This window comes from Bos indicus x Bos taurus, chromosome 26, assembly GCF_003369695.1.
Source record: "Bos indicus x Bos taurus breed Angus x Brahman F1 hybrid chromosome 26, Bos_hybrid_MaternalHap_v2.0, whole genome shotgun sequence".
Taxonomy (NCBI): domain Eukaryota; kingdom Metazoa; phylum Chordata; class Mammalia; order Artiodactyla; family Bovidae; genus Bos; species Bos indicus x Bos taurus.
This window is the reverse complement of record NC_040101.1, coordinates 27,582,537-27,654,625: the sequence shown is the minus strand read 5'-3', so window position 1 is coordinate 27,654,625 and position 72,089 is coordinate 27,582,537. Positions and strand designations below refer to the sequence as shown.

The window sequence follows — 72,089 nt, the reverse complement described above, 5'->3', positions numbered from 1 at the left end:
CATAGCTAGTAAGCGGTTTGAACCTGTGTGTGCCTGCTTACAAATCCAGAGAGTACACTTTCTCTCCCCTGTCCACTGCTCTCAGTTGTTAGCACCTGCCTGTAATAGTGACTTGGGAAAGAATTCAAAACACCTGCGCTTGGAGGGTTACGTGATGGGTTTGATTAGCAATGTCTGCGGTGAGTGAGGAAGGTGAATGGTGATGCATGCGCCTCGCACTTGCCATCCTTCCATCATCCCGTGCGGGATGGGCCTATGTGAGGATACTCCACATTGTTGTGAACATGGTTTCCAGAAGGCAGAATATGCTGAATAAGCATGAGCTTTAAAGGAAGACTGACCTGTATTAAAACTAAGCTCCATCAATTTTTGGAACTTTGAAATGTTGCTTGGCCCTTTCTTTAAGCTTTGGATTTCATATATGTGAATGTGCATAATAACCCCTGGGTTGTTATAAGGGTTTAATGGTATTAATTTTGCAAACACCCTAGGTATGGCATCTGGAACAAAGTAAGTGTTCACCCGGTGTTACCTCCCTCTCTCTTTCTATTAGAAACAGAGAGCCCGATTCCTCTCAGGAAGTAGTTTGGAGGGTATTATCCTTCCTGTTGTTCAGTCGCTGAGTCATCGTGTCTGACTCTTGGTGACCCCATGGACTGCAGCATGTCAGGCCTCCCTGTCCCTCACTCTCTTTCCTAGGAAATAATAATTGTATGTCAATACTATCACAAAATAAAAGCTTTAACATGATAAAACCATCTGATATCAGTAGCCCCCAAATGTGATGTGCCAGGAAGGACACAACATTGTCCATGTAGTACTCCTGCCAAAAGTGTCTAACTTGAATCTAAACACAAGGTAAGAATCTGACAAAGACAAAGCAACTGGCCTGGTGCTTCAGCAAGACCAGTGTTTAAAACAACAACAAAAACCCTGTTCTAGATTAAAGAAAATAGAAGAGATACATAAACCAAATGCAGCCTTGTATCAATGTTAAATTTCCCAAGGGTGATGATTATGTTGCAGCTACGTAGGAGAACATCCATTTTCTTGGGAGACACTTGCTAAAGTATTTTGGAGTGACGTGTCATGACGCCTACAACTAACTCAGTGGTTTAGGGAAAGCTGTGTGTGTATATGCATCTGTATACAGAGTTAAAGCGAATATGGCAAAACGTTAATTCAGTCTAAGGAAAGGGAACGCAGCGTTCATTGTGTCACTCATAGCTTTTCTGAAGATTTGAAATATTTCAAAATAAGAAGTCAGGAATAAGATATATATTCTAGTTAGCAAAGTTTTAAAACTATCATGCTTCATGTTGGTGAGAGTATAGTCAAATAAACACACTAATAAATTCCAAAAGATAAACTGACACAACTATTTCAGAAAACAACTTTGCAATGCATGTCTGTGGACTTTAAAACAGTGCTTCTGTTTCTGGCAGCTTGCCTTAAGTAAACAACGGAAGAAGAAAATAATGGAAAAAAGTATTCACTGCGATGTTTTCTCCAGTGGTAAAAACCGAAGGGAAAAAACCTAAATGTCCAGCTATTGAGGAATGACTAAGTAAACTACACCAACTTGATGGGCTATAAGGTGGCTATTAAAATCGAGAATTATGAATAATAATTCTTAAAATATTTGAAGGCTGTATAGCAACATGAGAAACAGGAAGTATAAGTTAAATTTTTTAAAAAGCAAAAGAATTAGCACAAAGAAGTGGGAAGAAAAAATAAGCCTTTTTTCTTTTCACAAGGCTGGGTAGAAGTTCAGTTTGAGACATTTCTCTAAGAGCCCTGGGAGTTCCCTGGTGGCCTAGCAGTCAGGATTCTGGGCTTTCACTGCTGTGGCCTGGGTTCAATCCTTGGTCAAGAAACAGATCACACAAGCCATGCATCACAACCAAAAAAAAAAAAAAAAAAGCCCCAATTCTTAGAGAATCTTTGAAGGAGTAGTTACAATCTATCTACAATATATCTAAGACTTTAAAGCTATTTTTATGAGAGAGGGAATACATCATTCTAAATGAAACAAAGGAGAGAAAAAGCCTTTGAATTGGGGCCTGACACTGCCTGCATATCTGGGACTTTAAATGCTTCAAATCATTAATCATGAGATCCTAGAGAATAATAATCCATCCTAATTATAATATTTTTTTAAATGAATGTATTTGAGCAATAGAAATGATGGACCATTAAACATTCATTCAGACCACTCAGCGTGTGTCCCTGGTGCTCAGTTAGTAAAGAATCCGCCTGCCAGTGCAGGAGAAGCGGGTTCCATCCCTGGGTCAGGAAGATCCCCTGGACAAGGAAATGGCTACCAATTCCAGTATTCTCACCTAGAGAATCCCATGGGCAGAGGAGCCTGGCGGGCTACAGTCCATGGGGCTGTAAATGAGTTGGACATGACTTAGCTACTAAACCATGACATCAGCATGTGTCCACCTATGGGGACTGAGAGGAAGTAATGAGGATGAAAAGGTTGAGAAGCAAACTGTCTCAAATGATGAGAAAATCACATATCTGTGGGGAGCGGGGAGAGGGTATGGTCACATTTTACAAGATACTAAGATACACAGGAGCAGTCCTCTCTGAAGGATAAGGGACCTTCTAGTTACCTTAAAATTCTGGTTTTCCACTATCCTAACCCTGCTCTCCAAAGAAACAAAAAAGAAAGACAGACAGACAGAAATAGTGACAAAAGACATAAAGCAATCTTGTCTCAGAAGCCCAGCTTGAATTTACGTAACCAGCAAGACCAGAATCACCAGCCTAGAAGACACATAAAGTCACATCTCTTCTACTTTTCAAAAGAAACCAAGCTTGATCACCCACATGTCAGATGAACAGAAAGCCCAATAGCCCTTTCTCCCCTTGAGTTATCGTGTATCCCTGGTTTTATACAAACCAAAGGGGGCAGTGTTGTTCTAAGTGATTTAAGGACAGAGAATGGAAGAAATATTTCCACTCACCAGACAACCTGATTAGGGGAGCAGCTGCCTCTATCACTGTTACATGTGTGGTTGATGAAAACCCTTCATGCACAGCCCGACACATGCCTGCCTCTTGCTGCTGCAGGAAGCTCACTGCTCTGCATCTCTGCAGTGCTCTGTGCTAGGCTCCCAAGGTCACTCTCACATACTGAAGTGTGTACCCGCCTCCCCACTCAATTCATGTGTTAAAAGTCCTAACCCCCAGTACCTTATATGTGTAGTATCTCTGTATCATTATATAATGTCCTTCTTTGTCTCTTATAACAATGTTTGTCTTAAGGGCTATTTTGTATGATGTTAGGATAGCCATTCCAGCTCCCTTTTAATTACTATTAGCATGGAATATCTTTCCCATTCTTTTACTTTCTACCTAGTCCTGTCTTTGAATCTAAAGTGAGTCTCTTTTAAATAGCATATAGTTGGATCATATTTTTCAAAAATCCACTATAGCATTCTCTGCCCTTTAATTGGAATGTTCAATCCAGTTACATTTAATGTAATTGATCATAAGATAGGAATTTTATCTGTTTTTTATATGTTGTATATCTTTTCTGTTCCTCTTATTTTTCCACTACTGTCTTCTATGTTGATTAGCTATGCTCTCTAGGGCACCATTTTAATTCTCTTATTTACTATATTTTTTTAGTTAATTTCTTTTTGTCCTTGGACTATGAACAACATACAATTGGACAGTTATAACTGAAATTACAATGAGTTTCTTAACTATAACAATTTGGTTCTGATGGAGAAGGCAGTGGCACCCCACTCCAGTACTCTTGCCTGGAAAGTCCCATGGATGGAGGAGCCTGGAAGGCTGCAGTCCATGGGATCGCTGAGGGTCGGACATGACTGAGCGACTTCACTTTCACTTTTCACTTTCATGCATCGGAGAAGGAAATGGCAACCCACTCCAGTGTTCTTGCCTGGAGAATCCCAGGGACGGGGGAGCCTGGTGGGCTGGCGTCTATGGGGTCACACAGAGTCGGACACGACTGAAGTGACTTAGCAGCAATGCCAACTAGTTTCACTATAATACAAAAAATTTGCCCCCATATACCTCTGTTCCTTCTCCCCTTCTTTGTTCTATAATGTTATTATCATACATTTTAATACATTGTGTGCCCATCAATGCAAATTTATTATTATTGCTTTATATAGTTATCTTTTAAGTAAGAGGAGAAAACAAAGAGTTGCAATGAGTGCATTTATACTGTCTTTTGTATCTACCTATGGAGTTACCTTAAATGGTATTCTTTTTCATGTGGTTTTAAATGAAGACGTATCCTTTAAGCCAGTCCTTGAGGGAGCCATCTAATAGTTCAAAACAATCACAATTTCTTGTAAATAAAATCCACTCTGTTCCCTTTGTCCCCAGCACCCATACAGGGAATGCAGCTATTTTCTTCAAGGCTACTTCCAACCCTGGATGGGACCAGGATAAATAAAAACATCACAAAGCCTTGCTGTTCTCACTGAAATACAGTTGGTGTTCCTTGAAAGCATTCCCCTGGTTGTTGGAGGCTTTTAGTTAGTGTCCAGTGTTCTGAAAAAGTTGACCCTGACAGTTTTTGTTGCATTTTTTTTGTTACTATAATGAAGGGATCAACTTTTGGTGTTCCTTCCTTTGGTGCTCCGCTGACATCACTTCAATATTGACATTACTAGCAATGTTAACCTTAATCAGTTGGTTAAGGCTATATCTGCCGGGTTTCTCCATTGCAAAGGTACTATTTTTTCCTTTCTATATGCTATTCCAGGGAGTTTCCCCAGTGGCTCAGTGATAAAGAATCCAACCAGTAATGCAGGAAACGCAGGTTCAATCCTTGGGTTGGGAAGCTCCCCATGAAGGAGGGAATAGCAACCCACTCCAGTATTCTTGCTGGGAAAATCCCATGGTCAGAGGAGTGTGGCAGGCTATAGTCTGTGGGGGTCACAAACAGTCTGATCATGTATGCATCCATGCTATTCAGCGAATCCAGGAAGGCCAAATCCAGCCCACTGCTTGTTTTTGTAAATAAAGTTTTATTGGTACAAAGTCACACTCATTATTTTACATATTATCTGTGGCTGCTTTCATGCTACAACAGCAGAGGTGAGTTGCTGTGAAAGAGACTTTGGCTCACAGAGACTAATAGAGTTCCTATTTGGTTCCTGGCTGGCTCTTCTTGCTCTGTTAGAAGCATATCACTAATTCTAGCCCACATATAAGGGGAGAGAAATTAAGCTTTACCTGTGGATGGAGAAGTCTCCAAGCATTTGTGGATATATGTTAAAAATAAAGCTAATTAAATATTTGGGAGTCGATACCTTAAGGCCATGCAAATATCAGGTTTCTCCTTAAATTTTTGCTCACTAATATTACCTTCATTAGTAGATCTTAGCTTAGCAATTATTCCTGTGGTGCTCTAAACATGATTTGCTGGTTCTCTCATTCCTTTCACATGTATTAATTAGAATTCTTCTATAAGGGAGATTTCTTCTTTCTTCCTTCTTCCCCACTGTTTATTTATTCAACCTTTCAGTATGGGCTCACAGATATTAATTTTAGTCTCTGGGTCATAATCCCAAATAGTCATAATTTACCTCACGGCACAGGAGCTGAGGTACTTTCTCTCGTTGGTTCGACATTAGAAGCCTAAATTTGTGACTGAGTCACTTGTTCTCTCCTTTTTTATCATCAGCAGAATAAAAATTTGATAGCCACTTCACAGGATTCTCGTGAAAATGCTGTTGAACTAGGAGGTAGGATATAAATGTTAAGACTCTGTGGTAATGTACTTCCTCTACACTCATTTTCTTCATCACGTCCCTTCTCCCCCTCTTTCCTTCCCCCTTTCCAATTCCTCCTTTCCCCCCCTCTCCCTGTGTGTTGTGCCCACTAGGGGTCCCCTGTGGCACTGGGGGTGAAGCCAGCAGGGTCTGAGTCACAGCATTTCTTTGAGGGAGGGCTGTACCAGGGCCAGCCCTAATAACCAGTATTCCTTTGCTGAGTCCCCAGGAAGCCACTTCAAGGACTCCTCTTCTCTTCTAAGCAGACCTCTTCCTGTACACAAGTCCCCCACACCCCTCATCCCCTGGAGGGCAGGGACCTTGCCTTACATCTTTTGTTACTCCCTCACCTCCCGTACTGCACAAAGCCTTTTAGACAGTCTTTAATCGACCTTGGATGCAGATTTTATCACACCCCTATTCAGCACTTTCCACTGTGCACAACACAGTCATGCCATGGCCAAACACCATCACTGAAATTCATCGGGGGGCTTCTATCACTTTCTTAAGGTTTCATTCCTACTTTGAAGATATTTGATGTTCCATGTCAACAGTCATTAACTGTGTGGGAGGCTATACACTGAGTCAGACATGCATGGTTCTGAAACTCAAGGAGCCCACAGGACACTTGGGACGAAAGAGCTCTGCACAAATAACCAACCACATGCTCTCAACCTCCTCTTGAGAGAAGCAGGCCTTTACCATCAAGAGCCATATTTAATAGCATGTAACTTATTATCCTGGCCACAAGTGATCAGAGCAGGGAAAGATGCTTGACTCAAGGGCAGCTAATTTCTGGGCGGGTTAAGTGGCTTATGAGGTGGTATGGTATGAGATGATTGGAGACTAACTAGGCCAATCAGAAACTGAATTTGTGGAATTCCTGTGTTTGCATCATCTGTTCCTGGACGTTCTGCCCTGGCTCTGTGTCATCTAACTCAGAAAGTGCCCTTCGAAGGACCCTGTTCACTGCTGCACTTTTCAATGAATTAAATTTTATTTCTGTTCTACTGGGGGAAAAAAAGAAAAGAGAATCAGATTTTTGGAGGAAGACTTGTCAGTTGACAGTGGGCACAGGAGATGAAGCACATGGAGGGATAAAAGACAGCATATCACTGAAATGGTAGAAATCTGGAATCAGCAAAAGCCTGAGCATTGCTTTTCAGAGAGTAAGAAGTAGGTGGTTTTCAGAGAGTAAGAAGTAAGAAGTAGTGCCAGACCATACAGGAGCTAAGGAAGCAGATTACTAACAAGGCAAAATGGCCAAGTATCAGAAAACAGCAAATTCCTGCCACTACAGGGGCAATGAAATATTTTGGTCCCTAGAGCTGTGCTGATCAGATTCTAAACTGCATTTAAGTCCCCAGTAAGCCCAACCATATGGCTATTCCTGAACTTCTAGCCTTGTAGCTGAGATTTCTGTCTTCCTTAATTCTATAAGGTTGCTTACAGTAACCCCTCATTACTTCTGGTGAATCTGTCCTTTGCAACCATAAGACCCTATTAGGCTCTAAGAAGAAATGGAGCTCTGGTGCCTGCTACAACACTGATGGTCTTCAAAAACATTACTAAATAAAATAAGCCAGGCACAAAAGAACAAATATTCTATCATTCCAATCATATAAAGTACCTAGAAGAGGCAAAATCAAAGCGACAGAACATAGAATAGAAGTTACCAGAGGTCAGAGTCTGGGGGGATGGGAGGAGTTACTATTTAATGGTTACAGAATTTCTATTTCAGGTGATGAAAAAGTTTTAGAAATGTATAGTTGGGATGATCACACAACATTGTGAACATAATTAATGCCTCTGAATTGTACACTTTAAAATGGCGAAAGCAGTAAAATCCATGATATATGTATTTTACCACACACTCACAAGACTCTATTAGGGGTGCCGTGATAGAAAGAACACCAGCTTAGAGTCACAGAAACTGAGTTCAAGACCCAGCTCTGTCATTTTCCAGCTGTGTCACTTTGGGCAACCTCTCAGTGTCTCAGTTTATTCATTTGAAAAATGAAAATAATAAAACCCTTTCTGGGATTTCCTGGTGGTCCAGTGGTTAAGACTGTGCTTCCACTGCAGGGGGCACAGGTTTCATCCCTAGTTGGGAAATTAGGATCTTGCATGTCAGGCAATGTGGACAAAAAAGAAAAAAAATCCCCCCCCAAACCTGACCTTTCCAAGTTTATTGTGAGGAACAATGAAGACAAAAGACATTAAGTCATTACATACATGTCTTTTGAAAATGAATCTAGTGACTCTTGCTATATGTATTGAGAAGAGGAGACAACAGGCCTCTATTCTTTGCAAGAAAGTGGAAGATTTCTTGACTGTGTGTTCCGAGTACACTGGTGTCAACAGTGTGAAGCTCACCACATTTGCCTTCAGAGACCCAGACTTCTCTGAATGCTCCTTTACTTCTTTTGCCATTTCCTGCTTTCTCAATGCATCACGCTCTCTTCCTCTAGTCCTCTTCAAGACAAGCCCTCGGGAGGAATTATTTTCCTCATTCAAATTGGAGTCCCTTTATTCCCCTTCACACAGCATACCTGTATTTAGGTCATATCTCTTTCCAGGGAGGAAAAAATTTGATCCATATAAGCTTGCTGAGTTGAACTGAAGGCTTCTCTTTTGGCATCAGCAGACATGTAGATACAAGAAATGCTGTGGGAGGGGAAGCTCTCCAAGCCCTTTGCATCTCCCACAGCCAGGCGGTTAATAATTCTGAAATACTTGCTAAGTGGGATTCTTTCTCTAGGCATCATCAAAAGGCAGGAGGTGAACCAAAGGGCTTTTCAAATTTGATTCCATTCTGACATTCTATGAGGTCTAGAAAGTAGGCGTGCACACCAAGATCGCTGAGGAGCTGTCCCAGGTCCTGAAGTGTAACTGAGAGGCAAGCCTCCCTGTTTCTCCTTTCCTTGCATACTTGCATGCTAAAGTCTCTTCAGTTGTGTCCGATTCTTTGCCACCCTACAGTCAGTAGCCCGCCAGGATCTTCTGTCCATGGGATTCTTCAGGCAAGAATACTGGAGTGGGTTGTCATTTCCTCCTGCAGGGGAATCCTGACGACCCAGAGATCAAACCTGTGTCTCTTACATCTCCTGCATTGGCAGGTGGGTTCCTTACCACTAGCACCACCTGGGAAGCCCTTCTCCTATCCCTGGGGCCCTGGCAACTCTGGTTCAGCCTATACTTGGATTTAGAAGAGGTAAACGAAGAGCTAATTCTGGGAAAAAGGAAAGGATGAGAGAGAAAATTACACAAACACACAGTCTTCTGAATCAGCTTAGTCACCAGGAGACTGCTAAGGCCAAAACATAGAAACTTTGGTTTTATTTTATTTTTTAAATAAGAAAGGTCACCAAGAAACCCCTTATCAAAAATATAGAAGAAATGCAAGGGGACAAAAAAACTGTGCATCAAACAATGCAATGCAAATCTGCGTAAATACCAATTTGTGAGCAAAACTACATCCACACAGATTGATGTGTCACATCCACTGAGCCACACCAAAGGACTCACAGCTGTTTTTTATCTTTTCCTGTAGATAGAAACAGTTTAATTTTTATAGATAGAGGACAAATAGGCGTATGACTTAGCTTGATGTCATGTTCTTTCACATGTCTTTGTTATTAAAAAAAATAATAATCACGCCTCTCCAGAAAGTTTGAGGCATAATCCTCCCTGTCTTAGTGATATACTCATGCAATCATCTTTTCACAGAGGCTAAAGAAACTCAGCTGAACAAATATGACTGTATAAAGTCAGATACAGAAAGGAGACAGGCTGAAGTACACAGCACATATGGCCTGCAGTCAAGTACATAGTGCCTAATGTATTTATGTCTGTAAGTTATGCCCTCGAATTAGCCATAACTCCTCAACTAATTGCAAGCTCCTTAGAGGTAGTGACCACATCTCATGTCTTCTCCTACACAAACAGCACAAACATGTAGCTGGACACACAACAAGTGTTCAATAAATATTGGATGGCTGACTGTTTAAGGAAAGTAGAGGTGGAGGCCGGATTTCACTCAGGTAATATATTTTTTTCTCTTTCAGGTAATGTATTTTCTTTTTTAAAAAATTAGTGTATTTTTAGCCTGGGAAAAACTAAAAACAATGTAAAAGTCCAACAAGAGACTGATGAAACAACTTATGGCACATCTATATAACCAAACACCACACTGAATTGTAAAAAGAAGTAAACAGATCTATATAACCGATGTTGGTAAATGGCTACAATTTACGAAGTAAAAAATTAAAGGTATATATAAAATGCATACGATTCTATATTTACTTTAAAAATTAATCTGAGAAAAGGATACTTTTTATCACTTGTAGTTATATTCTTTGCTCTAATTCCAGCAGCTGGCACACAGCCAGGGTTCAGTAAATATTTAATTGTCTATGGTAACACCTGGCTTCCCTGGTGGCTCAGATGGTAAAGAATCTGCCTGCAATGAGAGAGACCGGGGTTTGATCCCTGGTCCGGAAGATGCCCTGGAGAAGGACATGGCAACCCACTCCTGTATTCCTGCCTGGAAATTTCATGGACAGAGGAGCCTGGAGGGCTACAGTCCATGGGGTCACAAAAGAGTTGAACAGGACTTAGTGACTAAGCACACACATGGTAACACCAAGGATTCAGTATAACACTTAAAATACTCCCAACAGAATGCAAATTCTGACTTTTTTTTGTTGTCGTTGTTGTTACTTCAGAATACGCAGGATTTTCCTATTGTTGAGCAGGAGGGCGGGGGGCAGGGAAGAGCACTCAGTAATTAAATGAAGTTGGTAGAGTATTAGAGTGAAGGTCATTAGTTCAATCTCAGATTTGGATAATACATTCTTTTTTGCTTACTTTATCTTTCTACATATCTATATATTAATAAATATTCACAACTTTTTATTTTGAAAATTTCCAAACCTACAGAAAAATTGCATGACTAATACGATAAACATCTGCTTTCACCAATTGCTAACTTCTTGCCATATTTGCTTTACTTCCCCTGCATCTGTGTGTGTGTGTACTATTTTTGCCAAACCATCTAAGAGTAAGTTATATAAATCATGACAATGCAAACCTAAATACTTCATCATATATCTCCAAAGAACATTTGCCTATTTTTTATATATTAATTATCTTCAAAGAACTATTTCTTATTTTGAAGTAGCTTAAGACCCACAAGAAGTTGCAAAGACAGTTTGGAAAGTTCCCAGGTACCATGCATCCAGCCAGCTCACTCTTTAAGACTCTTCAAGATAACATCTTACATAACCTTAGTACATTATTAAAATCCAGGAAAGTGAAACTGACGCAACAAATTATTTCAACCACAGACTTTATTTGGATTTCACAGGGTTTCTCTCTCTCTCCTCTTTCATTCTATGAATTTTTATCATGCATATAACCTTGAGTGACAAAACTGTTCCCCCACCACAAAACAACCTTCACCTTACCCCTTTAACAGCCGCATCCTCCCCACAACCCTAATCCATCAACCACTGATTTGTTCTCCACCATTACAAGTTTGTCATTTCAAGAATGTTATAGAAATGAGTCAGGTAATACACAGCACTTTTTTACTCAGCATAATGCTCCTATGATTCATCCAAGTTGCTGAGAATTATTTATCAAGAGTTGATTCTTTTTAATACTGAATAGCACTCCACTGGATAGATGTATCATAGTTTATCTATTCACCTGTGGAAGGACATTTGGGTTGTGTTCTGGTTTTGTATATTATAAAGAGACCTGCTGTGAACATTCATATACAAATTTTTCTGTGAACACAGGTTTTCATTTTTCTAGGCTAAATACTCAGGAGTGAGATTGCTGAGTCATACAGTCAATGTATTTTTAACTTCATAAGAAACTGCCAAAGTGTGTTCCAGAATGGCTGTACCATTTAACAGCCCCATCAGCAGTGAAGAAGAGAGCCAGATGCTCTGATCTTTGCAGGCCCTTGATATTGTCAGTATTTGGTCTCAGCCACTTTAGTAAGTATGTATCATTGTGGTTTCAATTTGCATTTCCCCAAAGGCTAGTAATGCTGAACTCATTTTTCATGTGCTTATTTGCCATCTGAATACTTCCTTTGGTAAAACGTCTGCTCAAGTCTTTTGTCCATTTTCCAAATGGAATGTTCATTTTCTTACTGCTGTATTTAGAGTTCCTTATATATATGGATACAAATTCTTTATTGGATATATGATTTGCAAATACTTTCTTCCAATTGTGGTTTGTCTTTTTATCTTCTTAAATGGGTCTTTTGCAAAACAAATGATTTTTTTTTTATTTTTATGAAGCCAAGTTTATTTCTTTTATGAATTGCACCCTTGGTATTATGCCAGAGTTTTCCCAAGTGGTTGTACAGGAGAAAAAAAAATCAACAATTGTTTCCTCCTCACATGTGTTTAATACTGTGAGAGATGCTGAGAGATACATAGATATAGAAGAGTTGTGTTCAAGAAGCTTCTAGTTCAGTTTAGACAAACACACAAATAATTACAGCAGAAGATGGGAGGTGACTGTGAGTCATGTGAGTATTGCAGACTGAGTAGCTGGAGGAGGGTTCATGAGAAGGAAGGATCATTTTATATTGGAAATATTAGGAAAGTCTTCATGGAGGAGGCAGTATTTGAGCCCTAAGGATTTCAACAGTTGAAGACAGGGCAAGAACTGCACAAGCAGTGGAACAGATGATCAAAAAGTGGTCTGAGGGGGAGAAGCTAGAGGGAAAGAATAAGTTCACTTCTAAATAACAGCACTTAATCTCAAGGATTTCAACAGTGGAAGTCAGGGCAAGAATTGCACAAGCAGAAGAATAGATGGGACAGAAAAGTTAAGATCAAGAAGTGGTCTGCGGGGGAGAGGCTAGAGGGAAAGAAAAAGTTGACTTTTAAATTGGAGAAGGAAATGGCAACCCACTCCAGTGTTCTTGCAAATAACAGCACTTAAAGGGCAACAAGCATTCATGAAGAGATGCCCAAAAGGCAGTTGGATATGCGAGTTTGGAGTTGGAAACTGGAAATAGGGATTTGAGAATCAACAACATAGGTCAGGTCTTTTATTAATACATGCCCCACAGCATCGTGTATTCTTCTCTAGATCACCAGTCACAGTTTAGAGCACCACAGTTATAATTAACAATTAACTGTGTAATCAGTTGCTTAATCTCTATCTCTCTTGCTAAAATTCCAGTCCCATGGAAGCAGAGTCCCAGCACCTAGTCCAGTGCCTTGTACTCAGTAAATATTGCTGAATAAAGGAACGAAAGAAGTCGCTACTTCTAATAGCCATCATTTATTGAGCGTGCACATGGAGGCGCTGTGATGCACACTTGTACACACAACCTCATGTAAGCCTCACAGTCATCTCAGGAAAAGGAGGTCAAGGATTCTCCAACCTAAATTCAATGGATTGGAGGCAATGCCTAGGAATCTGAATTTAAGTACTTCTAAAGAGTAGCCAGGTCTGGAGACTCCTCAGGTCGATGGTTCTGTTGAAATTTTACAAATGAAGAGACTAAGGTTCAGCAAATTTTGTTGTTCAACAAAATTTTGCTGTTGTGTCTCACTCTCTGTGACCCCATGAACTGTAGCACGCCAGGCTTCCCTGTCCTTCACTATCTTCCAGAGTTTGCTCAAACTCATGTCCATTGAGTCAGTGATGACATCCAATCATCTTATCCTCTGTCACCCCCTTCTCCTCTTGCTCTCAATCATTCCCAGCATCAGGGTCTTTTCCAATGAGTACACTCTTCTCATCAGGTGGCCAAAGTATTGGAGCTTCAGCACCAGTCCTTCCAATGAATATTCAGGACTGATTTCCTTTAGGATTGACGGTTTGATCTCCTTGCAGTCCAAGGGACTCTCAAGAGTCCCCTCCAGCACCACAGTTTGAAAGCACCAGTGACTTGTTCAAAGTCCCATGGCTAGGAAGAACCATGATGCAAAACTAGAGCTCTTTACCACAAGCCTCCCTGCCTCTGGGAGATATCATACTTAAAAATGAGTTTATGAGGGAACAGCAGAAGGCCAAAGACTGAGTCCTTGAAATCTGAGAGAGTAGTGAGCACTGCCAAATGCCACAGAGAGGCCACGGAGGATGTGGCAGGAGGGAGAATCTGGAGATAATTGAATGATGTGTCTACAGTGCTTGAGTCTGCCATTATAGTAAAATAAATACACACCCCCTGGCATAGGGCAAGGCACTCACTTAGGAGACCTGGCCAGCTGGAAGGAGATGTGGCTTGTGACTCAGCCAAGATTACTCTTTGGTAGTACAACTCTGTGCTAAAATAATTAAAGCCAAATATTTGGGCCTGTGGAGTAGTATGCCAAAAAAGAGGAGGCAGGGAGGCACAAGTCTCATGGGGGCATTTAAGTATGGAATCTCTGAAATGCTAAGCTATTCAGCAATTGCAAAACGCAGCTCACTTTAGATTTTCCAGGGCCACTACCCCTTTGATGGGTGATTCAGGTTTTTGCCTCACCCTCTTCTGCTCAATCGGAGAAGGCGGTGGCACCCCACTCCAGTACTGCTGCCTGGAAAATCCCATGGACGGAGGAGCCTGGTGGGCTGCAGTCCATGGGGTCGAGAAGAGTCAGACACGACTGAGCGACTTCACTTTCGCTTTTCACTTTCATGCATTGGAGAAGGAAATGGCAACCCACTCCAGTGTTCTTGCCTGGAGAATCCCAGGGCCGGGGGAGCCTGGTGGGCTGCCGTCTATGGGGTCACACAGAGTCGGACACGACTGAAGTGACTTAGCAGCTTCTGCTATATGTGTGTTTGCCTTTGGATTACTGCTTCTTTTGGAGACTGCAAAAGAAAGGCAAGGACCTCCCTGGTGGTCCAGTGGTTAAAAATCAGGTTAAAATTGCCTGCCAATGCAGGGGATATGGGTTTGATCCCTGCTCCTGGGATCTTCCACATGCCATGGAGGAATGAAGCCTGTGCAACACAACTATTGAAACCCACATTCTCTGGAGTCTGTGCTTTGTAACAAAAGAAGCCACTGCAATGAGAAGCTCATGCACTGCAATGAAAACCCAGCAAAGCCAAAAATAAATAAATAAAAATTTTTAAAAGAAAGGTGATTTTGCTTTTGGTAGTACAGTTAAAGTGAGATTGGAGCCACAGCCCAGAAAAGCTTCTAATTATATGTGCTTGTTTCCACTTAGCCACACTCATGTTAACCCGTGGTAGCACAAACAGTCAAGAGGGCTATACTCTCACTCCCAAGGGGCAGCCTAGAGGCCTGTGCAAGGATACTGTGGGCAGTCTCATCACAAAACCTGACTCATTTGCTGTTGATCGTAGATGCAAAGCAATACATATCTGAAAGAAGCCAATGATGACATTAACCCCTTACATCTGTACAAAGCACCTTCACATGCACCAACTCAGTCTTTTATGACCTTGGTGTAAGTGTTGCTATCCCCTCATGCTTAGTAAGTGGCAGGAGACACAATTCAAACCCATCACCTCTGATTCTTTGAATTACAAACCAGCCTGCTATTTTGTTATTGGCCAAAACCTTTCTGAAGCCCACTTAGCTTTATTCTGGCTACATAGAAATTAATAAAACTTTGAGAGTCTCATTGCTTTAAGTAGAATTATGCAGTGAGGAAAGAAAGTGTGTTTGCTTGCTAGGAATCTTATGCAGGGTGCTGCAGCTAAGCCTGCTTCTTATCAGTAAGATGCGGATAAAGGTCACCTTGGGGAGTAGCCAGAAGGAAGTAAACCTATGCAAACTTCTTGCCACGATAGCTGGCAGAAAACATTCATTCAGTGACGTCAGCACTCTTCCATCCTTCACATTACCAGGTATTTCTGAGTCCACTGAACTCAGAATTGAGTCCCTGCCGCTCAGGTCTTGGTTTCTGAGGAGGAACCAAGGACCAGGCTGTGGTAGGGCCCAGTTATCTTACAAGACATAAAGCACAAAGACAAGAATATGCTCCAAAGTCCCACAGGACTCTATTCCCCGTCCCCTTTTTAGAGGCCTGTCTCAGGTAATATTTCTTCCATGAAAGTAAAATTTATCACAGAATTACATCCTTGAGATTCCAAGATCAAAAAAGGCCTTCAGTTTGGAATTCTGGAATCTACTAAAAAGTTCCTCCCCTTCCCTCCTCAAAGTCATAGCCACATCCTGAGAGATTACAAGTTTGAAGACCCCACTCTGCTTCCTCCCAGCCCTCATCTTTACAGATCCCATTCTTGGAAATCACCCCTGTGCAGATAGGGAGGCCAGCTCAGTCAACAGCACTCTTCTGCACTTTCGGAACTTAATGTTTGCAGGGACCTCTTTTGTCCAAATGGAGAAGGCAATTGCCCACTCCAGTACTTCTGCCTGGAAAATCCCATGGACGGAGGAGCCTGGTAGGCTGCAGTCCATGGGGTCACTAGGAGTCGGACACGACTAAGCGACTTCACTTGCACTTTTCACTTTCATGCATTGGAGAAGGAAATGGCAACCCACTCCAGTGTTCTTGCCTGGAGAATCCCAGGGACGGGGGAGCCTGGTGGGCTGCCGTCTATGGGGTCGCACAGAGTCGGACACGACTGAAGCGACTTAGCAGCAGCAGCAGCAGCTTTTGTCCAAAGACAGATCTTCTAAACCAGATAAAAATATTCACAGACTGAAATCTCAAACGCCTACAGGGCCAGACAGGTAAAGTAGATGAATTAAGAAGGCGGACATTAATTAGTGGAGAGTGGTGGGGGACAGTGGTGAACAGGAACGCACACTTAACACATAAGTGGCAGGGGCACCTCAGCTCCGCCCATCATGGCCATCCCAGCTTTTCCCTCGGCTTCTCTCCATTCCCTGCAACTCAGGCTCTCGCGCCGCACCTCCCTCTCCTCTCTTCCCCGGGGCGTTGCAGGCTTTCGGTGCAGCCACCCAACCCGGGCGCCCCCGAGAGCCGCAGAGGAGAAGCTGATGCGGTGCTCTCTGACGGAGACCCACTTTTCCCCTGGGAACCCCGAGCGGGCTGAAGGACGGGACAAAGCCGCGCCCTGAGGGTCTACACTCTAACTGGAAAAACAGGGCCTCACGCCCGGGAGCCCCGGGGTGGGTGTGAGAGTACAGCACACCTCGCAGAAAACACTAATCTCCCAGTGGATTAAAGCGGGCGAGGGCAGGGTCAAGGGACGCGATAGAACCGCGCAGTTTGCAGATGGGAAACCCCCATCGCTCAGGAACCCCTCCACACAAGTCACTTCCAAACCAGACGATTCTCGGCGAGGGGCTCATCAGACAGGCGTTGGCTCCTACACAAATGGCTCTGTCCCCTCGCCCTCGGTCCGGGGCGCGCGCAGCTGCAGGAGTCACTGCGCTTCCCCGCCCCCGCTCCTGGAGGCCCCCCTCTCCCCTCTCCCCTCTCCGCCCGACCCGAGCAGGAGCTCCGCCCCCAACGCGCCGCCCCAGTCGTCCCCCCACCCCCCACGCCTTAAAACCCCGTGCACGCCGCCCCACCGCGCCCCGCCCGGCGCACCTCTCCTCTCCTCGCCAGCGCCAGCCGCAGCCGCAGCCGCTCTCCCGGCCCTGGTCTCGGCACCATGAGCTTCGGCTCGGAGCACTACCTGTGCGCCTCCTCCTCTTACCGCAAGGTGTTCGGGGACGGCTCGCGCCTGTCCTCGCGCCTCTCCGGGGCTGGCGGCTCGGGGAGCTTCCGCTCGCAGTCGCTGTCCCGCAGCAATGTGGCCTCCTCGGCCGCCTGCTCCTCGGCCTCGTCGCTCGGCCTGGGCCTGGCCTACCGCCGGTCCCCGGCGTCCGACGGGCTGGACCTGAGTCAGGCGGCGGCGCGCACCAATGAGTACAAGATCATCCGCACTAACGAGAAGGAGCAGCTGCAGGGTCTCAACGACCGCTTCGCCGTGTTCATCGAGAAGGTGCACCAGCTGGAGACGCAGAACCGAGCGCTCGAGGCCGAGCTGGCCGCGCTGCGGCAGCGCCACGCCGAGCCGTCGCGCGTCGGCGAGCTCTTCCAGCGCGAGCTGCGCGATCTGCGCGCGCAGCTGGAGGAGGCTAGTTCGGCGCGCGCGCAGGCCCTGCTGGAGCGCGACGGGCTGGCCGAGGAGGTGCAGCGGCTGCGGGCGCGCTGCGAGGAGGAGAGCCGGGGGCGCGAAGGGGCCGAGCGCGCCCTGAAGGCGCAGCAGCGCGACGTGGACGGCGCCACGCTTGCCCGCCTGGATCTGGAGAAGAAGGTAGAGTCACTGCTGGACGAGCTGGCCTTCGTGCGCCAGGTGCACGACGAGGAGGTGGCCGAGCTGCTGGCCACGCTGCAGGCGTCTTCGCAGGCCGCGGCCGAGGTGGACGTGGCTGTGGCTAAACCAGATCTGAGTTCGGCGCTGAGGGAGATCCGCGCCCAGTATGAGTCGCTGGCCGCCAAGAACTTGCAGTCGGCCGAGGAGTGGTACAAGTCCAAGTTTGCCAACCTGAACGAGCAGGCGGCGCGCAGCACCGAGGCCATCCGGGCCAGCCGCGAGGAGATTCACGAGTACCGGCGCCAGCTGCAGGCACGCACCATCGAGATCGAGGGCCTGCGCGGGGCCAATGAGTCCCTGGAGAGGCAGATCCTGGAGCTGGAGGAGCGACACAGTGCCGAGGTGGCCAGCTACCAGGTAAAGGTTGGAGCGCCGCGTAGAGAAGGGAGCCCTCTGCTCTCCAGCGCGTATTTCTCGCACGGTTGGGGCCCTCGAAATCAAGGGGCGGATAAAGGAGGGGACGGAAAGCGCCCCGCCCAGAGGCACTGGCAAACAAAAAGCCCTGGAGCCTCTCTCGCTAATTTTAGGGGCCTGGACGCCCTCTTTCCCTGCCCCTCACTTGCGTCCCTGTCTGAGCCCTTCTAACAAAGAAGCCCTCAAGCTTCAGCAGGTGGGCATAAACACGCTGGCGACCTGAAGAACAACCCCTCCCAAAGAGGGGTGAGCGCAATAGGGGTAGGTCGCAGCCTCTCCGTGGTTGGCGGTGCTGTTTCTGCTGTCTGGCTTGTTTGATTGACTTTGAAATGCTTTCTGTGCGTCCTGGGAATATTTCTGCACTTGGGTGGGGGAAGAATGCGAGACTATACTGGCAAGAGTTCTATCCCGTTGTCTTGACTTTTGCTCTCAAAGGAGTAGAGACTGGCAGTCAAGGAGATGAGTGATTGGGCTAGTAATAACCGCCCTGCTCTGTTCTCCCCCAGCATACACTCAGTTCCCTCGGCCACTGACTTACGGTATTTCTTCCTAAAGAAAGCATTACAGACGTTAGGAAAGGAGGATGGTAGGGCGCTGTCCTCGGTGCTGATCTAGAGTTCTTCCCATCTCAGAATTTCCCTCCTGTCTCTTGTCCCAGTTATGACTCTCTAGACAATTAACTGCTTCGATTTTTTTTTTTCTCAACACAAACACATCAGTCTCGGCTACCTGCAATCAAGGGTCACCTCGTGGACAGCATCAATTTTCACGTTCATGGATGGCTTAGCATTTAACAAAAACCACTTAGTCTGCCCCGCAGCAGTGAAGTCCCACTCGAAAATTCCCATTTCCTTAACATTTTTCCATCCTAAGTGCATGTGATAAATCACAGAGATGAGTGCATCTTTGTTATAGGTCACTTATTTTTTCCCCATCTTTGCCTGTCCTCTAAGGTCCTGTGAAGGTATCGATTGGCTCTTTCCTCCTTTTCTCTCCAAACAAAGGCCACTGCACCTTCAGTTTTACTACATGGAACATTCTGGGCTTATGACCACAAAGGACACAGAGACAGGTGAAAAGTGTGGAAAAGAATCTAAATAGTGTGGTTCAGTTTCAAGGTGCAATAAAAGTTCCATTGGATAGAATGCTAATAGTTCAGAAACTTGCAATAATTCATTCTACCAAGCTCAAAGTTTCCATTTGATAAAATTAATTATGTTTAGGAACATTAAGAAAATCAATCAAGAAAGCAGTGAATCCTCAAAGTGCTATTTTTGTCTGGAGCCAGAGAATTATTATGGGTGTGCAGTATTTGCTGTTCATTATAAATAGCTCCCTTTGATAAATGAAGAAAGCTTGCTTGGGCTATTTATTTTGGTATTTATAATTACAGTAATATTCAAATAAATACTTTTATTCCACTTCAAAATGTTTAACTTGAACTTTTCACTATGTGGCCTAGCTCTCAATGGCCTGAACTAATTACATTTAGTTAATTGAGACTTCGTATTTTCTTCTAGAAGCTTCAAAGGATGGGCTACATGGTCTTCTGCTGGGCTAGCCCAGTATTTCTCTAAAAAGGATAACTTACCCATAATCACCATCTGAATTGGGCTTTGCCATGTCCTCTGGTTGCTTGGTGTAGCCCCTATATTCTAAGAAATAGTGACAGTATTGTCTGGTTTGTTTTGTTTGCTTTAAAAGGCTTTCAATGTTAGACAATAGTAGGGTCATCCAGACTAGCCTGCAGAAAACAAAAAACAACAGAAACTGCGGCATCTGCAGCTCTGCAGTGCTGCCCCCATCAGCCGTAGCCTCAGTGGACCTGCTGAGAATGGAAGAGGAGCTCAGACAACAGATATATATATCTATATAAAAGCTGAGGAGGGGTGCACATCTTCACCTGCGGGTCCTGAAGCCACAAGGGTGTCATCAGGCTGTTGTGACAATCTTAGCAGCGCTGATTGAGATGAAAAGCCGCCTTCCCCACAGTGAGATTCAGCCATTGTTTTCTTGCCCTCTAACCCCTCCCCCTCCCCTTTCACTGCAGTGATGGGAGGCTGTTCTCTTTCTTCTGCTTCAGAGATTAGTGGTAGGCCCATTTTCCTTTGCAGGTTTGCCACCCTCTTAAAGGCAGAGGAAGGCCCCATTAAAGTCACGTTTTCCCTGCCCCAGAGAGCTGACAGCCTATTTGAGGAAAGAAAGCTTATCACACTTTTGAAAGGGTGAAGAATGATTCAAGGTGACATATTAATAGTGAGTATACCGTGGTGTATGCAAGGGTTGAATCAGGCGACACGAAAAATTAAGAGGTGCTAGGACTATTGTCCTCAGAAGCCAAACAGAGCCATCCTCTTTAACTAAAGGCTTTCCATTTCTGACACAGGGTGATTCTGGTTCCTGCTTCACCACCATTAGAGTCCCTGTTCTGCCAAAGATGCCTAAGGACATTTTTGGACGGTACTGGGGGCCCTGGCCCTGTATGATGGTCAATCTTGGAAAGCTGAAGCTTTCCTTGAAAGACCTTGCGGAACAATCAGGATCACACCATCAGTTAATGCTCTCCAGGGAGATGAGCCAAGTCTGCCCTCTTCTCTCCAGTATGAGATTGAAATGTAGCCTAATTAAACAGCAGGAAGGGGCTGGCCCCTTGGAGATTGGGGGTGGCAGTGGCTGCATATAAATCTATAACCTGATAGATCCATTTCTGAAATTAGAATTCAAGAAAAAGGTCTTCATTTGGTCCCCTTCTCTCTCTTTTTTTTCAACTCTTCCATATGTTTTTTGCTTTCTTTTGTTCTGTTTTTGTCCCCTCTACCTCAGTATATTAGGGCTTCCCTGGTGGCTCAGTGGTAAAGAATCTGCCTGCCAATGCAGGAGATGCAGGTTTGATCCCTGGGGATCAGGAAGATTCCCCTGGAGGAGGAAATGGTAACCTTCTCTAGTATTCTTGCCTGGGAAATCCCATGGACAAAGGAGCCTGGTGGGCTAAAGTCCATGGGATCACAAAGAGACATGACTTAGCAACTAAACACCAAACATACCACCTCACTGTATTATTGCCACCTGGCCCACCCTGATAGAGCCCTTACAGAAAAACTAGTGGTTCCTAAACCCATTGACCCGCCAAGGTTACTTGGGGGCTTAACAGAAAGAGTCTCAGGCTTACTCCCAAAGATATGGATTCAGTAGTTTGCAGGTGGGGCCCAAGAATATGCAGTTTCAATAAAAGCACTGCAGCCTATCAATTCCTCAGACTGATTTGGGGGTGCACTGACTTAAACCACCTTTCCCAGTGTAAACCAGCCTATAGAAATACTTATAGTGCAACATTTTTAAAGTATTGTAGAAAAAATCATGGGAAGAAACAAAGATAGGAGTGAGAAAAGGCAGCAGAGTGACCTGTGAGTGTACCACATATAGAAATCCTCTCTCTCCACCTTCGTTATCAGACAGAGCAGTAATTCTGAACAGCCTTCTTCAATCAGATGGTGCCGCACTCACTACTGTTCCCCTGGGTGAGGGCCCCTAAAAGTGATGAACCCACAGCTCTGTCTGTTGACCTGCGCGCCACTGCAGATGTTCTGGTGGCCTGTTCTCTCTCTTACTCCCAGTCCACATCCTTCGAGCCCCGAGGAGGATGCTCAGCACTCTGGTTAGCCATTCCAGGAGAGACCCTTGGAATGGGAGTGCCTCTCTCCTGTTCCCTCAGTCTAAGTCAGCAGCTGCTGCGTGGTTGGGGGAGGGGGCAGACTGCAGCGCTTTGCTCAGATTTCCAGCTGGAGGCCATCTTTGGCAGGGCTTTTGAAGGGCAATGCAAGACTGCCTAGGGTGGGGAAGAAAGCGCAGACAAAGAGCCTAGATGTTGAAGAGCAGGGGTCAGCAGTCAGCATAGTTTCTTCTAAAAAGAGCAAAGTCATGCTTTATGTCTACACTGATCCATAAAATAGACCTGTGAAATGTGTGGCAGAAAAGTTCAAGGAAATCTCATCTATCTAGAACTCAGGTCCCCAGCAACCTCTCATTCAGAAAACAGCTGTGAAACAAAAATAATTTTTTTAAAAGGAACTAATTAACCTGCTGATGTGACACATCTGTCTCTAAATCACATATTCGGAAGTTGGCCCCTCTGTTGCCCCCCAGCTTATTTGTTACTTTACTTTGTGATTCTAAAGCACTTTGCTATTTGGATTTCAAGCCTGCGGCAAGATAGAGAAGAGGAACCACCGGAGTCAGGCATTGTCAGGAGTGAGTAGCAGATTAGTTCAACTTTCAGGACAAAGAAAACCACTAGTAGCAAACACTAGTTCAAATACTGCTCTCAGGGGCCATTTAGGGAAAATACACAGCCTTATATATACCTTAGTTGACCTAAAAGATAAAACACATCACAGAATTCTAGAGAAATAATTGATCATTATCTTAATCCTTAGTTGCTGAGAAAGGTTGCATTTTGTTTAGTATCCTAGGAAAGAGTAGTACAAAGCACTTTAGAAAAGTTTTTATTTACATTTGTTATTAAAAACTGTTATGGAAACCTGGGTGTCCAGAGCTGAAAAGCCTGTGGCTGTTTTGAAGAATGAAGTATTATATTAAATTCTGGAATTTAAGGTTTTAACTTTGTACCTTCCTATCTGGAGAAAGAAAATAATATCCTTTAAATGAAAAAAAAAAAAAATCCAACTGTTATGGAGATGTACATCTTCGTGAAAAACAAAAAATAATCCAGTGCTTTATGGGATTTGCCTCCAACTCTCCAATGTTAAAGTTTTATTATACGTTGCTTTCTTTAGTTATCTAAGCCAGAGGTTGCCTATTTCTGGGATCTAATCCCTGATGATCCAAGGTGGAGCCGATGTAATAATAGAAATAAAGTGCACAACAAATGCAGTGTGATTGAATCATTCCAAAACCATCCCCTCCCCTCAATCCGTGGAAAAATTGTTTTCCACGAAACCAGTCCCCAGTGCCACAAAGGGTTGGGACCGCTGATCTAAGGGGTTGTAGGGAGGGCTCGTGATCAATTTGTCCATATCATTAAAAAGGTAGAGTCACATGGTATGATATTAACAATAATAAAAATTACTAACATTTAGTAAGCAGTTCCTAGGTACCAAATGTTGTTCTAATGACTATTATCTAATTGACCAGATAATGAACTCATCACATCATAATGTGAGGTGCATTAAATTGAAATCCTCACTTGAGGATCTCAGAATACCTCAGAAAAGAAGAAACATTATAATTTCCCATATACAGAAATGGAAGTTTCAAAGAAAGTAGAGTATAGAAAACTGAGGTATGTTAGATGTTGGTGTCAGGGCAAGAAATGCAATCCAAAGATCTTGATGCAATCCTCTTTTTTTCCTCCTGTAACATTTCTCCTGCCCCTCTGTATAATGAGAATACTTGCTCCCCTTTCTCCTTTTCCTTCACCTTAGACTCTTTTCCCCTTACCACAGTATATTGATTCTCTTACTCCTAGGGCATCACTAGATTTGCTTGTAGCTCAGATGGTAGAGTCTGCCTGCAATGCAGGACAACTGGGTTCAATCCCTGGGACAGGAAGATCCCCTGGAGAAGGAAATGGCAACCCACTCCAATATTCTTGTCTGGAAAATCCCATGAACGGAGGAGACTTGTGGGCTACGGTCCATGGGGTTGCAAAGAGTCGGACACAACTGAGCAACTAACACTATTTAACCTCAAATATAGCAACTATCAAGTAAAATTTCTTGACAAAAATCCCTTTAAACTCTTATGATCTCTTAACACACTTTGGAATATTTCCACCATTGTTCAGTGTATTATATATTTTCCTCACTGCTTATCATTCCTTGCTCTGAACCCATCATTCCTTGCTCTGAACCCATCAGTTAATTGGGTTTTTTCTTTGCAGTATTCCTGTCAATATTTATAGAACAGGTAGGTGGTATGAATTTTAATTCTTTCTGCAGATTCTTTTGATTTGGAAGTTTGCACCCCCTGATCTATCAGCCCTGGCTTTCACCAGCATTTTATCATCCCTACAAGGGAAGTTCAAAGGGTTCCTCAGCACTTTCTTGAGGTTTCTGATATATTTATCTGCATGACTGTTTCATAAAAATAACTCTCAGCCACTGTACTCACCATGTTGAGAATTGCAACTGAATTATATGAGTTATTTGCTCAGAATAAGAAAAATTCATTCAACAATCATTCATTGAGCATCTCCAGTGTTCATTGTGCTAGGCTATGGGCTTCCCGGGGTGAACTAGACAGACGGCTTCCATGTAAATTACATCCCAGTACAATAGTTTTCTACCAGTGGATTTACCCTCCCAGGGCCATTTAGCAATGTCTGGAGACATTGCTGGTTATCACAGCTGGGAGAGAAGGTGCTGCTGGCATCTAGTTGATAGAGGTCAGGAATGCTGCTAAAAATCCTACATTCACAGCGACAGCTCCCCTCAACAAAGAATTATCCATATAATAAGAGCTAAAAAGCAGAGTGGCCACTTTCAGGTGGGGGCTTTTTTCTGAAGATACTTTTTTTAAAGTTTTCACAAATTTCCTTCATGGGCTAGCAGTTTCCCCGGCTTAAGGTAAAAGTACATGCTAGATCAGTGTGGAGAGGGTACTTAAATTGGATGCTGAAGACCTGAGTAAAGGACATTTGAACTGAATCTTGTATGACATGAAGTCAGCCATGTGAAGACCCACCACAGAGCATTCCAAACAGAGGAAAGAGCTAGTCTAATGGGCCTGCGATAGCAGTGAACTTGGTAAGTTTAAGGAGCAAAAGAGAAGGCCACGGTAACTAAAACATACTGAGCAAGGTGAAAAGTATAGGCTGTGCTGAGAAGTTTGCACTTAATTCCAAAGCTGTTGGAGGGTGTTAAGTAGATGAGGAATAGGATCTGCTGTGTTTTTAAAAGATCCTCTCGTTTCTCAAGAATCACAGATTTAAACCTTTTTTTCTTCTGTGCCTGGTTTTGTACCTGGAGGAACTTAAAGCACAAGTATTATATGAACTTAAGTTTCTTTTTTTAAAAAATTATAATTTCAATCTGCCATTTGGATTAAAAAAAAAAAAATTCCTTGAAGTGTCTATGCTTCCTATCTGTCATGTAAAGTTCGGTCAGTGAAGTGATTGACTAGCAGACTTCATGAAACCATCACAATGAATGGAGGCAGAGACTTGCCATCCTCTCTGGGCTCTCCACAGTTGGCATTTTCTGAATCTAAGCTCCTGACCTGAGCCTTTGGTTTCAAAAAGGACATTCAACAACTGAGTGATTCAGCAGTAATACAATAGCAAGGGAGGGACAGTAAGTGAGTAAAACATAAATATCTTCCCGGTGTTTAGTTGAGAACCCTGTGACCCCTGATAGAAATGTATCCAGATCTCCTGGGACCTTTATGGAAAAATTAAGATGTTGGGACCCCATCCTGGAACAGTTGGATCAGAATCTGGGCTGAGGGACAGGTATGGATTTTTAATGTGTAGGCAGAGTTGAGAATCCTTGCTTTCTCAATCTCAATGAATGTCGGCCAGTTTGGCCTACATATATTGGATTTGTGTTGCTGCTTTTCAGGATAACATTGGGCAGCTGGAGAATGATCTGAGGAACACCAAGAGTGAGATGGCGCGCCACCTTCGGGAATACCAGGACTTGCTCAATGTCAAAATGGCTCTTGACATTGAGATAGCAGCTTACAGGTATGTCACAGGGCATGCTCACCTAGGCAGATCCTATCACCTGGGGCATCGCTACCCACATAAGTGGTTTTAGGCTCCAGTTTATGGGTGAAGCAGGGGATGAGGAAAGGCATCACTGCCTCCTTTCAGGTAAGCTGACCCTTACGTCCCTCAACTTGGTTAGGTCCCAGCTCCACCCCACTAGTGCCTGGAGGCCTGGAGCAGTCTACCCGCCTCTGCAGAGATTTAAGGCAATAATGTGAGTGCACAGAGGTTGAAGTAAAACCCACCAGACTCTAACTTTAAAAACAGGGTTCATACAACATAGAAAGTCCTCACAGATGAAGTATGCTCCTGGATACCTGTGTAAGTAAACATTTACCTTAAAAAAAATGACAGCAGCTACTACTTTTTGGATGACTACTGTGTGCTAGGCACTATATTAGATTCTGCATATAAATTATCTAGGTATCAGGTTATATCATCATTTTGCAGATGAGGAAACTTGAACAATAGACTGTGTAACTTGCTGAAAATCACAGTGTTGGTAAATGAAAGAGTTCAGATTCAACCTCAGATCTGTCTGAGAATTTTTTCTTTTATTCTGACACTTTGTATACTACTTTAAAGCTCCCAGAGGATTTGATAGTGTTTTGGGTTTCTGTTTCTTTTTTTAAACGATAAAAGTTACCAGAATTATGAGAGGAAAAGAAAGATACTGGAGCCATTCTGTTATGATGCTGTTTAGGCCAGGCTGGGAAAAAGCTTGGTATCTGAAACAGGTTACTTCCTTGGTTTCTATTATTGCTGATTCCATTTCCTTTGTACCCTGACATGCTGAAAAAATACAGATCTCAAGTTCAGGCTGAATTAGGCAGTTTCTTTGTGGACTTCTTACCTTCTTATCCCTGTTGCACTTAAGGTATTAATTAGTAAATTACTTCTCCGTAGATCTTTGTAGACTCTTAAGTGCCAAAACTGGGTGTGATGAAACCAAGGGGGAGTTGAAGGTTTTTTTTTTTTTTTTAATGTATTTGCAAATAAGATAGGTTTCCCCTTGACAGTGCTTTAAACATAGCTGGTGCTAAAGGCGTGTGTGTGTGTGTGCGTGCGCTGGATGAAAAGGTGTGTGTGTATGCTGGATAAAGTCCAAGTCTTTGGCCTTGAAATTCAATATTTATTGGTCTCAATGTCATGAAGAAACTGTGAAATCTGAAATCTGAAGTCTTTCTGAAATGAATAGGGGATGGATGGTTAAATTCTTTCAGAAGTTGCAAGTTGACTTCCTAAGAGTTTTTCTCTGTTGGATTTACAGGAAGCTGCTGGAAGGCGAAGAGACACGTTTCAGCACCAGTGGATTAAGCATTTCGGGGCTGAATCCACTTCCCAACCCAAGCTATCTGCTCCCACCTAGAATCCTCAGTTCTACTACCTCCAAAGGGTCAGCCACTGGGCTGTCTCTTAAGAAAGAGGAGGAGGAAGAGGAGGCTTCTAAGATAGCCTCAAAGAAAACCTCCCAGATAGGGGAAAGTTTTGAAGAAATATTGGAGGAGACAGTGATATCTACTAAGAAAACCGAGAAATCAAATATAGAAGAAACCACCATTTCAAGCCAAAAAATATAATTCTCTTGCTTAAAAAAAGTTAATGCTTAGGAGGGGATAATACACACTTGACTTGTCAAACAGCCTATTCCTGATCCAAAACACCTGTCGCCACTCCACATTGTCTTCAAGGCTTCAGTCTCATATTTAGCATCGAATACTTACTTTCTCTAATAAGAAATCCACACCTTAGATTGGAGCAAACCGCAGTCCTAGAGCAATCACAGAGGAGTTATCTAAGAATGCAGCTTTCTCACCTAAAGCTCAGGCTTCACAGCTATAGATGATTCAGGTACAGAGGAAGTACAAACGAAGGTGCTAAATCTGTGATCATCACCATCTTGCTGTGAACTGAAATTAAAACCTATATTCACTCACCATACCCAGCCGTTACCCAGCTATGTAATCTCACTCTAGATACCTAAAACATAAAATCACTGCCAGAGATAAACCCACAGTCCACACCCGACACCACTCGATAGAATTGTTTCACAAATGATAGGTGTTTGTTTAATGGGTATTTTCCCTCTCACCCCGCTGCAATTCCATATATCCTTTCTTCCATTCAGGAAAAAAAAAAAAAAAAGGATAGTGTAGTATTTGTCCTTTTAAAACACATTTAGGTTCTTCTCAAAAGAACTTAACCCCTTTAGCTCTCTCTGCTCAGTAAGTAGAATTAGATGCATGTTGACCATTTCTATGATTCGTGTAATGACTTCTCCCTGTCCATTTCATGTCCTTTTAATTATATACTTTAAAAAAAAAGGCAGTGATAAGTTTTGTGGGTTACCCCTTAGCTTATTCAAATCCATTTAATTAGGAAAAAGGAATAGTTTATTAAGAATGTAGCTTTTCACCTTAACTTTAGAAGCACACTCATAGTTAATCCCAAACTGTGATTAAGCTGACCTTAGATTTAGAAGTGTAAGCTAGAAGAGGTGAGTATTTGTATGAAGGGGAAAAGACAAGGTCTCATTTATCCGTGGCAGTTCATTTGTGGTGATAGAGAATTAGCTGTTCATGCCTTTAACCTTAAAATCCTCGTATTTCCCTCCCCACTGGTCTAGGTCCTAAAAAGGCCTTGTCTTCACACTTATGCCTTTTAAGAATGCTAAATGTAGATTATCTTATCACCAGGACACAATGCTCCTGCCCAAAAGTAAAGAGTCCCTTCTGGTCAATCAACACCACAGCAAATAAATATAAAAAAGAAATCTTGATCTTCTAACAGTCTTGCCCAACAGATTTCCTGTTGCTGCATAGTTGGTGGGGTCTTGCTCCCCTGCTGGAGAGGAAGAGACTCTCAGACCAGAGAAGGGGCACAGATGTCCTGCTCGCACGCTAGGAAATAGGTTCTAGGAAGTCCAGTTTTCATTTGCCCAGCTGTGTAGCACCTGCATTGCCCAGTCTTCCACATGTGCCAAGTTTGATGCAGAATTAATTCTCTGTCAGAGTCACTTCCACAGATCTGAAGAGTTGCCATATGTGTGTCACACATCTCCATTTCCGTGGTGAAAAGGACATGATGCTTTTACTCAACTTTCTGATCCTAGCACGTGCTTTAGCCGTTCAAGGAACTTGAAAGAATACGTTTCTCTTCTTCCTTTCCCTCACTCCATTCCTGTCTTTACTCCTTACACTTACTGTAAAACATTAGTAAAATAAGAATTAAAAGTCACACGAATCCCATCAACATAACTTGTGTTTTGTGGTTTCTGCTGCTTTAACTGAGAGAAGAACTGTTTTGGTTCAGTGAACAATTGCACCCCCTGATAATTCAGAAATCGTATGTTCTCTGTTCTGTGCATCCTTGTTTAGTGTTTCATTTTTTTTTTTTTTTCCCCTGTCAAAGCCTCAGGGTTATAGTCTGCAGACTGTCTGGTCTGAAACATAATGCACTAAGTGGGCAGTTCATGGCAGGAAATGGGGAAATCAAATCAATCAAATGATGAAAGACAATGTATTCCATGCCTGGATAATGATTTAACTAGCTTAGCTTGCTGAAGATTTCTGAGAATGAACTGGCAGAAGGCACATGATTAAAAAGTTCTTCAAAACAGTAAGAATCTTTTCCTTCTTTGAAAATGAGGTTCTGCTTCTGCAGAACCCACATGCCTAGGTAGAACATGGGCAGCAGTAATAGCATCTTCCTCTAGTGTAGTGATTCTTAACCTTTTTTTGGGATTAAAAAGGCTTCTCCCCCTTGGAGAAAGCTATGGGTCCTTTCCCTCAAGAAAATACATGCATAAAACTATACAGGTCGAGGGACCTGTGACTCCTTAGAACTATCTACTCCTGGTATACAGAAGGCTATGGATGCCAAGTTGAGACCTCCTAATGCCAGGCCAGGTTCCAGGATAGAGACTGCCAATGAGGGGTATTTGGATGCAACTCACAGCTGATGGTTGAAGCTGGAGCTTGCAGAATCCTGAACAATATTGTCATTCTCAGTCCATCTGTCTAAAGGCACTTCCAGGCTACTTGAAGATACATTAGTGGTACTGCTAGTGAAAGATGTTAGTTGCACACTAACAATGAGAGTTTTGTAATAAAACATCTTTTAGGAACTTCCATGGTGGTCAAGTGGTTAACACTCCTCACTTCAAACACAAAGGATGCAGGTACAGTCCCTGGTCAGGGAACTATAATCCCATATACTGAGTGGCACGACCAGAAAGTAAAACACACACACACACATCTTTTAGGGCCCAATGAAGAACAGTAGACTCATCAGAACATGGGCTTGCAATGTCGACATTTGTTGCCACTTCCAAGAATAGTATGTGGTTACTAGATCCTTCTCTATGCAAGGCCAGAGTCCTTTCCTTAATTTATAGACTTTCTGGCTCTTACTAGTCTGTATCTCCTATTTTCAGTGAGTCACCACTAGTTGCCATGAGCTCGTTTATAAAAGAAACACACTAAAAGCATATTATGAAGTTGACAAATTATTAAACCAGAACAATTATAGTAACGGGGAAACATGGCATTCAGCATCTCCAGGCAGGGAGGAGAAGGAAAGGGGAGCAGCAGTATCGACTGTTAGGACAGGACCACAGAGTGAATCTGTGAGACTGTGGGGAAGCCTGTCCATGAAGCATACTAGTGATAGACTTTCAGTCACTAGGCAATGAGATCCTCCACATCCTGAAATGCATTAGTAACAGCTCTTGTTTATTCAGTACCTACTTACTATATGCCAGTCACTGTACTAGGCAGTAAACATAGAATGATCTCAGTTAAGCCTCACAACCCTCGCTAGGTATAGTATTTGTATACCCATTCGACAAATGAAGGAACAGAGTCTCGGAATGACAAAGTTAAACCCTGTCTGATGCCCCATTGTGAGTAACAGAGCTGGTCTGCTGACTCTTCGGTGCCTGCTTTTCTTTCTATGTTGCCTTTCTACGTAAAAGAAAGCCCCCCTGCCCCACCACTTGAGGGAATAAGCATCTTTCTTTTCATCTTCTTTTTCACTCCTTCCTCCCAGGGTTTAACTTAAGGTTTCTCTGCTCCAGAAACCCTTGGCAACATCAAGTCCCAAAGGCAAACTGGTACACATTGCAGATTTCCTGAGCCTACTGCCTTCCTGCACTGCAGTGAGGTGGTGGCAGCCCAAACCTGGGCCCGGGCCCATCCAACCATGAGCCTCTGCATGCTCCCGCTAAACATTATAGAGGAGTGGATGCTACTAACCTATTTTTTAAAAAGGAGCTTTAAAAATATTTTTGTAAAGGAATGCTATAGTTCGGTATCAAAGAGCTGGAATTAAAGGAATGTTACAGAGGGGCCCTTTCCTCAAGAGGTAGTAAATCCAAGATATTTGTAATTCATTTTACTGGACTGGCTAAAGAGGGGGACAAAATTTGAACAATAGTCTGGAAACTAGAGTCCAAATTTTATCTCCAGAAATAATGCAAGTTATGCAGTCGTGGGGATAACCTTTAAGAACTTACCTGTGAACATAAGCAGGGAGACCAGATCACCACTCATGGATCTAAAGGCAAACATGAGATAGTTTTTTAAATGTATTTAAAATCCATTAGAACAGAAAGCACATTGGCAGTTGCTAGGTCTGGAAAAGAGGGGCATAGAAGTGGGGCTGTATTGTGGAAGGATGGAAACGTTTTGCAACTAGATATGGATGGTGACTGCACAATGCTGCAAATGCACTAAATGCCACTGAACTAATCACTTTAAAATGACTCATTTTATGTCATCTAAATTCACCTCATTTTACGAACCCACTGATAGAGAATTTATGAGACTATCAGAAAAACAATTATGACGTCTACCATACCTTCTGCTCCAACTGAGACCATTATGTACAGCCACCTGGGTCAACCCAGTAGAAGGAATTCCATTTGGACAACATTAAGCCAGATCTAATAAGAGTAGTATTGATTTCAAAACAGAGCCTGGAGAAAAAGCCAGAAATCTCCCTGGATGTAAATGAAAGAAAGAATAGCTAGAAACGTTGCTTGCTTATGAGAAGTTATCACTGATTTCCAGCTAATTTTACTTTTATTATTATATCATCAGAAATCTGTAAGTTCCTTAAATATATCCAAATTGTAAGAACACATTTTGTTTTTTAGAACCAAATAAATTTATATACCTGAAAGCACAGTGCTAATTTAAAATGGAAATAACTGAGGGGAGCTTTGTAAACATAGTTCCTATGTGAAATTTTATTTTTCTTTCTAGACAGTACATTACTGGCTTTGCTGCATGTTCAGATTTAAATGTACAGGTTAGTTGCTGTCATCATGCCTTTTGCTATTTTCAAGTATCTCACATGGCTATACCATTTGCAAATGGGGTGAGTGCTCCTGAATCCAGTCAAAAAAAGGGCTGTTTTTATTACATTACCAACCCTTGCTGCATACATTTAAAGGGAGAAAAGAATGGTTACTATGTGGATCAAAAGGCTGCTCTCCTCCTCTATCGATCTCTTAAAAGTTGATTGGATTGCCTTCATGTTTTATGCTATTTCACAAGCTTACTAAATGGGGGTGGGAACTAGCTAAAATTTATCAATTCTTTCTTAAAATCCCTTGAAACACACACACGCACACACACACCCCCCAAGATGTAATAAAACAGAGTGAGTCACACCACAGATATTTAAAGAATTATGTTTCTACAGTGCTTCAGTGATTCTGAATAAAACAAAACAGAGAGAGCTCAGGCTACAAAGAAAATGAAGACTGATCCTGGAAGGGTCTCCAGGCTTGCTTCCTCATTGATTAATTACTGTAGATCGCCACATGGCTACCCTGTTCCCTGATGAGACAAGTGGTCTCTGTTCTGAGACTTTTCATTCCAGTTTTATCACATTCTTCTAGGGGTTACAGAATGCTCAGCAGACTGTAACCAAAATCATTAGTATAAGGGCTGGAATTTTAGACTATAATCAGTAGCAGTCTGGTTAATTGCTGATTATTACACAGGGCAAAAAAGCAGCTCTTTCCTTAGAAGTGCTTATTAAAACAAACTTAACTCAGGTTTGTCTGCTATGCCATATCTGTGAATAAATGAGAGGGGTAAATTCCATCCCTCATGATTTCCAGGCATAAGGATTTATACATGACATATAGAATTCCTGATGTCCTTTAGGACTAGACAATTTTTTATCTTCATCTTAAATCAGACATAAGCTCAGCAAAAGGAACCCATCTCTGGCAACTGAAACTGTCTGTCCATGGCCTAACCTAGTCTGTAAAGTAGAAACAGCAGACTTAAGATTAGAACCAAGGTGAAAGCAGAATTCAGGTCCAACTCCAGGGCCTGTATCCCCACACTTGGTCCAGTTATTCACAGAAGGAAGTGAATATAGAAAATATACAGGACAGAAAATGGGGAGGGGGAACATGGTTTAACTTTGATCTTTTAATATTAACGGGCCTACTTATTCATTGGAAACTAATTCAGCAAAGTAATCTAAGAAGTGACTACCAAGGGACCATAACTGAATTTGAAAACAGACTATCTGACAACCACTATTCTGAGTGCTTAACACATTGAGTAATTATTGTAACAAGTCTTTGCGTTAGGTACCACTGTCCCAATTTACTGATATGGAAAACTAAAGCTCAGAGAAATTATATAGAAGTTCAAGATCACACAGCTTGCTAATAGCAAAGCTGGAGGTCAAATCTGTGAGTCTGGGCTTCAAAATTGATGTCCTTAAACCAATGTGAAATACTGCCTCTAGGCCTACTGGGGGGAAAAAATCTATTCCTGGCAAACATCTTCATCTTCTGATTTAAAATGTTGTTCAACCAGCTTTGCTTTTGGAAAAGCATTTTCTTAGAAACATTAGAAGAAAAAACTTTTCTCAAAGAAAAAATAGTATCACTATAATAACCTGTGTAAAACCACTCAGTCGTGTCTGACTCTTTGCAACCCCATGGACTATAGCCTGCCAGGCTCCTCTGTCCATGGGGATACTCCATGCAAGAATACTAGAGTGGGTTGCTACGCCCTCCTCCATGAGAGCTTACCAACCTAGGGATCAAACCCAGGTCTCCCACATTGCCTGTGCATTCTTTTACCATCTGAGCCACCAGGGAAGCCCTGTAAAACCACAGGTACCATCAAAATGAAACAAATATGCATTAAAGATCAAACCATAATATCCATTGTATGTAAATAAATACTTGTCAACCTTTCAGAAGGTCAATATGGTATTTCATTTATGCATGGACTATTAATCTCGATAACAAAAATTTAGATATCTGTCCAGTTTTGAAGAGAGGCCAATAATCAAACTCACGTACACAACATTATTGAAAAAGGTTAAAAGTGAGGACCTACCCTTTGACCGTGATATACTGAAGACAGCAAAAGTGAACATTCAGAGTCAGCTTGATCCTTCTCTTTTAACAGAGCCCTCCAAGATAACAAAATACACCAGAGAGGCTGCCAACTATTAGAACTTGAAAAGGAAAAAATAAATTTTTTTAATTAGTCATATATACATCTAATAAGAAATTATGATCTGGTCATCTTAGAAGAATATTCATCTAGGATTGAATCACTGAGATTATACTTTGTGTAGGCTGAACAGGAAAAGTAAACTGGTCGGTGGCATCACTTTCAACAATTCAAAGCCACAGTTGCTGTAGAAGAGTCACCGTGTGTGTGCAAGAAGTTTGAATCCAGAGGAGAGATTGTCAGGAATTAGATAAGAATGTATCTGACTCAAACAAGAAGGAAGGGCAATGCACTGGAAGCAGAGGGAAGCTCAGTGAAGCCCAAGGTCAGAGGAAATGATGATAACAGAGAGAAAAGACTTGGGATGGCATTTAGGGAGGAATTCTGTCAGACTACTATTATCACAAATTAGCCCCCTGGATATCTTTGCTTAGAAAGGGCTTAAGCGAAAACAGAGAACCTAACAGCTGTGCCAAACAAATCTTTCTCTAGCCACTGAATCTAGACTCTGGAATCTGTACTTCATGTAGTCTCATTTGTGCAGATTTGAGGATTTAGTTTTGTTTCTGCTTTGTTCCCTAGCAAATATCCCTCTTGAAACAGTAAGGCTAACCCGAGGCTACAAGATAGGGCATTTGTCTTGTTTTTGCTCGAGCTTTTTCCTCATCTGTCTTTGACCCCCTTTGACCTTATTTGAAGACAGTTACCATATATGGCCTCTCACCGCTAAGTTTTTTGCTTCTCCAAGTTAGAAGCAATTGGTCAATGCTTGCTCTTGTTTTCTGAGTCTCTCCTTCTGAGTGTTTCCTATCCCACTGCCTTCCCATCTGTCAATATTTCTAAGGTATGCTGGATAAAAGATGCATTGGAGATTAGAAGTATTAACTCCCTTGATCTAAAACTGTTTCTACTGATATAGCCCAAGGTCACATTGCCTTTGGAAGTACCGATTTTTAAACCAGTTTTTTTAAACTGATTTTTAAATCGGTTGTTCTTACTTAGTTTACTGTCTGGTAGTAATAACAAGTCAAATAAAAATAACCAGATAAAATTCATTCTTTGGGATGCCTGGAGGTCAAGTTCAAGAGGGAGGGAAAAAAGAAAGGGTAGAACTCTTTGTGACTCTCATAGTATTTACTAGTATCTGCCTTTGGTAAGATTCTGAGATGTGAGTAATCCATAGGCTGCAAGTTCCTTAAAGGCAGACCACTTTCCTCTAATTTTAATTTTGTTGTCCACACAAGTGATATTCTTTTGACTTACTGCAGAAATATCTATCAAATAATTACATTTAATGTTGTTGTTCAGTCGCTCTGTCGTGTCCGACTCAGTGCAACCCCAAGAACTGTAGCACGTCAGGCTTCTGTCCTTCACCTCCCGGAGCTTGCTCAAACTCACGTCCATGGAGTCGGTGATGCCATCCAACCATTTTGTCCTCTGTTGTCCCCTTCTCCTTCTGCCTTCAATTTTTCCCAGCATCAAAGTCTTTTCCAATGAGTCGGCTCTTTGCAACAGGTGGCCAAAGAACTGGCGCTTCAGCTTCAGCATCATGATGTCCTTCCAATTAATATTCAGGGCAGATTTCCTTTAGGATTGACTGGTTTGATCTCCTTGTAGTCCAAGAGACTCTCGGGAATCTTCTCCAACACCACAGTTCGAAAGTATCAATTCTTTGGCGCTTAGACTTCTTTATGGTCCAACTCTCACATTCATACGTGACTACTGGAAAAACCATAGCTTTGACAAGATGGACTTTAATTAATTACATATAATACTCTGCTTTAAAAAAATAAGTGTCTTCCCATGTTACTGTAAATCATAATTTCTGAGCCCTTGGAATAACCTTAGTATGCCTGAGGACTTGGTCACACCAGATAGTTTATGCTGACAATGTGATTTATGGTGAACGCCTATTTTTATATACCTGGGACATGCCATATCAGGTTGTCTACCGGGAAGGTGCTGGGGAATCAAGGCTGCATGCCTATGTGACTGAATTCCAGTAAAAACTCTGCACTCAAGGCTCAGGTGAGCTTCCCTGGTTGGCAACACTTCACATATCATGTTGGGAAAATTAAACACTCTCCTTGCATTGCCAATGGAAGAGGACAAATGGAAGCTTGTGCCTGGTTTCTCCTGGACTCTACCCTATACATCTTTTCCTGTTGCTCATTTTAATCTGTATCCTTTCATAGTAATAAGCTATAACCAAGAGCATAATAACTTTTTGGGTCCCATGAGTCCTTCTTGTGAACTATTAAACTTGAGAGTGGTCTTGGAGATCCCCAACACAGATGTTACCACGGGACAGGAACAAAAATAGTAAGTAATTTGTGCAAGAGACATTTACGAGGCAGTGAACTCCATAGCTGTTACTTTGTCCACTGTCAAATAAAGGCATCTGGTATAACCAGGGAAGGTAAAGACGTTTATAAAATATTTATTTGATGGAACAGTTTAACTTTGCTTTGGATGTCCTGTTCCTTAAAGAGTTTTACTTATTTTTTAAAAATCCTCAAGAAACACAAGCATTTCAAAATAGGTTAAAATAAATTTTTATTAAAAAATTGTATTAAATGTTAGAAGAAATTTATACAGAATTCATAAATTCTTTATAAAACAATTACCAATCGTTCTCCAATTATAATTGTTTTTATGCAGACTTGGAAATTTTGCAGTGAAATAAGGTTTACAAAATATTTCTTTTAAAGTATTACAATGCTAATTTTAGGCAAAATAATCTTTCAAATGGAAATTTTTGTATGCAAGTGAGTGAGCCCTCAAACACCCGTATTCTTTATCCCAGCAACAAATGGGAAAATGAACATTAAACTGACTTACTGAGGAAACAATGAACAAGTATTCTGTAAACCTTAAATTCATTCAAAATTTTAAATTACTTTCAAAAGCAGTATCATTACAAGGTACTGACAATCACACTGTGTACTAAAAATTAATGTTAATCCAACTAATATTCAAAAAAATGTTGCCAAGAGGCACCCCTTGTTGTAAGGTATGTTAAAGGTGCCTTTAATACACTGAAGACCTAAACCCTACAGGGGACAGTATCCTCACACACACAAAAATAGAATTCATCCCTTTTAGAAGTGGATAATATCTCTTTAGTAGTGTTGCTGGTTTTAAAAAAAAGACATAAGTTCAAAATAATGCGGCAACATACAAAAGTGGCCCATAGTTTTGGTCTTTGTCTGAGAAGTACATTCTGTAATTTAACAAAGTCTGGTTTTAAATTTTCAGTTCAAAAGCATACTTCTTTTCCAATTGGATGACTGCCCAACTGATGCCATTCCAAAGAGCAGAATCCCAATCACCAACTTGAAAGGGGTATGGCTCAACGAAGACAAAAACAGTGACTGATTTACCTCAAAGATTAGGAAACAAAATCTATATCAAAGTATCTGAAATCATAAAAAGTAAATGCTTTTAAAAATTTTCCCCCTGAGCTATGGACGCTTTTTATATAGTCACTTACTAGAGAGACTTTTTACTAAACAGATCTTTCACTAAACAGATGCATTCTATCATTCCAAGTTATACTTAAAAATCCTATGATTTATAAGACTCCTACGATTCTTCGTGCTGAAAATAGGTAAGTTATGTCTCAAACAGCACAAAATGATAGCAATTACATGTTTCATGGAAATCTTTGGTGAGAATGCAATCCTGCAGAAGCCGCCTTATTTTGTTCACTCACTCATAACAGTCTTACAATCTTCAAGTAATTTTCAAAGGAGAAACCACAAGTCCATAATGAAGGACCAGCAGACCATCCTGAAAAAAATAAAAGTGTTTTGCAGTTACTTGAAAACCACTTACATATATGATCAAGTCAAAGATAGTTTATTTTTCATAACCCAACACTAATGTGAAATTCCTTGATTTAAAGAGAATGAAAGTCCAAGATAAAGAAACTTCTTATCTACTCAGCTCATAACCAGACACTCCCTGTTAGTGTGCCTTTTTAATGACTCTTAGAAGAAAATCCTGAAACTACCAGTATCCACAGTTTGTCAAGGTTGTTTATGGCTAAACAGTTCTCCAAAAAGAACTAAAACTTCTCATTTTGCAGATTATTTAATATATCACCCAACTCTGGGCTTCTCTAAGAAAGACTCAATTATCATAGAGTATCATGGATCTGCTAGGAAATAAAACATTTATTTCCCATACAAATGCAGCTTACAACTAAAATAAGTGAGAAAACTTCGGAACTCTTACCCATTTAATACAGGATGCATTTTACTTCCTCCTTGAAGACTGTTCAGTACAATTCACCCTTTCTTTGCTACCCAGAGTCATCATTATGAACTGTAACTGTACTGCGCTATATAACACAGTGATGTCCTCTGGGGCTGTCAGAAAACTTAACACTAAATGACTCCAGATATCATGTTTATGAGTCTCTTTATGAGACTCCTTTCTTGATATGAGGTCTTAATTCTTTGTGCTCTCACCAAGGCTGCACCCAGCAAGCAACCTACCTTTTTAAGATGCTATTTGTAATTTACTATGAACTGAAAAACTAGCTTAAAAAGAAGACTCATTGAGAAAGTATGCCATGGGCAATGAACCTACTTTAAGCAACATTTAGAGGGAGTGGTGGCATACACGCCTTGCATTTCCAACTCGGGTCTAGCTATCACCCTTTCTTTCTTCTTTATTAAGCTTTTTCATGGCTCCACTTCCTCATTGCTCATTCACTGTTCAACTCACTGCAATCTGGCTTCTGTTACTGGCAACTCCAGTGAAAACTCATCAGCATTCTAGAAAGGGGTTCACAAATTCAAATACCCACAAAAGCCAGAGAAGTACCATAAATGAATATGTGAGTCAGTTAAGTAGTCAAATAGGGTATGTTGAGACCAGTGATAAACCATATAGCAGATGCTTAGCTAAAGGAATTTAAACTCAAAAAATATTTAAAACACAGAATAAGCCAAATAAAGTACAATCACACCATGTTTGGCCTACAGATCATCAGATCTCTTCTAGACTAATTAGTCTAATCAAAGTAAATGAATTTGTATTCTAACACACAGAAGGACCCTATTAACATATTTACATGAATACAAATTACATTTTACAGAATGTCAATTTTTTGCATATAGTTATGTTTCAGAATTACAAGCTGTTTAAAATCTCAAAACAACTTCAATACATGTATAAAATTACACTTTATGAAATGAGATAATCTTTACATTTCAAATTTATATCTATGTTTATTTTGTTTATATTCTGATAAATATATAGGAATATATAAATATTATTTATATTTTATATTTAGATGTTTCCATTCATGGTCTTCTTAAACAATCTAATCAGAGTAAATCCTCTAAAAGACAAGTCAGATTATGTCTCTTCTGTCCTTGGCTCAAATCTCTCCAATCAATAGTTTCCCACCTCACTCAGTTAAAATCCAAAGTTCATACTACAGTCTATAAAGTCCTGCATGGTTTTATTCTGTCAGATCTGAGCTCCTCCCACTCTCTCCCTCACTTGCTACATCCTAGCCTTCCTACTGCAGAGATGTATTATTCATTTAGCTAAGAGGTCCTGAGATTACATGACACTTACATAGTTATCAATGAGGACTTTAATTATAAATATTCTTTAAATTGAAGTCATACTTTCTACCTACTCCATTGACTTTGGGATTTTACGCCTAGCTTTTTACATTTCTAATCAAGCTTAACTTTAAAAAAGACAATATTTTCTAAGATTTCTAAAGTATGATTTTATAAAAATCTTAGGAAATGTCTTATTTATACCTCTAAGTATGCTTTACTTAGCTAAGAAACAATTTTACTTTTGTATTTTATGAAGATCTTTTGAATTATTTGTTTCTAAAATATAAACAATTAGTACAGTATATTTCTAAAAACATGTAAGAATAATCAAATAATTACCCAAAAAAGTATTCAGCTGCCCTTTTGCTAAGATCCTAAGCTTTAAGTTCAACTTTTTCAACAGCTGAACCTTGATTCCACTGCTAACTAACCAACTGATCTTGGGCAAGGTACTTAATCTTCATACACCAGTTTTGTCATCTATCAGATTCCCCAATGGATTTCAGAATTAGAGGGCAAAATTCCAAAAGAAATTGGATTTTTCTCTTCATTAAAATTGTAGGTCTTATCTTGCTTTCATTTATCCTTATTAGATTTCACACTATACTTCCCACTCACATTATAGGCTACTTAAAATATCGTTTAACAGTTACCATGGCTTCTTACCAACTGAGCTAGGAGTGGTATGTGAAATCTCTACAGACTAATGAGTATCCGCAAATTTTTCTTAAAGACACGTCCTCGCAGATACATTTGCCCAGTAGTCTTCAAAGCTCTACTGCAGTATGAGACAGAGAAGAAAAAAGGCCTCTAGAATCAAACTGCCTGGAGTTTGAGCCCTGGCTCACACACTTACTGCTACTGCTGCTAAGTCACACCAGTCGTGTCCAACTCTGTGCAACCCCATAAATGGCAGCCCACCAGGCTCCCCTATCCCTGGGATTCTCCAGGCAAGAACAATGGAGTGGGTTGCCATTTCCTTCTCCAATGCACGAAAGTGAAAAGTTAAAGTGAAGTCGCTCATTCGTGTCCTAGTCTTTGCGACCCCATGGACTGTAGCCTACCAGGCTCCTCTGTCCATGGGATTTTCCAGGCAAGAGTACTGGAGTGGGTTCCCATTTCCTTCTCCACACACACTTACTAACTGTGGTTAAGTTACATGTCCTTTCTGTACCTTACCTGTGCGTGCGTGCTCAGTTACTTCAGTCACGTCCGACTCTGTGCTACCCTATAGACTGCAGCCTGCCAGGCTCCTCTGTCCATGGGATTCTCCAGGCAAGAATACTAGAGTGGGTTGCCATGCCCTCCTCCAGGGGATCTTCCCCACCCAGGGATCAAACCCAGGTCTCCTGCACTGCAGGCAGATTCTTCACCATCTGAGCTCCAGGGAAATCCACCTTACCTGTACCTTTCCTTATCTTTAAAACTGGAGATAAAAGAATACCTACCTCATAAAACTATGATGAGTAAGAGAGCTCATCATTACAAATCATTTAGAAAAGTACCTGACACACAGTAAGCATCCAGTAAACATTAGCTTTATTATTTATAGTCCAAATAATTTTAATTATAGAATGTTTATTAAAACCCTAATAACACGGAACACTCTTCTTTCATTAATTAACTTGCCCGTTAGACATAAATATGGTAGACCTACCTGCATTGCTGCATCGCCTATTGCACGTCGAATTTCCCTTAGAGTTTGATACCGTTCTAACAAGTGATCACCACAGATGATGTCTACCTACAGGCAAATAAGAGTATAAGTCTGCTGTCCTGCTTCAAAAAACCACATTAAAAAAGAGGAACATCAACATAATTATTTTTAGACTAGACTTTGCTATTTTGTTTTTTATTTATTTATTTTGGCCATGGCATGTGGGATCTTAGTTCACCAACCAGGGATTGATCCCATATCTCTCGCATTGGAAGCGCAGAGTCTTAACCACAGGACAGCCAGGGAGGTTCTGACTTAACTATTGTAGACTGATTAAACATTCTTACGAAACAGTTTAGAAACTATTTACAAATAAAATGGAAGGAGCACTAGAGGACAAGGCAGAACACAGAACACTACAGCAGATATTCCAAATGGTTTCCTTGAATCTCTCAGAACAAGTTAAATCATACTTGATATGTTCAGCATAAGATGGCTCAGAAAATTATATTTTTAAACAGTTCATGACACAATGATTAAGGGCTTATAATGCTTCAAAATGCAATCTTCGGTTGTTTGATCTTCTTATTAAAGAATATCTCATTTTCCAACAATGAAAAGTCTAATACTGATATAAAGTACATAATAAGGCATTGTGTTTTACAGGTAGAACAATCTTAACAAGGTCTTTTCAGCCCTTTTAGTGATGTCAAAGCTCTACTATAAATCTACTTCTATACCGAATGCGCTAGACAGAACAATATGGTTGTATAGTTATATACTGTATTGTATATGATTCCAGTATATTCACTTGCCAGAAACAGAAATGAAGTCCTTACATGCTCTTTCACTGAGTACTCCTTTTCCACTGCTTTAAAATGGGAACAGGTCCTCAACATCTTATTAACACATATCACTTAATAGACTCCATCTCCTAAGACTCCTATTTAGCTTATGGCATGAAATTCTTCCTTGCTCCAAACCAGAGTATCACCTCTTAACTCCTATTTCTCCTTTTCCTTTCTTCTCACATGCAATCAGCTACACCTGTTGCTTCTTTCTTCATAATAACTTTTAAGTTCATATCATTCTTTCAAGTGCTGCCTTCAGGTTTAAACCACTGAAATCATCTCCTAACCAAATTCCTAACTTCAAATTTTGTTTACTCTAAAAATCCTACACAATGCCAACATGTTAATCCCCCTAAAACCTTTAGCATGCTTGGGTAAGAATAAAAAGTACCTGCATTTAACTGAGCAGCCACTACGCACAGCATACATTACACTTATATATTTTACATATATTATCTCATATCATTTTCACATTCCTGTGAGTTAGGTATTATAATTCCTACTTTGCAGATAGGGATGCTTAAGAAGTAAAGACACTAAATTTTCCTAAAATCACAAAGCCGGTAAGCAGCAAAGTTCAGATCTGAAGCCAGGTCTATTTCCAGGTCTATCTTTCTCCAAAAATCAGTGCATGTCAGGGATTGGCAAACTTTCTATAAAGGGCTACATAATAAATATTTTAGGCTTGTAGGCCACAAGATCACTGTTACATGTGCTCAATTCTGTCACTTTAGTATAAAAGCAGCCACAGGACGGCTGTTAAAATAAAACACTGTTTATGAAAAGATGGCAGGCTAGATTTGGCCTGTGGGTCAGTTTGTCAAGCCCTGTGCTCTCTCACAATGAATAACCTCCAATTTCACTTTTCACTTTCAGGCACTGGAGAAGGAAATGGCAACCCACTCCAGTGTTCTTGCCTGGAGAATCCCAGGGACCAGTGGGGCCTGGTGGGCTGCCGTCTATGGGGTCACACAGAGTCGGACATGACTGAAGTGACTTAGCAGCAGCAGCAGTAACAACTCTTGTTTAATGCTTACCAGTTTTAAAGTTGGTAGAGCAGTATCTGTTTGCAAAAGGACTTGAAGGCAGTAACAGCTGATCTTGCGCACAGAACTTAGATCCAAGAAAAATTATAGACCTTGGAAACTAACACTATGTTTTAATTAAGTATCCAGCAAGTCAGAGACCACCACTCTTAGTGGGCTGGACCATGTGGTATACATTTATGACTTGGTTACTACAAATTTTCAACTTAATCCCAAGAGGTTAGCCAGTTACTAACAGTTTGATGCATATGGTCCTAGTTGCTGTGTGTGCACGCATGGATTTTATTTTTATAGAAATGGGATCGTGTCACATATTTTGTTCTACATATTCTTAAAACATACACACACACACAAACACCAAAACCTTAATACACGGACATCTTTTGGAATGCATAGTTAACTCTGTCTTTAATAGCTGCATAGTGTTCCATTTTATGAAATATATCATAAATTATATATCCATTTTCCTCAGAAACATTTAACTGCTTCTCACTTTACCTGTTGATTAACTTAGTTCATTCAAACAGAGTCACATTTTTGAGGATGTAACAAACATGACCCCCATTATTTGACAATTAGCTAGAAGGACTCAGCATATTCACAGCTATGATTTACTACAGCAACACAGCAAGGATACACTCAGATCATCAGTAAGGTAAAAAGATGTAGGGAGAGTCTGGAGAAATCCATTCACAGGCTTCCTTTGCTCCTCCCTCCCAGTCCAGGAAGCAATACTCCCACAATACTCTTTTCTCTAGCAGTAGAAATGCAGCCAATTTGTGCACTCTCTGCCAGGGAAGCCCACTTGAGGCTCAGAGTTTAGGGGTTGCACTGAAGCCTGGTCATGTCGGCATTCTCTGCCTAGCAACTAGCAAATTCCAGACTCCCAGAAGCAAAGCAGGTATTCAGTTTTCAGTCCATGCACGGGGAAACATACATTCAATACTGCAGTCTTAAGCCAGCTCCCTAGATGCTAGGCAAGGGCCAACCTTGTAAGCCAGTCCTTCTAGAGACAGCAGCCTCGGGTCTGCTTTGTTAACTCTTTTCTGCATAATCTTTCTAACCTCCTGAGTATTAAGTCTTAGACAGGCAGGATAACTACAATATATCTGAATCTCAGAGCAGAAATCAGAATGTGAAGATAGTCTTAAGGCAAGAAAAACCCTTAACTTTTTAAAAGCAAGATCACACTAAAGCTTCCAAGACAGAATTTTTCACTGAATGAGCCAGTGCCACACTCATCCCTCTTTGTTCATACATACTCTTTTCTTTGACAGAAAGTTCTTTTCCTCCTTATCTGGCCAAAAAAAAAAAATCCATTCTGCAAATCCTTTGACAAATTCAGAGCTAAATCATTCACTCTGTGCTCCTGTTGCACTCATCATAGCCTACTGTCATTTTATATCTTTCCCACACAGTTCTGAGTTGCCTGACAGCATGAATTTTCCGTCTCATGTTTGTAGTGGATGCCAAGCACACAGATTGCTCAATTTAATATTAATAAATAGAAAATGAATGGTAGGAATATACCATATGACACATTAGAATCTCCGTAAATGATTTGGAAACAATTCAGTGGTATGGTTAAGGGTTAAGGTAATATACTAAATAAATAATAATAAAAAGGAACTTATTGGGACTTCCCTACTGGTCCAGTGACTAAGAATCCTCTTGCCAATGCAGGGGACACAGGTTCTATCCCTGGTCCAGGAAGATCCCACATACCTGAGGCAACTAAGCCTGTGTACAGCCTCAATTACTGAGCCCGTCTGTCACAATTACTGAGTCCATGTGCCTAGAGCCCATGCTCTGCAACAAGAGAAGCCACCACATTGAGAAGCCAGAGCACCTCAAGGAAGAGTAGCCCCTGCTCAGGGCAGCTAGAGAAAGTTTGCACACAGTAACAAAGACCAGCACAGACAAAAAGTAAAATAAATACATAAATTATAAGGAAAAAAACCTGTCTTATAAGATGGAACTCAAAATTTATTACTACATCTTTTATATACAAGATATTTAGTGATAAATGTGATAAGCATTTTATAAAACCAAAAATAAGATTAAATGATGTACAAAGGAAAATACTACAAGAGTTGGTTAACAAAAAAAAGAAAAGATACGGTAAGACATCAATAAATTCAAAACACCACTAAATCAACCATGATAATTCAAAAACACTGGGATCTCTATATGAAAAAAATCCACTCAGATAATTATTGATTTCTGATTTGAATTGACTTAAATCTCTTAAGAACACGTGATCTATATATTTTTTATCCTTCAAAACTATCTTCTTTTTTATTTTTATCTGCTACAAATAAATAATATCTTAAAGGTATTTTATCATTTAACAATCCCTTAGTAATCATGCTTCTTCCAGTCCAGCGTTTCTCATGATGTACTCTGTATAGAAGTTAAATAAGCAGGGTGACAATATACAGCCTTGATGTACTCCTTTTCCTATTTGGAACCAGCCTGTTGTTCCATGTCTAGTTCTAACTGTTGCTTCCTGACCTGCATACAGATTTCTCAAGAGGCAGGTCAGGTGGTCTGGTATTCCCATCTCTTTCATAATTTTCCACAGTTTCTTGTGATCCACACAGTCAAAGGCTCTGGCATAGTCAATAAAGCAGAAATAGATGTTTTTCTGGAACTCTCCTGCTTTTTCGATGATCCAGCGGATGTTAGCAATTTGATCTCTGGTTCCTCTGCCTTTTCTAAAACCAGCTTGAACATCAGGAAGTTAACGGTTCATGTATTGCTGAAGCCTGGCTTAGAGAATTTTGAGCATTATGTTACTAGCATGTAAGATGAGTGCAATTGTGCGGTAGTTTGAGCATTCTTTGGCATTGCCTTTCTTTGGGAGTGGAATGAAAACTGACCTTTTCCAGTCCTGTGGCCACTGCTGAGTTTTCCAAATTTGCTGGCATATTGAGTGCAGCACTTTCACAGCATCATCTTTCAGGATTTGGAATAGCTCAACTGGAATCCCATCACCTCCACTAGCTTTGTTCGTAGTGATGCTTTCGAGGGCCCACTCGACTTCACATTCCAGGATGTTTGGCTCTAGGTCAGTGATCACATCATCGTAATTATCTGGGTCATGAAGATGTTTTTTGTACAGTTCTTCTGTGTATTCTTACCATCTCTTCTTAATATCTTCTGCTTCTGTTAGGTCCATACCATTTCTGTCCTTTATTGAGCCCATCTTTGTATGAAATGTTCCTTTGGTATCTCTGATTTTCTTGAAGAGATCCCTAGTCTTTCCCATTCTGTTGTTTTCCTCTATTTCTTTGCATTGATCGCTGAAGAAGGCTTTCTTAGCTCTTCTTGCTATTCTTTGGAACTCTGCATTCAGATGCTTATATCTTTCCTTTTCTCCTTTGCTTTTCGCTTCTCTTCTTTTCACAGCTATTTATAAGGTCTCCCCAGGCAGCCATTTTGCTTTTTTGCATTTCTTTTCCATGGGGATGGTCTTGATCCCTGTCTCCTGTACAATGTCACGAACCTCATTCCATAGTTCATCAGGCACTCAATCTATCAGATCTAGGCTCTTAAATCTATTTCTCACTTCCACTGTATAATCATATGCTTATTTAACTTATATGCAGAGTACATCATGAGAAACGCTGGGCTGGAAGAAGCACAAGTTGGAATCAAGATTGCCAGGAGAAATATCAATAACGTCAGATATGCAGTAGCATATTGGGCATCTACTGACCTGGGGAGTTTCTCTTTCAGTATCCTATCATTTTGCCTTTTCATACTGTTCATGGGGTTCTCAAGGCAAGAATACTGAAGTGGTTTGCCATTCCCTTCTCCAGTGAAAGAGAAACTCCCCAGGTCAGTAGGTGCCCAATATGCTACTGGAGATCAGTGGAGAAATAACTCCAGAAAGAATGAAGGGATGGAGCCAAAGCAAAAAGAATACCCAGCTGTGCATGTGACTGGTGATAGAAGCAAGGTCCAATGCTGTAAAGAGCAATATTGCATAGGAACCTGGAATGTCAGGTCCATGAATCAAGGCAAATTGGAAGTGGTCAAACAAGAGATGGCAAGAGTGAATGTTGACATTCTAGGAATCAGCGAACTGAAATGGACTGGAATGGGTGAATTTAACTCAGATGACCATTATATCTACTACTGCGGGCAGGAATCCCTCGGAAGAAATGGAGTAGCCATCATGGTCAACAAAAGAGTCCAAAATGCAGTACTTGGATGCAATCTCAAAAACGACAGAATCATCTCTGTTCTTTTCCAAGGCAAACCATTCAATATCACAGTAATCCAAGTCTATACCCCAACCAGTAACGCTGAAGAAGCTGAAGTTGAACAGTTCTATGAAGACCTACAAGACCTTTTAGAACTAACACCCAAAAAAGATGTCCTTCTCATTATAGGGGACTGGAATGCAAAAGTAGGAAGTCAAGAAACACCTGGAGTAACAGGCAAATTTGGCCTTGGAATACGGAATGAAGCAGGGCAAAGACTAATAGAGTTTTGCCAAGAAAATGCACTGGTCATAACAAACACCCTCTTCCAACAACACAAGAGAAGACTCTATACATGGACATCACCAGATGGTCAAAACCAAAATCAGATTGATTATATTCTTTGCAGCCAAAGATGGAGAAGCTCTATACAGTCAGCAAACACAAGACCAGGAGCTGACTGTGCCTCAGACCATGAACTCCTTATTGCCAAATTCAGACTTAAATTGAAGAAAGTAGGGAAAACCACTAGACCATTCAGGTATGACCTAAATCAAATCCCTTATGATTATACAGTGGAAGTGAGAAATAGATTTAAGAGCCTAGATCTGATAGATAGAGTGCCTGATGAACTATGGAATGAGGTTCGTGACATTGTACAGGAGACAGGGATCAAGACCATCCCCATGGAAAAGAAATGCAAAAAAGCAAAATGGCTGTCTGGGGAGGCCTTACAAATAGCTGTGAAGAGAAGTGAAAAGCAAAGGAGAAAAGGAAAGATATAAACATCTGAATGCAGAGTTTCAAAGAATAGCAAGAAGAGCTAAGAAAGCCTTCTTCAGCGATCAATGCAAAGAAATAGAGGAAAACAACAGAATGGGAAAGATTAGGGATCCCTTCAAGAAAATCAGAGATACCAAAGGAACATTTCATACAAAGATGGGCTCAATAAAGGACAGAAATGGTATGGACCTAACAGAAACAGAAGATATTAAGAAGAGGTGGCAAGAATACACAGAAGAACTGTACAAAAAACATCTTCATGACCCAGATAATCATGATGGTGTGATCACTGACCTAGAGCCAAACATCCTGGAATGTGAAGTCAAGTGAGCATCACTACGAACAAAGCTAGTGGAGGTGATGGGATTCCAGTTGAGCTATTCCAAATCCTGAAAGATGATGCTGTGAAAGTGCTGCACTCAATATGCCAGCAAATTTGGAAAACTCAGCAGTGGCCACAGGACTGGAAAAGGTCAGTTTTCATTCCACTCCCAAAGAAAGGCAATGCCAAAGAATGCTCAAACTACCGCACAATTGCACTCATCTTACATGCTAGTAACATAATGCTCAAAATTCTCTAAGCCAGGCTTCAGCAATACATGAACCGTGAACTTCCTGATGTTCAAGCTGGTTTTAGAAAAGGCAGAGGAACCAGAGATCAAATTGCCAACATCCACTGGATCATGGAAAAAGCAAGAGAGTTCCAGAAAAACATCTATTTCTGCTTTATTGACTATGCCAGAGCCTTTGACTGTGTGGATCACAAGAAACTGTGGAAAATTATGAAAGAGATGGGAATACCAGACCACCTGATCTGCCTCTTGAGAAATCTGTATGCAGGTCAGGAAGCAACTGTTAGAACTGGACATGGAACAACAGGCTGGTTCCAAATAGGAAAAGGAGTATGTCGAGGCTGTATATTGTCACCCTGTTTATTTAACTTATATGCAGAGTACATCATGAGAAACGCTGGACTGGAAGAAACACAAGCTAGAATAAAGATTACCAGGAGAAATATCAATAACCTCAGATATGCAGATGACACCACCCTTATGGCAGAAAGTGAAGAGGAACTCAAAAGCCTCTTGATGAAGGTGAAAGTGGAGAGTAAAAAAGTTGGCTTAAAGCTCAACATTCAGAAAACGAAGATCATGGCATCTGGTCCCATCACTTCATGGGAAATAGATGGGGAAACAGTGGAAACAATGTCAGACTTTATTTTTCTGGGCTCCAAAATCACTGCAGATGGTGACTGCAGCCATGAAATTAAAAGACACTTACTCCTTGGAAGGAAAGTTATGACCAACCTAGATAGCATATTCAAAAGCAGAGACATTCCTTTGCCAACAAAGGTTCGTCTAGTCAAGGCTATGGTTTTTCCTGTGGTCATGTATGGATGTGAGAGTTGGACTGTGAAGAAGGCTGAGCGCCGAAGAATTGATGCTTTTGAACTGTGGTGTTGGACTGCATATTCAAAAGCAGAGACATTCCTTTGCCAACAAAGGTTCGTCTAGTCAAGGCTATGGTTTTTCCTGTGGTCATGTATGGATGTGAGAGTTGGACTGTGAAGAAGGCTGAGCGCCGAAGAATTGATGCTTTTGAACTGTGGTGTTGGACTGCAAGGAGATCCAACCAGTCCATTCTGAAGGAGATGAGCCCTGGGATTTCTTTGGAAGGAATGATGCTAAAGCTGAAACTCCAGTACTTTGGCCACCTCATGCGAAGAGTTGACTCATTGGAAAAGACTCTGATGCTGGGAGGAATTGTGGGCAAGAGGAGAAGGGGACGACAGAGGATGAGATGGCTGGATGGCATCACTGACTTGATGGACGTGAATCTGAGTGAACTCCGGGAGTTGGTGATAGACAGGGAGGCCTGGTGTGCTGTGATTCACGGGGTCGCAAAGAGTCGGACACGAGTGAGCAACTGAACTGAACTGAAACTGAACTAGTAATCATGCATTCCTGCTAGTAAATAACCATTCATGAAAGTCACATATCTGTAAACAAAGCATACATTTTCCATTTGGAACTAAATGGTTTTAAAGAAGGTCAGCACAGAAGACTCCAGTGACTGGGTTGATCAAGAATTGTTTAATGGCTAACTATTTTGTTTAATGGTTAACTATTAACCATTGGCGTGCTCAGGCCATGGGGTTGCAAAGAATCGGACATGACTGAATGACTGAACAGAACTGAATGGTTAACTAGCTCAATGTTTCATTCATATTAGAAGTAACTCTTGCTTATTTTCCCTTGGATTTAGAAAGCTTCAACAATTTTAGTCACAAATAGGTCTGCATCAGTGATAATTACTGTTCTATTATTTTAACATTTTGGTGAAATAGTAATTTATGAATGTTACCAGCTATAAAGTACCTGAATTAGAAAAAAATATTTACCTAGAGAACCAAGAGCTGAGAAAGAAAATTAAAGACTGAAACAAATTTCAAAATGTTAAAAGCCTTGAATTCTATGAAATGAGGAAAAAAATAAACCCACATTTTTATACAATAAAGTCAATTTAGAATTTTGGCAACCAAATTTCTTAAAATACCAAATGTGAAATTTATCAATGGCTCTGATCAATATCTAGCCACAGAGAAAGTAATCTATACCCTAAAGAAAGCCTCTTGGGTGCCACTTCTTATTCTATATAATCAGGTACAACTCTTCTGATTTCTGCTCTTAGAAATAATAGACTATTATGGGGTCACTCACAATTCTTTGTTCAGGAATCTGTAAACAGCTATCTATTTCTCACCAAAAGCCAGAATAAAGGTAATAAATAAGTCATTTCCAGTTTTCAGTTGCCATGAGATATAGCTAGTATGATGTCAAAGTCAGTAAGGGAAGTCACATCTAACTGCATTTAATATATATATTTGGAGGAGGGCATGGCAACCCACTCCAGTATTTTTGCCTGGAGAATCCCTATGGACTGAGGAGCCTGGCGGGCTACAGTCCATGGGGTTGCAAAGAGTTGGACACGACTGAACAATATATATTTAGTACCAACAGATATTGATACTAAAAGCATAGCAAAATTTCATCTAGTTTTAAAATATTTACTAACTTAATCTATAGTAAATAGATATTTTAGAAAAAAATTATTCTGTGAAATTTTACACATGATGAAAAATAACAAAAAATCCCTTTTAAATTTGACTAATGAAACAGCAAAACTATATAAATGTGCATTTTCATTGGCCCACATTACTAAACTATGAGTATATTCACATTTTATATTCAATAATACATGGTGTTTGAGATTTTCATCTTACAAAAGAAAGTATTATACAACTAGAATGGAAGATCTTTTTCAATCCTTAGAAAAATAACAGTCTATACTACATAGATATTTCACTTTACTAGGTGTCCTGAGCTAGACACTGATATAAGGATGGCCTCTGAAGAGACTGAATGGATAGAAAAGTATACTTTTGCTCTACTATCAAAAAGAAAAGAGCTGGAGCTGAGGCTCTAGAAGCTCTTTAATCATTCTCATATCCTCAGCTTTTCTCTGACACCCAGAGATGGTAATCAACGGCAGCAAGAAACAGCCAGTAAGTCAAATATGATTAAAACTTGGGGGTAGGGATCACTGTGTACCAATATTCAGTAACTATTTATAATATCTACAATGTCATAAAACAAAGGCCACTGCATGAAATCCTAGAGATAGTTCTTCAATATGCTAAAGGTAATCTCACAACTTCCCGTTTTTTAATATTTATTTTTATTTGGCTGTGCCAGGTCTTAGTTGTAGCATGTGGGATCTAGTTCCCAGACCAAGGACTGAACCCAAGCCTTCTGCACTGGGAGTGTGAAGTCCCAGCCACTGGACCACCAGGGAAGTCAGTCCCTTCCCCGACTCTTAACATACATATACTCTACCTGACAAGCTGGATCAAGACCCATTTTTCTTCTGAGGAATTTTTCTACATGTCCAATAGTTGCTTCTCCTGAAACTCGGACAAACTTCTTTTCCAATGGCTATAAGAGTAAATAAACAAACCAATTTCAGGTAAAAAATACATAAAATGCATAAACCTTAAAACATATTTTATAGCAAAGATGATTCAAAAGATTTACAAAAGAAAAAATATCATGAAATTTGAGTTAATTTATCTATCCCATACAAGAAAAGAATTTTAGCTTAGCTTCTCCTCTCTAAAAAACGTCAACAATTTTTTTTTAATAGAAACGCTTTAAAACTTAGAGCAAAATTTATTGACAGTGAATACCCAAGATTCAATATCTAAAAGAACCTAGCTTCCTCAACAAAAAAACTGCAAGAAAAAAAAAAACACACAACCAATCAAAGAGTAGGAGGAATCCATAGATTAAAAAAGATATAAGGCCTATAAATAAGAGATATCAACCAATTACAATATATGGATCTTATTTGGATCCTGATTTTAAAAAATCTATAAAACAACTTTCATAGGAAACTGAAATAGCATGTGGATATTTGACTAAGGAATTACTGTTAATTTTTAAAACTATAGCATCATTATTATATTTTTATAAAAAGTCCTCATCTTTCAGAAGCAAACTGAATTATTTACTGATAAAACTATAGTCTTGGATTTGCTTGAAGATTATATAGGAGAAGTGATAAAGGTAAAGATGAACTGAGATTGGCCATGATTTTATAATTATCGACATTAAGTAATACATGTACACAGGCATTCATTTTACTATTGTCTACTTTTGTATGAGTTTGAAATTTCTTGCAATAGTGGAAAATAAAAAGATTAACATATAAACATAAATGCCTGGAATCTGATCCAATGGTCTAAGGTGATGGGTAGAGAGACCATAGGGTTTTAAAGTAGACTCAAACTAAATGCTTTCCCTGCTATTCTATCTCTGAGGCAATTAAAAGGATATTACTATTAACAGAAATGAAAAGCTAGGGTAATAAGAATTAAAAAGTACCTTTTAGGAAAACATAAAGTATTTTTCTAGAACTAGCAGAAAGAAATCCTAGAATTGTTACCAAAATGACGCAGGCAGGTTAAGCATGTATTTGTCCCATGTAACAGCACTCAGCTCTCTTCTCTGTAATTTGGTTTCTTAAGAACTTTCCTAATGATAGCCTTATCCCTAAATACCATAGTGCAACAGATAGCAGATTAAGTGCAAATATTCCAGAGACAGACTGCCTGGGTTTAAACCCTGGTTTTGTAATTTTCTAGCTGCAAGTCTTTGGACAACTTGCCAAAGCTTTCTGTGTTTCCATTTCCCCATTTGTAAAGCAGAGATACTAGCAGCACCTACCTCACAGAATTATCACGAGGAAAGGGTGTTAAAAAAGTATGTGTGTGTATGTGTGTGTGTGTTAGTTGCTCAGTTGTGTCCAACTCTTTGTGAGCCCACCAGGCTCCCCAGTCCATGGAATTCCCTAGGCAAGGATACTGAAGTGGGTTGCCAATTCCTCCTCCAGAGGATCTTCCTGACCCAGGGATTGAACCTAGGTCTCCTGCATTGCAGGTGGATTCTTTACCATCTGAGCCACCAGAGAAGCCCTAATATATGTAATAACTATAATTCCTGGCACACAGTACGTACTTAGTTATTACTAGTGCATTGATTTATTGTGCTCCTTTATGTGAAGGAATGTAATTAGAGGACCTAGTTGTCATCATGGATACTGATAATAATGCAGACAAAAATGGCAAAGGTTCGTGTTTTTTTAACACAGGTATAAAAATCATCTCGAAAATCTATGGCAGTCTTTCTCACTAAGGAGCAAAACAGCAGTGCTCCAAGTGCAGTCTTGATGAAGGCACTGCACTGTAGGTACCATTGCCTGAATAGCCTGAATCCTATCAAGTGCCTTGAGAAGCACAAAAATCTTCCCTACCACCTGTTAACACAGAAGGTCAATTTGATAAGAAAGCTGGAATAATAAGATAGAATCTATAGGGAGATTTAAGAGACATTCGGCTATTTTCTGGCTATAGAAAATACATACTACTAAAAATATCTTTTAAAAAGATCAACTCATTTTACCTTGAAAAAATTCCTGCCTCTGTCAACTGAAAATAGTTACCAACCCAGTAGCAAGGAAAATCCCTAGCAACCAGATTTTAATTCTGAAATACCACCCAAGGATACCTTGGAGAAATGACCAATTCTGTGTCTGGGGCAAGAGATTTAAGAGTTGGGGAGTATGAAATATCTTGTTATTACAGCCATGATTATCTTAAGATATGACAATCTGAACATTAAAATAGATCATTAAAGAGGATTTAAACCACAAATATATTTAAATGCAAAGTAAAACAAAAACACTGATTATGACTGGAGCATGCTAAAGAATCAACTCATTATTTTGAACCTGGGAAGTAAAGAGAAAGAATCAGCATTTATCCTTTCTTTCCTATATGAATGGTATTGCTGGCTAACCAAACAGAAGTTTCTCTTATAGAAGTATTTCAATAAACGGAGGAGGAATAACATCATTTTCCAAACCCTATTAAGTTAATGGACTTGACATTGAGTACCAATACTTGTTAGCATTACAAAGACACACACACAAACAGAGACAAAAACACACACACACAAAAACAAAGAGACACAAACAACCAGACATTATGTGCCTCCAGTGGACAAAACGCCACCACCTATAAAGTATTCTTAGTTCCCTCAAGTCAAACCTGTATGACCAATACTCAGACGTAACTACCAGTTTACGAGCAAGACAGAACTTGTTAAATCACAGAGATGCAACATCAAAACCCAGTCTGTAGGAAACCATATAGCACAAATGACTCAGTTTTGTCAACAATGAACTGCAAGAAAAAAGAAACAGAAATGAACTGCGAGAAAAAAAACAGAAAACTTACAGATTTAAAGATCTATCAACCAATCACAATGTATGAACATTATTTGGACCTTGATTTAAAATAAAACACTCACCGGGACTAAGATAAAAATTTGTACACTGACTAGATACCTGGTAAGAAACATCCTTTTTTGTTCCCCACTTCCAATCTTTTGAAAAATCACAAACTTACAAAGAGGTTATAAGACTAGTAAAATGAAGATCCAGATAGACTTAATCTACTTTATGAACTAGAATATTAACATATTGCTATATTTGCTTTATCTCTTCCAACATATATGTATATGTGTGTGCATACATAGACACTTATTATTTCTTAAGTTGCTGCTGCTTAGTCACTCAGTCTGAATCTTTGCAACCACATGGACTATTGCCACCAGGCTCCTCTGTCCATGGGGATTCTCCAGGCAAGAATACTGGTGTGGATTGCCATGCCCTCCTCGACGGGATCTTCCCAACCCAGGGATCGAACCCAGGCCTCCTGCATCGCAGATGGATTCTTTTCCTGTCTGAGCCACTAGGGAAGCCCATTTCTTAAGTTACTTGCAGACATTGAGATATTTTACCCCCAAATATACCTGTAGTTATCTTCTCAGAATAAAGGGACTCACCCTCATAACTACAATATAATTATGAGGAAATATTCAGGAAATTTATAACAATACAATGCAATTATCTAAATGGGTCCAAATTCAAATTTTTCCAATGTCCTAATAATGTCCTTTGTATGTTGTTCTTATTTCAATCCAGAATCTAATGAAGAACGCACACTGTATTTTGTTGTCGTGCTTCTCTAATTTCCTTTAATCTAAAATAGGTCTGTCACTTTATTTTTATCTTTCACTACACTGACATTTTTGTAACTTGTTTTTTTGGTATGATACATGTTCACTAAAAAAAGCAACTCATCTTTTAAGATTACTGAAATACTTTACAGAGGAAGTGGCAAAATGCCAGGAATTGTTTCAGAAAAACATTAGAAAGAAGGGAAGTGTGGGAGTCCCTGGTGGCCTAGTGGTTAGGATTCAGAGCTTTCGTTGCCATGGCACGGGTTCAATCTCTGCTTGGGAAACTGAGATCCCACAAGCCCTGTGGCAAAGTCCCCCAAAAACTAAGGGAAGTGGAAGAAATTCAACTGTCATTAGTTAACTGGTAAAACTGTGTGATGGCTGCATGGAGGTTCTATTCTGTCTACTTTTCAGTATGTTCAAACATTTTCATAAATAAAAGTTAAAGAAAATAAGATTCCTGGGAAAATTTTTCTGACATGTACTACTGCTTGGTGAAATATTTTTAAATTGAATGCAGCAAACAGACTTTATGATTGTCATGCCATAAGTTATGTGGTGAAAAGTTTAACTAGGCACTATTCAAATAGGAAAAGGAGTACGTCAAGGCTGTATATTGTCACCCTACTTATTTAACTTCTATGCAGAGTACACCATGAGAAACACTGGACTGGAAGAAATACAAGCTGGAATCAAGATTGCCAGGAGAAATATCAATAACCTTAGATATGCAGATGACACCACCCTTATGGCAGAAAGTGAAGAGGAACTCAAAAGCCTCTTGATGAAAGTGAAAGTGGAGAGTAAAAAAGTTGGCTTAAAGCTCATCATTCAGAAAATGAAGATCATGGCATCTGGCCCCATCACTTCATGGGAAATAGATGGGGAAACAGTGGAAACAGTGTCAGACTTTATTTTTCTGGGCTCCAAAATCACTGCAGATGGTGACTGCAGCCATGAAATTAAAAGACACTTACTCCTTGGAAGGAAAGTTATGACCAACCTAGATAGCATATTCAAAAGCAGAGACATTCCTTTGCCAACAAAGGTTCGTCTAGTCAAGGCTATGGTTTTTCTTGTGGTCATGTATGGATGTGAGAGTTGGACTGTGAAGAAGGCTGAGTGCCGAAGAATTGATGCTTTTGAACTGTGGTGTTGGAGAAGACTCTTGAGAGTCCCTTGGACTGCAAGGAGATCCAACCAGTCCATTCTGAAGGAGATGAGCCCTGGGATTTCTTTGGAAGGAATGATGCTAAAGCTGAAACTCCAGTACTTTGGCCACCTCATGCGAAGAGTTGACTCATTGGAAAAGACTCTGATACTGGAGGGACTGGGGGCAAGAGGAGAAGGGGACGACAGAGGATGAGTTGGCTGGATGGCATCACTGACTCGATGGACGTGAGTCTCAGTGAACTCCAGGAGTTGGTGATGGACAGGGAGGCCTGGCGTGCTGTGATTCATGGGGTCGCAAAGAGTTGGACACGACTGAGTGACTGATCTGATCCTAGTCAGACATATTTATTTGAACTCCAAGATAAAAAATAAAAGCAGCTTTTTAAGCAGTAGATTATAACTAAAACTCCCCTATAAATGCAGAATTAAAAGAAAAATGATAAGATTGCCAAAGTGTTAGCTAAGAAAGTATTTTTTAAAAACACTGTTTTAGCAAAGTAAAAATAGTCAAAAAATGCAAAAATAGGATCATTTGTTTCTAAAACAATACATTCATTACCTCATACAGACATAAGCCTGCAAATTAACATGGGAATGTTTAGTTAATACTGAAAAAGTAATGCTTCAAAACTTTAACAATAGTATAAATAAACTCCTATAAACTTATCTTTATCAACTCAAAGTCAATCTTGTTTTAAATAAATCCCACCCTTTTCCTATCCCAACTGCTTCCTGGCCCCCATTCCCCAGGCTTGTTTTGAAACAAACCCCTTACATGATCATTTCCTTTGTAAATACTTCAGCATGCATCTCTAAAAAATAAGAACTCCTTTAAAAAACATAATACTGCCACCATACTCTAAAATTTCTTAATATCAGAAAATAGACAGTAAGTGTACAAATTTCACCAACTGTCTAAATTTTTTTACCTAGTAGAAAATGATTTTATTTTTAGGGTTGTCATTACAAAGAGAATAAAAATTTTAATTTATGTATATATTATTTTTATCAGACATATTTTTGTTTTCTCAAAATGCATGCGCTAAATTTATTACAAACAATGCTTCTATTTGAAGTTTTCTTGGCCTTGGCTTGTTTTTTAACAGCTTTACTGAGATATTCATTTATCATTAAATTCACCACATTTTAAAGTATACAATTCAATGGTTTTTAGTGTATTTATATAGTTGTGCATCTATCACCATTACCTAACTTTAGAACATTTTCATCACCCAAAAAGAAACACATGCCAATTAGCAGTCACTCCCAACTTCCTCTCACCCCCAAGTGTCTGGCAACCACTAATCTACTCCGTATCTCTATGCTTTTGCCTATACTGGACATTTCATGTAAGTGGAATCAAATAACACATGGTCTTTTGGGCCTGGCTTCTTTCACTTAAATGTCTTCAAGGTTCATCCATGTTGTAGCATGTATCGATACTTCATTCCTTTGTACAGCCAAATACTGTTCCATTACATGGATATATCATACTTGGTTTATCCATTCATCAGTTGATGGATATTTATGTTACTTACAACTGGGGGCTAGCATCTCATAAAGTTTTTAGTTTTCAAATCCTATCCAAATAAACACCATACACTGATGTCCCTTGAGTCTCTTCTAATCAATATATTCTATCTATATGTTCCCTCTTTATGTCTTTCCCTTTTATTTGCTGAAGAAACAGAACTGTTTGTCTTTGTCCTGCAGTTTTCCAGTATCTAGATCTGGCTTATTATATTCCTACAGAGTAATTAAATAAGTTCCTGTGTCCCCTGGATTTCCTGTAAATTAGTAATCCAGGGGTATGATCAGCTTCACATTTGTTTGGGCAAGAACACTTCATAGGTGGCAGGCAATGTCGTATTTCTTTGATGTGTGAGGCTCCAAATTACATACATATTCTCCGTGCCCATGTGCTTTTGTGGAAGTAATAGGCTAATATTCCAACTTAATTTTTAGTTCTTTCTTCATGAGATTTTTATACTCTGTTGGCTCACCTGGCTACTGCAGGTCACTACACAGATGTCTTCAGTGACCTCTAGGAGCCTGTGACTGTACTTGTCCCATACAGAAACTGTTATGCTGCTTTCCCACCCACCACACTATGAAAGGACTTCCTAAAGTTTATCACCGTAAGTTTGGTATTTTACAACTTAGAAGAGGTTAAAAGTTACCAAACCTAACACTGCATCCCCTCCATCACAATGATCTCTGGGAAAAACCTATAGTATACTTTGTCCAAAAAAGTACTCATCTATTCCTATGCGTCAACTCACGTCCCTTAAGCCACTCGAGTCACAAAACAAAACACTATGCCCAACCAGGTATAATTCACCCATATTTTCGTGTAGACTTTGACAAAGTCACTGAAAATCTAAGCAGATGAAAGTCAGTTATTTCTTTATATTTTTATAATCCCAAGTAACTCTAAGGCCTGATTTACCCCCTTTAAAAAAGTCTCCTTTTCCTGAGTGACTCATACTACAGGAGCTGCACAGTGTGCAATGGCACCTGTGAAACCGAAGCCTTTAAGACAACTCTGAACTTAAGAATTCATTCTTACTGCTAAAGTTTCACTAAATGATTGAAGCGAAAAGTTGAGGCAAGTTAATCTGAACCAAAGATGTTACATGAAAATGAAATTATAAGTTCATATTTAACTCTAAATGCCAACTATGCAAAAAATGCTTTGAAATATTTTTTAATCACCAAATCAGTACAGCATTTGGCTTCACTTTTAAAAATTGCTCACTTATTTTTCTTTAAACCATTGTTGTGAAATAATAATAAATCCCTACTTAATAACTCTTTTCTCAAAAATCTATTATAGGAGAGCATTATTGAATATACTCCAAATTTCAACAAGTTTTATTTCTAAAATACTTTTTATTGTTACCAAAGACAGTCTCCACACGATTGTTAATCTTAAATTTGTGTCTTATAGGGCCCTCTTGTAAAGCAAATGAAAAATAAAAGTAAAATACCTTAAAATGTCCTGTGCCTTCATTAGCACTGAAAAATGAAAGCAAAATTAATCAATTTTAAACTACATATTTAATCATATAACACAGAAAAATAACATAATATAAATATTTGAGAAACATCAATTTAATCTTAAAACACAGTCACCTAATCCTTTATGAAATGAACAGATACAGTTAATTGTCATATCTGCCACCTAGTGGTAAGGTAAAGGCAGTTTTATACCATAGTTTATTTTGCTTTATATATTTTCTTCCAGGAATCAAAAGCATAGTCTTAATATTTAGATTCCCCCACATATAGCATTCTAACATTTTCCAGTTTAAAGTAAAACGTCTTTTTCTTTATCATAATTAATGTGCTTTTTTCTCAACAGTAACATTTACAAGATAGAGTCCTTACAAGAAAGCTGCTACTTTTCCTCTTGTTTTACTTGTAGCATAATCACCTGGGCATGATTTACTCAATTTGTCTTTCCCCTACAAGGACAAAGACTTTTGATTAAATCAATTACTCATATCATGAAGAGACAAGGAACAAACTTTTTTGAGCATGTACTATGCACCAGGAGTTATATTAAGTCTTCATATATTACGAATGTTTTTCATTCAGTCCTCACACTAGCCCTGTAAATCAGGTACTAGAATCTCCAGGATATGGATAAGGAAAACTAAGCTCAGAGATGATGAATAACTTACTTAGGGTTACAGAGCCAGGAAGTAATAAAGCTGGGTTTCAAACACAGGTGTACATATCAAGGCCCACATTCCTTTTTTTTTTTTTTGCCACGCTGCCCAGGATCATAGCTCCCTGAACAGAGATCAAACTTGGGCCATGGGCTGTGGCAGTGAGAGTTGCAGAGTCCTAACCACTGGACCACCAGGGAATTCTTAAAGCCCACATTCTTTCTTTCCCATCATGTGAAGAATAGGCAAAATCACAATAGCATCATCTAGAGTATTCTTATAATACAAATATAAAGACATTAAAATATACAAGTTTTAACTATAAAGTATGTTATATTGACATAAATATAAAACATCATTTATGTATACATATTATATATAGAATTTAAACCTAAGATTATAACATAATCTTAAGAGTTATAAAATATTCTCAGGAATTCCCTGGTGGTCCAGTGGTTAGGACTCTGCTTTCACTGCCAAGGGTGTGGGTTCAATCCCTGGCTGAAGAACTATGATCCAGCAAGCCATACAGCCAAAAAATAAGTAACATCAAATAAAGTAAAACAGCCTCTTCTTCATCATAAGAATTATCTCTATAGAATCCATGATGCATGGGCATGTGGCTTCTGGTTAAACGTCTAAAGAGATAGCTTCTTAGTGACAAGTCAGTTCATTCCATTTGTGGGCAACTTTGGAAAAGACTCTGATGCTGGGAGGGATTGGGGGCAGGAGGAGAAGGGGACAACAGAGGATGAGATGGCTGGATGGCATCACTGACTCGATGGACGTGAGTCTCAGTGAACTCCGGGAGTTGGTGATGGACAGGGAGGCCTGGCGTGCTGTGATTCATGGGGTCGCAAAGACTCCGACACGACTGAGCGACTGATCTGATCTGATCTGATCTCAGAAACCACTTGCTTGCACTGAATCAAATGTTTCTTCCCGTAACATACCTACTGGTCCTAGTTTCACCTTTTGGTGCTCTTGCGAATTAGATTCAGTTTTTCTGCCACCGCACATGACATGGTTTTCACACCTTTTACTGTTCTGATTACACCTCCATTTACCAACCACTCTCTTAAAATGTAGTGCCCGGAGCTGAACATAAGACCCTAGTTGGCTAGCATAGCATACAGTGAAATAGCAAGTCTCTGGTTTACTAAACACCACTGAGCTTAAGATTACATTAAATTTTTGCCGTGTCTTCTATCATATACTCTCATGTGAGTCTATTTTCTTTACCAGGCAGATGCTGTACATATTATAGCACCAGACTAACCTTTATTTCTGAATGAGACTGCATTATTTCAATATGCATATATTATAGTAGTTTAGACATGTGAGGAATACCGCATGTAGATTCTTATGACAATCCTGTGAGTTGGTATTATAATCTCTAACTTAGAAATATGGAAACCGATGACCAGAGGAGTTAAGCTACATCCTAAGGGTTACATACCTTGAGTTATGTTTTTTCTGTATACACTATACTGCCTAAGATTATTTCTTTTTATAATTTCCTACCTTACACATAGAAACTGGAAAACAAAAAGAAGTACTGTACAAGACTATCTTAAGATCACAAAAGATGCACACCAAATTTGGAGGTGGAGTGGGGAATCTCACTTGATGCTCATTCCAGCGGTTGAAAAACCACTGTCCATAGGCTGAACCCAGCTCAGTATTTTTGCTCCTCCAATTCAAGCAGGGTCATTAGCTGGATCAAATTTACCCTTATACTTGCATCAGGTTAAAAATCTCACCTGCAATTTGTCCTACCATGAAAGAGCTTCCTATGGCTTACCCTCAGTAGCCTGACTTCAGGGGTAACACCACGCTTTTCAATGTAATAAACATGTGGGGATTTAACTCTGAGGACTGGTGACTTCAAAAGGACTTCTTGCCACATTGGAAGCTTTCTTCCCCATAACCATTTGAAAACAGATAAAAGACTATTTTCTGATGTAGACAGATTACCCATCATAATCAACAACATACAAAGGTCAGTTCTCTCATTTTACAGACAGGGAAGCTGAAGAAGCTAAAAACTACAAGTTACATGAGGGCAAGGGCCATGGCTGACTTATCCAAATTACATTCCCAACAGTTAGCAGATTGCTGTGCTGGTACACAGCAGCACCTTAATAAGCATCTAATGCATTAACAGAAAGTGGTTAGTTCAATTTTACAAAGCTATATAACAAAGGAGTTAGGACTTAAATAGAGATCTTATTCCAAGTGAGGGCTTCTTTTTTTCTACAGCAGGGAATGTGTTAAAAATGGAACAGCCCTGGTAAATGGTAATGACTACTTTGAATACTGTGGTCAAGCATGTCATGATTAAGTACTGATTTGTGCTGCTGGCAGAGGCAGAGATAATGTAGCACACTTGGCACATATTTGCCATCTTTACATTACTGCCACTTTTCAAAAAAGGTTTAAAAAAAGTTCCTATTGTGCATTAGTGGAAAAGGTTACATTTCTTCAAAATAATGTTTCAGAAATACAAATTCCCTTCAATTTTCAATTTTAATTAACTAGACTTATTAAAAATCAAGTTACATGGTAAAAAGTCAAACACAATGAAAAGTAAGACTTTTTCTGATCCTAGATTCATAAACTCCAATGCCCTTTTATAGAAGTAACTGCTATCAACATTTTCTTAAATGTCCTTTCAGAAATGGTCTATCCTTGTTGTGGGGGGAAATATATACATATACACACACATATGTCCACCACCCCCTTTCTTAAAAGACATAAATGAGCACATCCTATATATTCTCTTCTACATCTTATTTTTTTAACTTAAGAAAGTGAATTTTGGCAATTGTTCCATACTAGCACGTATGTTACTAGCACATGCTCATGTTCCACATACCATTAATTTACTAGTTCCTTTTTGGACATTTAGGCTGGAACACATTCTTTACAGAAAGTGCTGTTTTAAAGTTTGGTATTATATGATTTCTTATTCTTCTAAAGAGATCTTTATTTCATTTATCACAAAACACTACTATGTGGGCTCAGTGGAGGCATAAGAAAGGTTTCTCACCTCTCAGGGATCCATAATATTTGAGAACACAGAATGAGTACATAAAGAGATAAATACAACATAGTACAAGCTAGATACTAAATAAATAATACAGGCAACCTAGAGTTATAAGGAGGAAGTGACTGAGAAGTCAAATAGTCATCAGGGACATAAAATAGAAGATCCAGATTTTCCAAGAAAAGCATTTTAGTTTATCCCGCAAACCATGTAATTATTTCAAAAACTAGTTTGATACAGGCCAACTCTGTGATGACAGTTGGTCTAACACTGCTGCAATATAATGGAGTACACTATATGTTACAGTGTTGGAAAGAAGCAATTTATATGAATTAGAGAGATATTCAATTTTTGGAAAATAATTTGGCAAAACCAAGTAAAGTTGAAGTTGAACATATCCTGCTGCTGCTGCTAAGTCACTTCAGTCGTGTCCGACTCTGTGTGACCCCATAGACGGCAGCCACCAGGCTCCCCCGTCCCTGGGACTCTCCAGGAAAGAACACTGGAGTGGGGTGCCATTTCCTTCTCCAATGCATGAAAGTGAAAAGTGAAAGTGAAGTCGCTCAGTTGTGTCCGACTCTTAGCGACCCCATGGACTGCAGCCTACCAGGCTCCTCCATCCATGGGCTTTTCCAGGCAAAGTACTGGAGTGGGGTGCCATTGCCTTCTCCGGAACATATCCTAAGACTCAACAAATCTACACTCTTAGAGAACTATCTCACAAAGACACAAGGAGATCTGTAAAAAATGTTTAAAGTGACACTGTGTACAATAGCAAAAAAATTTAGAAACAACCTAAGTGCTCCAAAGTACAAGCAAAGATAAATTATGGTATGTTTATTTTAATGGAACACCCAGTGAAAATGAGTGAACTAGTTATACATTTTAACATGGATGAATCACAGTGCTAAGTGAAAAAAGTTGGAAAACAGTATGACACCATTTAAGGTTTTTAAATGGACAAAAACAATTCTACATATTGTTTAGGAATACATACACATGTGGTAAACACATAAAAAAATGCATGGGAATGATAATCATTACTTTTAGGAGAGCAGTTATTAACCTCTAAGGGAAGCAGGGAATGAATAGGGAGAGGTAGCCAAGTGCCTTCTGCCATAATAGCAAGGTTGATTTTGAAAGCCAGATGATAGAGATATAAGTAGTTATTGTGCTACTCTCTAGTACCTTAGCTCAGGATGATTTTGTAACTGCTGGGACTTTAAAATTTCTTTATTTTAAAGTTTAGAGGTAGAGGTTTAGGGTACTCACCCAATAAACTCTAGTAATAAAGACATGTCAAGTTCAGGTGGAATACGAAACACTGATTCTAAGACTTTCTTAGTTCTTCCTTTGCTTGAAGGGACTGGCTGTGGAACAGCTATTTGATAGCCAAACAAAAAAGTTGAGTTAGAATAAAAACTTCATAAATTGAGGTATCTGAAAAATAATTACACAGATTTAACTATGATGACTATTTAAAAGATCATAAAGCACTCACTCTCCCTTTTTCAAATAACATTAGCTAAACTGTCAAAGCCAGTGAAATTAGTGACAAGCCTGGGGAGTGCTCCACAGTGGAAGGCAGACATATGTGGCTGGTTTATCAGGGCCACAAAGAAAGCTCAGCATAAAAGCAACAATAGCTGTGGGTAATCCTTAATAAGCACTACTATGTGCCAGGCCTCATGCTCAGCACTTTTTATATGCACTATTGTATTTAACCCTGATTATGATTCCATGGCGTAGGTACCACTGCTTTTTTTTTTTTAATTGAAGTACTTTACGTACTTTAACTGTAAAGAAAATGAGATTCAATTTAATGAGATTAGGCAATTTGCCTAAAGTCACCCACATAGTAAGTGGAAGAATGAGGATTTAAACTCAAATCTAACTTCCATACTGTGACATTACCATCACCATAAAAACTAGTTTTTGAGCAGTTACTATGTTCCAGGCACTGTTTTAAGTGCTTCACATTACTTAGTGAGTCCTTACAACAACTTTATAAAGTGCTACAATTATCCCTGCTTTATAGAAGAAGAAACTGAAACACTGAAGTCATCTGTCCAAGTTATAGACCTAATAAGGTGGCAGAGCCAGAATCACAATCCAGCTCCAGAGCCTCTACTCGTCAAGCCTTACAAATTGGGTTACAGTAAGTCACTGCCTTCAAAATCTTTCTCTCTCTTTGATCAAAAAATAACCAGCTATCACCAAAAAAGAACCTCAAAGGGAGTGAATTTTATTAAGTTAGTATTTTTTAATCTATAAATACATTATGATATACACCCAGACTTACCAGGTTTAGGTACTTCTAGACCTCTTTCTTTATAGAAATCATGCATTTGCTTTTTTTCTCCTAAAAAATGATAAAACACAGACTAAATTACACTTAAAATATAACTAGTAGAGTCAGAAGAGATTCGGGGATTTACAACTAGGTAATAAAATAAACTTACTTTCCTCTAGATTGATCACTAATTTGTACACTATGTCTTGTAACTGTCGGTCCAACCTAATAAAAGGAAAGGATGGAGAATACCTCAGAATTCAGAAAAAGCATTTGGTAAAGTGAATGATGCTCTTTGTGTGTAACTGTTTTCTGTTAGGAGTGAATATCTCCTTTCTCAGAGGTGAGTTACTTTTAGGTAGCACTAATGGTTCTCTTCTAAGAGAAACTCAAGTAATTACACATTGTCATAATTACAAGTAATTATAGACTCTTGAACAGTTTGCTAAATTGTTCCATGTGAACTGGTCTTATTTCCCAAATAAGAATGTGAGTTTGAGGGCAGAGACAGTACTTAAAAATTCTGTGTATCATCTGCAAAATACTCTCCTGTGAAGTAATAAAAACATAATAGTATTTGCTAAACAAATGAAAGCAGTCCACTTTTAGTGTTTTTCTTTCCTTAGCAAACTGAGCATGAAATGAAAATTTGATTAATAAGCCACAATGACTTATGACAGATAGGTTTTTCTAAAGAGGCCAGTTATTTCAGTTATTTTAAAAACAGAATTCTAGATACACAGAAAATGACAAGTCTAAATTAGCATCATCAACTTCAGTGATGGAATTTAAATCCTCAAGAAAAGAGGTCTGTACCTTTTTTTTTTTCTTTTAAGGTTTACAGCAGACGTCACAGTGCCTGGTATACAGTAAGTGCTCTGTATGTATTTCTTTAAAGAATATGCATTTCCCTTTCTCGTCATTTTGAGACAGGTCAAGAATTTACTACCAACTACACAATTTCAATCTTTCAGAAAAAGTATACCTATTATATAAATGTTACTTATTTTTCTTACCTTATGTTGTAAAGAGGTTGTGTCTGATGTACTACAATGTTGCATTTTGGACATCTGTTGCTATAGTAAAAGTGTCTGACAATGCAGCTTTTACAAACTGTTGGGAAAAAAATATTGGAATTAGAATGTTTTCAAGACATTTCAAAAACTTAATATATTATTTGGAAATGTAATGAACTATATGCTTACATGTATGAAGACATTCTGTAATGGTAGTTGCATCTATTAAATAACCTTTGCAAATGGAACACAAGATGTACGGAGTCAGCTCAGAGAGATTGATCAGGCGCTGCAAATGCAATGGAAATAGGTTACAAATCCTTGCCAAGTCATACGTCCTAAATTTTTTTTGTCAACAATGTGTAGTTTACTTTGCAACATGGAAACATGTTCTAATACCTCAGACCCTTCAAATACTCTCAAAGTTACAATAATACAATATGAACCAATGTTTCAAAAAGATCTCATTCTTTTTGGAGCTACTGTATATTGCCAGATGAAGGACATCTTACTTTATGAATTATCACAAAATGGACAAACTTTCCAGATACTGGTGTTTAATACACAAATTCTGACTGGCTGGGTATACTGTCTGAATTAATGAAGTACGCGCTGCCCCAATTAAAAAAAAAAATCTTCCCAATTAGAGATTGACTAGGTGGGGAAGGGTTTCCCCCACACTCTCAACATTCTGTAGAACTGGACTGTACTCCCAGCCACTGTAAGCTTCTAGAAGGCAGGAGAACAGTACCCTTGGCGCCTACATCCCTGGCACGCAGTAGCTTCAATAATGAGTGAGTCGGACCCAGAGAGCTTAAGTGACTGCCGGAATCTTACAAAATGAGTTGGCAGGGACAGAAGGCCAGTCCGCGCCACGAGCAGGCAGCGCAAGGAGAGGCGAGGGTGGACTCCAATGCCAAAGGATGCAGCGGCGAGCGGGGACATCCGGCCCGGCCCTAACGGCGGAGGGCCGGCGTGGTCAAACAGGGGCTATCAATACCTCCTCTTCGTCCTCGGAGTCCGGCCGGCCCCCCTCCAGCCTCAGCGAGAAGTGGCTCATCTCTTCCTCCTCTTCCTCCTCTTCTTCTTCCTCCAGGTCCTCATCTTCTTCCAACTCCTCGTCCTCGTCCTCGAAGCGGCCCCTCAAGCGGCCCAGGCTGCGCTCCGGCTCCAGCTCAGGGGGCCGGGAGCCCGAGCAGCCGGGATCCCCCGCCTCGGGTAGGGGCGGCGGGCCCTCCTCACCCGCTGCGGGTGCCGGAGTGAGGGCAGGCGGGGAGACGGGAGGCGGCGGCGGCATGGTTGCGGCTCCCTCGGCCTTGGCAGCGCCCGCGTTGCCTGCGGTTACCGCCGGGAGCCCCTCCATGCCGTAGGTAGAGAACAGATGAGGCGAGACCAGGTGGCTGGATAGCGCGGGAGTTCCGTCCGCCTGCCTGAGCTGCCAACGCGCAGGCGCTAAAGGCCTGCAGGGCCCGCTGGGAAATGTGGTTCACCGCCCCTCACCTAAGCCGGGCAGTAGGCGGAGCCACTCAGGTATATGGGGCGGGGCTTGCAGGCCACAACTTAGAATAACCTCACCCATTTTATACTTCGAAAGACTGATGCGCTCTACACTGCTTCTAAAAATGACGGAATTGGTTCCTTGGAGAAGGCAAAGGCACCCCACTCCAGTACTCTTGCCTGGAAAATCCCATGGATGGAGGAGCCTGGTGGGCTGGCGTCTATGGGGTCGCACAGAGTCGGACACGACTGAAGCGACTTAGCAGCAGCAGCAGCAGCAGCAGACAACAATATTCTGTTTGCATCAGATGCGCGGAGCCCTGAAATAGTTGGTATAACGATGTTCCATTATGAATAATAATGATTTCAACTTGAGTACCAGTGATGTTCTGTGCAAGAATATTTCCATTAGGAAGTATGAAGTTTCTACTTTGAAATATGTAAGTTTATTTGGAGGAATTAATGCTTGTATTGCCACACGGTGGAAATTTAATCATAATTCAAAGGCCATTTGTGATTCCCCATCACATAAAGGAAAGTTCATTCTATTTAATTCAGCAAATATTTATTGAGGGCCTGCTGAAGAAGGAACTGAGACCTACCAATGCGTCCCAATCCCCCAATCTTATTAGAAGAGAGATTTGGAGCTGGTGTACTTTATTCTTGGAAAGATATTGGCGACTAATGTCGTGAAGTTTGGGAGCCATATTCAGAGAGGACTCAAATGTCCCTTAACGAAATAATGCTGTGGGAAGTGACATCTGTGACAGAATGTGTTGTCACCGAGTAAAATTAATGCTGACTTGGGAGTGGTGTACATACTTCTCAGGGAACTGGTGAAGATATCAAATTCCTATGCTCATTTGGGTAAAACTGAGCTGGATTTGGTGCTGAAACCAAAAAACTTACATTGGGACTCAAACCCCTAGGTTAGAACTTTAAATGCTGCCAAAACTCAGACTGAGACTTGAATCCATGGTGTTTTAACTGAGATCACACATCTGGTCTCAGGACTTAGTGAAGCTCAGTTTCTTCTTTTTTAAAAAAATGTATTTATTTATTTTTGGCTGTGCTGAGTTTTTGTTGCTACACCGACTTTTCTCTAGGTGTGGCAAGCAGGTCTACTCTTTAGTTAGGGGGTGCAGGCTTCTCATTGCAGTAGCTGCTCTTGTTGCAGAGCATGGGCTATAGGGTGAGGGTTTCAATTGTTGTGGCACATGGGCTCAGTAATTGTGGCGTACAGGCTTGGTTGCTCCATGGTGTGGGGGGTCTTCCTGGACCAGGGATTGAACCTGTGTCTCCTGCATTGGCAGGTGAATTCTTTACCACTGAGCCAAAAAGGAAGCCCTGAAGCTCAGGTTCTTTATGTCTTATGCAGAAAGAATTAAGTGAAAGACAAAGTGATAGGTAAGAGGTGAGTTTATTTAGAGAGAAACGCACTCTATAACCAGACTGTGGGCCATCTCAGACAGCAAAATATGGGGTGGTTGTTTTTATGGACTGAGTAATTTCATAGGCTAACAAATAGGAGGATTATTCCAACTATCAATATTTTGGAGAAGGGGTAGAGATTTCCAGGAATTGGGCCACCACCCAGTTACAGTCAACCTGGAAACAGACGTGGTGTATGTGGGTTTGTCATTTAGCATGCTAATGTATTGCGATGAGTGTGTGATGAGGCTCAAGGCCTACTGGAAGTCTAATCTACTCTCTTGGACCTAGTTGGTTCTAACCACTTCTGGTTATATCTTCAAGGGCTGTGTCATTCCTTTAGAGGTTGTGCCTTGCCCCCTTCCATCCTGTTTCAGTCCCCATCCATGGCTCCTGAACTGGGCCTCACCTCTCTCTTTGAAGTCCCCAAAGTCTGATCAAGCCTGAGATATGGAGGTTTGCAAGATCCAAGAAGACATGGAAGGAAGGAAGAAAATGTCTCCTCCTATAAGGAGTGTAGAGTCTCGAGGAAGAAGGATGGGAACTGGACTATAACACTGAAAGAGGATGGTTGAAGAAACTGAAAGAGACAGACCCAGATACCCAAGGTGCTCTCCTTAAAAGGCCTAAAACTGCAAAAGCCTCCACGTAATTATGTTAAAAGCCATAGTGTTTAACCCTGATTGACATTGTAAAAGCTATCTGACAAAAGAATTGCTTGTACTGTGCATTTCACTAATATAATTTTAAATTAGTATTGTATAAAATATTAATAACAATGTTAATAAAGTTTTACTTTATGTAAAGAATATGAAATATTGAAAACCCTAAAATTTTTAAAAATACAGTCAAGAATTGCAGTATTTTCAAAGCTGATAAGCTGAGTAAATTATGAGCTTGCATTACTGCCACAGGGGCATGTCAGTATAGTTGGTAAACTAAAATATCTGCAGCCTTTGTCAGTTCTTTGGTATGATAGCTATTTTTTTTTAATTTAAATCACTTATTTATTTGTTGTCCACACCATGTGGCATGTGGGATCTTATTCCCATACCAGGGGTTGAAGCAGCGTCCCTTGCAGTGGAGTGGCAGAGTCTTAACCACTGGACCATCATGGAGGTCCCATGATGGCTCGTTTTACGTGTCAACTTGGCTAGGCTATAATACAGTTATTCAAAAGCTTATGTAGGTGTTACTATGAAAGTATTTTGTACATGTGATTAACATTACAATCAGTAACTAAGTAAAAGATACTATCCTTTATAATTTGAATGGACTGTATCCAATAAGTTAAAGAGCCTTAGAAGCAAAACCAAGATTTCTCTGAGGAAGAAATTCTTTCTATAGACTGCATCATCAGCCCATGCACAGGAGTTTCCATTCTGTTGGCCTGGTATGGGAATTTCAGACTCTGCTTAGCAAGCACTCACAATCATATAAGGGAATTCCTTGTAATAATAAATCTCATATATATATATATTTA

At 40.3% G+C, this 72,089-nt stretch overlaps 2 protein-coding genes across 3 annotated transcripts; one reads left to right on the top strand and one right to left on the bottom strand.

The window, feature by feature from the left end:
- The first annotated feature begins 17,262 nt into the window (after positions 1-17,262).
- INA (internexin neuronal intermediate filament protein alpha) lies at positions 17,263-29,453 on the top strand. The gene is made up of 3 exons (XM_027529001.1): positions 17,263-18,413; positions 26,048-26,172; positions 27,467-29,453. Exons 1-3 carry the CDS (start codon positions 17,349-17,351, stop codon positions 27,774-27,776), a joined length of 1,500 nt encoding a protein of 499 aa, XP_027384802.1. The 5' UTR covers positions 17,263-17,348; the 3' UTR covers positions 27,777-29,453.
- Positions 29,454-37,225: 7,772 nt separating this feature from the next.
- Positions 37,226-69,300, bottom strand: PCGF6 (polycomb group ring finger 6). 2 transcript variants are annotated; one of them, XM_027528904.1, is made up of 10 exons: positions 68,679-69,139; positions 67,868-67,967; positions 67,679-67,775; positions 66,832-66,887; positions 66,672-66,731; positions 65,642-65,750; positions 60,637-60,664; positions 52,727-52,825; positions 41,940-42,026; positions 37,226-38,486 (listed from the first exon to the last, which is right to left on the bottom strand). In XM_027528904.1, exons 1-10 carry the CDS (start codon positions 69,039-69,041, stop codon positions 38,430-38,432), a joined length of 1,056 nt encoding a protein of 351 aa, XP_027384705.1. In that variant the 5' UTR covers positions 69,042-69,139; the 3' UTR covers positions 37,226-38,429. The 2 variants fall into 2 exon arrangements, with proteins under 2 accessions (XP_027384705.1, XP_027384706.1); XM_027528905.1 differs by lacking the exon at positions 41,940-42,026 and having other exon boundaries at positions 68,679-69,300.
- Between the last annotated feature and the right edge of the window lie 2,789 nt (positions 69,301-72,089).

What these genes read in the sequence shown, in the direction of transcription:
- INA (XM_027529001.1), top strand. Translation starts at nt 17,349, where the DNA reads ATGAGCTTCGGCTCGGAGCACTACCTGTGCGCCTCCTCCTCTTACCGC. An exon ending in CCGAGGTGGCCAGCTACCAG is followed by an intron (nt 18,414 to 26,047) that starts GTAAAGGTTGGA and finishes GCTGCTTTTCAG; the next exon opens with GATAACATTGGGCAGCTGGA. An exon ending in ATTGAGATAGCAGCTTACAG is followed by an intron (nt 26,173 to 27,466) that starts GTATGTCACAGG and finishes TTGGATTTACAG; the next exon opens with GAAGCTGCTGGAAGGCGAAG.
- PCGF6 (XM_027528904.1), bottom strand. Translation starts at nt 69,041, where the DNA reads ATGGAGGGGCTCCCGGCGGTAACCGCAGGCAACGCGGGCGCTGCCAAG. An exon ending in AGTGATCAATCTAGAGGAAA is followed by an intron (nt 66,732 to 66,831) that starts GTAAGTTTATTT and finishes ATCATTTTTTAG; the next exon opens with GAGAAAAAAAGCAAATGCAT. An exon ending in GTCTTGATCCAGCTTGTCAG is followed by an intron (nt 42,027 to 52,726) that starts GTAGAGTATATG and finishes ATTTGCCTGTAG; the next exon opens with GTAGACATCATCTGTGGTGA.